The 71,735-nt window shown below is 40.3% G+C and overlaps 3 protein-coding genes across 6 annotated transcripts; 1 reads left to right on the plus strand and 2 right to left on the minus strand.

Moving 5' to 3' along the window:
* Positions 1-21,971: 21,971 nt before the first annotated feature.
* apba2b (amyloid beta (A4) precursor protein-binding, family A, member 2b) lies at positions 21,972-52,892 on the plus strand. 2 transcript variants are annotated; one of them, XM_085355186.1, is made up of 14 exons: positions 21,972-22,446; positions 22,798-23,054; positions 23,088-23,882; positions 29,779-29,859; positions 31,043-31,082; positions 31,556-31,701; positions 37,646-37,681; positions 40,068-40,154; positions 45,145-45,330; positions 46,388-46,567; positions 50,022-50,234; positions 50,373-50,492; positions 50,649-50,789; positions 52,821-52,892. In XM_085355186.1, the coding sequence occupies exons 1-14, from the start codon at positions 21,972-21,974 to the stop codon at positions 52,890-52,892; spliced, it is 2,829 nt and encodes a 942-aa protein (XP_085211312.1). The 2 variants fall into 2 exon arrangements, with proteins under 2 accessions (XP_085211312.1, XP_085211302.1); XM_085355176.1 differs by having other exon boundaries at positions 22,798-23,882.
* A 4,319-nt stretch (positions 52,893-57,211) lies between these two features.
* sord (sorbitol dehydrogenase) lies at positions 57,212-60,472 on the minus strand. Its single transcript, XM_085355199.1, has 9 exons — positions 60,296-60,472; positions 60,165-60,198; positions 59,697-59,861; positions 59,312-59,471; positions 59,086-59,204; positions 58,677-58,742; positions 58,403-58,581; positions 57,808-57,929; positions 57,212-57,662 (listed from the first exon to the last, which is right to left on the minus strand). The coding sequence occupies exons 1-9, from the start codon at positions 60,347-60,349 to the stop codon at positions 57,497-57,499; spliced, it is 1,065 nt and encodes a 354-aa protein (XP_085211325.1). The 5' UTR covers positions 60,350-60,472; the 3' UTR covers positions 57,212-57,496.
* Positions 60,473-62,389: 1,917 nt separating this feature from the next.
* terb2 (telomere repeat binding bouquet formation protein 2) lies at positions 62,390-65,244 on the minus strand. 3 transcript variants are annotated; one of them, XM_085355210.1, is made up of 7 exons: positions 65,181-65,244; positions 64,542-64,623; positions 64,289-64,428; positions 63,766-63,808; positions 62,828-62,911; positions 62,641-62,729; positions 62,390-62,502 (listed from the first exon to the last, which is right to left on the minus strand). In XM_085355210.1, the coding sequence occupies exons 1-7, from the start codon at positions 65,242-65,244 to the stop codon at positions 62,390-62,392; spliced, it is 615 nt and encodes a 204-aa protein (XP_085211336.1). The 3 variants fall into 3 exon arrangements, with proteins under 3 accessions (XP_085211336.1, XP_085211346.1, XP_085211354.1); XM_085355220.1 differs by having other exon boundaries at positions 62,828-62,892; positions 63,750-63,808; XM_085355228.1 differs by having other exon boundaries at positions 62,825-62,892; positions 63,750-63,808.
* Positions 65,245-71,735: the final 6,491 nt, after the last annotated feature.

The following is a 71,735-nucleotide window of genomic DNA, read 5'->3' on the forward strand; positions in this document are numbered from 1 at the left end:
GTCATTTATTTAGCTCAACTGGCACAAAAAGTTCTGCAAGTAGGTTGGAAGTGGATCGCTGCCAATACAAGAATGTTTTCTGCACACTAACTTAGTTTGTTTAGACCTCCACGTTACCAGAGGCAGCTACTTTGTGTCAACTACATTTACTGAGTGTGTTTTTCCATTTGATGTGTAACCAGTAAAATGAGAGCTTGTCAGTAGTTACTTCAATACTATGTGAGACTTAGAAGAGATAAGAGGTTAATATGAGAGCTCTGTTGCTTTTAATTCATTGTATAAACTAAACCTTTATTGAGCTTTCAGACAAAGTTTTTTGGTTTCTAATTTTTGTTTATATTTCAGCAGTGACTCTCAGATTTTGGTGTAAGGTAGGTAACTCATCTGACTGCTGGTTACCCCCGAGGAAACAGAACCCCCTGTTGAAGCTGTTACCCCTCCCAGGGCTGCAGATAGAGGGGCTGGAATTTTGTTTTTTCAGAAATACTGTCAAGCCAAGGGGATTTTTTTCATTCCTCAAGAATTTTTTTTCTCCCCGTCTCTCTCCAGCGGCTCTTGTTTCCTGTGTTAATGCCACAGTGAAATCCATGATAAAATTCTTGTCACGTTTTATGGCAAATTAATCAGTTTCGAGATTCGTATTAGTACACTTCTTTTATTATCAGAATATGCTAAGATGTGCTGCTCTTTAGTTGAAACCGGGGCATTGTGTGTTCTTTCCACTTTTTCCTCCCCTTCCAATGGCTTTTACAACACCTTTGAAGACATTATCTGCTGAAATAAATTCTGAGCCCTGCATTAAAACCCATGAACAGTTAACCTGAGGCTCATTCACACAGCAGTGTAAACCCTCCGTAGCTGCTGGTGCTCCCCTTTTTTGTCCACATGGATCTGCAAAACTCCCTCAAATATTCAGTATTCTGTGAGGCCTTCTTAAAGAAATGAAAGTTTCATTTTTACATTTTTTAGTAAAGTCTGAAAGAAGTTCAAAGCCCACGTTTTTTGCCTTACAGTATTGCCTTCATTTTTGCTCTTCTCTAATTTGTCCAGTTCGGCTAATTTTATATGAGCAGGATGCTCTTTGTGAAAAAAAGACAGAAAGAGGATGTTTTTGATTCAGAAAGCATAGTGGGCCTGTATAAGCCTACTGAGTAACCAATATTTCTTCTGCAATATCCTTCATGTCATCTTTGACTTTCAAGGTCGATTTGGAACTGAAAACTGTTGTATAGACTCTTTCAAAGTGCAGCACCAACAAAATAAGAGGGGAAGATACTAGGGGTGCAACAATACTCGTATCGATATTGAACCGTTCGATACAGTGCTTTCGGTTCGATACGCATATGTATTGAACAATACAAAAATTTTTATTTGTTTTATCTACTTTTCTTCTGACGATGCTGTCTGTGTTGAGCGCTCAGTGGATCTGCGTTCGACTACTCCGCCTAGGCTGCACTGTCGAGCGCAGATCCACTGAGTGCAGCGGAAGCTAGCAAGACAGAAGCTAAGCTCGTTGCAACATGGCTACTGCCTCAACGCTACCCGAAATTGAACCTACCCCACTCTCATTCAGATCTGGCGTCTGGAACTATCTTGGTTTTCGTGTGAAGCATGACCCTGATGTAGGGCTGCCACGATTAGTCGACTAGTCACGATTACATCGACTATCAAAATCGTCGACGCGTCATTTGAAGCTTTGTAAGATCCCAAAAGACGCAGGAATAAGTAGTAGGATTTAAGAGTGTAATAACAGACTGAAACAGAAGATAGCAGCACTGCATGTACAAGGATGCCAGCTGCCGTTAAACCCCAAAGAAGAAGAAGCTGCGTCCCAGAATTCATAGCGCGGCCCAGCTCAGTTTTCGACAATGGCGGCAGCTGGTTAGTTTTAATACTACTCTTATTATTCTTTCTGGGTCACAAAATAAACGTTTAACATGTTTTCAGGCGAGAATGTAGCTGTGTAAACCTCAAATATCTGCTCAGTTTATCAAGACACCACATATTTTCAAAAGCGCTCTGACGTTTTCGGAGACGTCTGTTACCCACCAGCTCGATAGCTAGCTAGAGCCCGTGAGAACACCGGACACCCGGCAAATCGTTTTCAAACCCAGCGCCGTCTTTCGCTACTCAGGTTAAACATGATATATAAGTCACTTGGATAACTTAAAAATTTTATTGTTTGGCTTTTTTCAGTATTTTATTTGTTCCTGAGTAAATCGGCTGAGTTTAGTGAACTCCACCGAAACAATCTGCACATTTCATTAAAATTTAATAAACTATCATCTTGTCTTTATTTTTAGTTAGCACATACCTTAAACACTTCAAGCTGTAAGCTAATGATAGTTATATAAGAGCAGATGCATGCTGGTGCAATAAGCTGTACGTTTTACGTACAATTGATGATGATCTGATTAGTCGACTAATCGCAAAAATAATCGGTGACTAGTCGACTATCAAAATAATCGTTTGTGGCAGCCCTACCCTGATGGTAAGCGCGTCATGGACAAAAGTAAAACAGTATGTCGGATGTGCCACGCAATGCTCAATTGGTGGGAACTAGTGCGTTAGCGCAGTTAGCTTATTAACACCCCCACGCACGGGGCGATCCGCGGTAACTCGTTAACGGAACTTTGCCACGTTATGGTGTTAATGTCATTTTAACGAGATTAACGCTGACAGCACTAGTGGGAACACAACGAATATGACTGCACATTTACACCAACATCATCCTAGTGCAAAGACAAGTGGAAGCAGACAAAAACAACAAGCACGCATGCTACAAACTTTACCCGAGTCATTTAGACAGCCGTTAGCACATGATTCTCCTTATGGGGACCTGATATGTTCAATATGCTGCTGAGAATATAGCCCAGAAGAAGCGTATAGTGTAGCTTTTATTTTGGAAAGAGCCATTTCTCTGTAATAAACTCTCTTTTCCAAAGATGAGTGATTTCTCGATCAGATAGATTTTTTTTATTACTTTGTTGTTTCAGCAACATTAAATTTAAAAACTGTACTTTTGAGTTAAAATATATATCTATAATTTTATTTTATAATTCTCCAAACTGATTGTACAACAGTTTTATTCAAAACCAGAAAGCATCAATGAAGCTGAAGAACCACATTTGGTGTGCATTTCCTTGGTTTTATTTAGCTTCAGATTGGATAGTTTCTTCTTAAGTTGTTTATTTGGTGGCATTAACCTTTTAGATATATGGCTATGAATCAGTATAAAAAAGTGACATAGCCACTGTGATGTTTGGCTAAGGGAGTCCCATAATTAAACCTCAAACGAGCTAGCGAACACATAAAGCCATCAGGAAACAAAGTTTACAGAACAAATTAGCCAAGGGCCATTTTTTTCTTAGATTTCTACCCAACTGTTGGTCTGATTCAAGGCTGAGGAGATGCCCCATGCCGGCTATTACAAAGAATACAGGTTTAAGGCAGTTCCACATTGGTTTCACCTTTCAGCCCTATAAGCTGCGTCCATGTTTTATATACAGAATATGCTTGCTTATGTAACTCAACACCACTGTGAATCTCAACTGAGCCGTGTTACTTGTGTCCTTGTAGCTACTAAATATCGTCCTCTGATCCACCCAGAAAGCAAAACACCCATCTAGTGGATTCTTTGAGGATTCATTTTTGCAGAGGGGAAATTTAATCTCTACACCAAAAGTCTCACATTTTTCACCCTGCTATAAAAGGTGGTAACGCACAAATGGATTGTTTGAATCATGCAAATGGGTGTGTTTATTCTGAACTAAGGTTTATTTGATGATTGGCTTAGGCAGTCGTCCTCAAGAGACTGAGCTGGAAAACAAAGAGTTGCCATGGTAACAGTCAAGGGTGAAGGAGGAGGGTGTGTCTCTGGTGTTGTGCTTGAAGTGGCAAAATGGACATTGGCAGGCAGGATGGCGGGGGAGCAAGCGATGCGTTCTGTGGTCACCAAGCCTCTCTTTTTTCCTTCCTGTCTTCCACATATTCTCTCTTGTTGTCATCCTGAAGTGAGTGGGAGACCATGAGGAGAACAAATGTTGAATCTTAATGAGACAGCTCAGAAGAAACTAATTTTCTCCCTCTGTCTCTCTCTGATAGTATTTCTTTATTTACAAGCCGCATAACTCAGCACAGTGATGTTATTACATAATTTATCAGCATGTGTGTAATGGTGTAGAAGCGCTGTAAGGTCAGGTTAATGCCACACCGTTAAATGTTTACAAGATCATGTGATTGGCGCTGGCCCTAATAAAGATGAAGGATGAATGGCAGCCCTGCTTATTTCATGGACCACTGGGTATTTACATGCTTGGTGAATCCCCATCATGCTTGAATTACACTCCTTGGTTCATCAAAATGTGTCCAACAATTTAACACAGCTGGTTGTCTGAAGAAGAATAGCACATTAGCAAGTAGGTACACTGATTAAAGTTTATCCTGGGCTTTATCTGTCTGAACTGTGTCCAAACAAAAGAGTTAATAATGCTGAGATGCAGCAAAATGGAATTTTTATAACAAGCCACGTGAAAAAAAAAACAGCATTATTATCAATAAAAATTCTTTTTATTTTCAAAAAAAAATCACATTTACCTGTTTATTGTAGTTTTCATTTTCCTTTTTTGTTATCACCTATTTAGAGCTAAATAGAAAACAGTTACATTTACAGGATGATTTGACGGTTGTTTGTGATATAAACAGTTTGATTTTAAGCCATAAAACTGCCATTCATTGGATGTCTTCACTTTTTTGGATGATTCTCTATAAATCCTAGAGGTTGTTGAGTTAGAAAATCTCAGTAGGTCAGCCTGTCTAGCCCCAGTAACTATGCCACAGTTAACAGTCAGTTAAATAACCTTTCTTCTCCATTCTGATGCTCTGATGGTCATTTTGACCATATCGACATGCATAAATTCATTTGCGTTGCTGCCTGTTCATTGGCTGGTTAGATAATTTTGATAACAAGGTGTTCAACAGGTGTATATAATAAAGTGACCCGTGATTGTATGTCACAAACCGAATGATGATTTGTTGATGACCTGTCTTATGTAGCTAGCAAGCAAACACCATGATGAAAGACACCCGAGAAACAAAAGTGGATAGTCAGAGAGTCGACATGAGAGTTTCAGCTTCGCTGGCTATAATGGGTGCTGTGGTTCAGTTGTGATCCAGCGGAAATTTTGGTTTCATGCATGAATATTCTCCAGAATGCATATTTTTGTACAAAAGATCAAAAGAATGAGCTTCAGGGTAAACAGATCTTTAGTGTTAGGTCAAATCTAAACAGAGCGAGGCACTCAATAGTCAGTGACTTTGAAATGTCAGTGATCTAGCTAATGCTAATTGTGTTTACTTGTTTAACTGCATGTCAACAGCACTTGACATGCAGTGGCTTGTTGTTGGTAGTTTGCCTCAGTTTTTAAATTAGCTTGTAAAATGAGAGACTGCGATGCTCCAGCCTTTCAGTAAGCTAATTTCTCCACTCCCACTGCTCCACTTTTACTCCATCGAGGTCAGAAAAAGTACCCATTTGCTCTTAAATGATGATACTTGTGATAAATAAGCAGCTGATCGGCAGCAAACATGTTAAACAATGACACATTTCAAGTTAATTTCCATCCACTGACAAAAATGATCAAATTTCCTCTCTGTGCTTGTGTGGGCTTTCTCTTGGAGCTCCGGTTTTTCACACATTGAAAAACATGCGGTATTAATGCAGCCTATCAGGGACCAGGATGCTCTCACAAAAGGGGCTCTTGATCTTGAGTTTCACTTCCTGATTAAATAAAGCTCGATAAAAATTCAGTGCAAAACATGTTACGATCTAGAAGTGTGTAATGGATTGAATGTGGAAGATTGTCACTTTAATCAAGTTAACCCCCATCAAGAAACTTGATCTTTTTGCAGGACACAAGAAAAGAGAATAATAAAAAAGAGAACCTTTAAAATATGAAAAAAGCACAAAACAAGAATCCAAAAGACAACTTAATGACTCACATTGGGAAAAAAAATACAAGAAACAACCAGATCCAAAAACTGATGTCTGGGAAAGAAAAGACTATATAAACAACGGGGTAATAGGAGCAAAGCACATGATCAAAACAAAGGGGAAAAAGGAGGAAGTGAATCTGGAACAAGGTGCAAGAAAAATAAAGATAAAAGTAGTGGAACAGGAAGTGACCAAGAAACAAATATCTACACTGAGGCTAACTAACTAAACAACATGATGGAGACGGGAACACACTAAAGGCACTACCGACAAACAGAGATGGGCAGTAACGCGTTACTGTAATCCGATTACTTTTTTCAAGTAACGAGTAAAGTAAGGGATTACTATTGCAAAAACGGTAATTAGATTACCGTTACTTTCCCGTAGGAACGCTGCGTTACTGTGTTACTAAAACCATGATTTTTTTGCGAGAATGTCTCATGACAGTGACGTAAGCGAGTGCGACGTTGTGACAACAGCTGTGTGCAGATCAACAATGGATAATATATCGAGTGCGGAGAGAGTATGAGCGTGCAGCGTTTAAAGCGTGGATGTACTGACCTTACTTTGAGTTTGATTCCATAAAAAGTGACAAAAACATTAGTGTCCGTTGTGCGTGGGAAGAAAACTTCTTTTTACACCGAAAAAAAACCCTAAACTTCAAAGCAAGCACCGAGTGCGCAAGGACGTAATGGGAAATTCCCAGAGAAACTCGCGGATTCTTCCACTGACTGCTGCGGCACACCTGCACCAGGGTAAACCTCCGCCTACCGCAGTCCTGTTTTACAGGCAGTGTTGGGGAGTAACGGAATACATGTACCGCCGTTACGTATTTAGAATACAAAATATGAGTAACTGTATTCCGTTACAGTTACCGTTTAAAAAGGTGGTATTCAGAATACAGTTACTTTGTTGAAATAAATGGAATACACTGGGGTACTTTCCTGTTTCATTTTGTCGCGGGTCAGGACTGTTTGGGTTTTGTTTGACAGCTACGATCTGTTGTTCCAGGCGGCAGCGTTACGGTTGCCATGGTTACAGGGCGACGCTCTCTCTCTCTGCGACTGTGTGTTTCCTGGGTGAGAGAGCGCCTTTTCGTTGTTGTTGTTGTTGTTGTGCTAAGCTAACAGGCAGAATGCTACAAGCATAGCTCTAAAGAATGTAGCATCATGTTCAGTGTAGTCCGTGCTGCTGGGAGAATGGACTGCCATACACGTTATGTGTCTGTGAGCGCTAGGAGGGAGAAAAAGGGGAGTGGAAAGGTACGAGCAGTCATCGAGCAAAAACGGGAGCTGGAAGCATGTAAATATAATAATAACCACTGCAGCCAAGAAGAGTGCCTGACGAGCCCAGTTGTAAGTAAGCTATTAAGACTCGACTGTACACCGTGTTCGTGTTTTCCTCCGAAAACAACAAGTTCCGTTGGAGCAGCCTTTCAACGCCTCTCTCTGTCTGTCGCAAGAAAAGTTGACCCACACAACAAAGTAAAGCTATTTTTCGGCTACCAGCCGACAGGGACCCCGCCGTATTATGCTGGGCTTACACTGTGCGATTTTTTCAGTCGCGCGATTCAGCTCCTGCTCAAACTGTACGATTGACTCGCAGGGGTTAGAAGTTCATAGGTCACGATGCAGGGTCTCACACTATACGGCCCGATGCTCTGATGCGACCTGAGTGCTCACACTGTGCGTCCATAAAAATGAAGGTTATAACAGAAATTCTGTCGCTCGCTCTCCCTCTCCGTCTTTCACTCACACAGACACACCACCACCATCAACTTTGCTAAATTGCTAATGAAAAACATTGGTCAGGCAGCTGTGATTGAGCAGCAGTGTCGATCCAACTATTTTCACGGTTGTTGTGGTCGTGATAATTTTGTGAGGCCACATCGAAAGGGCTCGGATGGTTCTACAGGTTGTGCCTCCATCGCTTGTGTCCAGATCACACGCTGCACTGCCGTGCTACGCTGTCTTTTTCGCTGACATTTGTGTTTGCGCGTGCGCAGTGTGGCAAACTGCGGTGACACCCTCACGACCAAGCGATTGATGATCGGGAGCTGGTCGTGAGGTGTCAATCGCTTCTCGTTACCCCACGTATACTACACGATGCACGACGCACGATGAAGGCCAAAATCGGGCCGATCGCCAAAACGATCGCACGACTCAAAAATCGGCTCAAAATGGGCCAAAAATCGCACAGTGTGAGCCCAGCATTAGTCAGAGGTCCCTTTACTACAGTTCGGAGTCGCGGACCTTCAGTAATAGTAATAAATCACACAGCAATAGTACATTCACGTTGTTGTAAAAAGCATGATAATATTGTAGCGGGTCAGGGCTGTTCGGGGTTCTGCTTGTACAGTTATGTTTTGTGTATGTTGCCATGGTGACGGGTGACGCCCTCTCGCTGCGACGGTGTGTCCTTCCGGGGTCAGAGGGCGCCCTATGTGTGTTGTGGTTGCCGCGTTGAGCAGTTAGCTAGTGGCAGTGTGTTCTTCTGCAAATGTAATAAACGGCTGTGCTCCCTGGCTAGCTCACGGGAAGCAAGACCAAACGATACCTCCGTCTCCTCCTTGTCTGAACTCGCCACAATATATTAAGTAATCCAAAGTATTCAGAATACGTTACTGTCATTGAGTAACGTAACGGAATAGGTTACAGAATACATTTTGGGGCATGTATTCTGTATTCTGTAATGGAATACATTTTAAAAGTAACCTTCCCAACACTGTTTACAGGTGAAAATAGAGCAACAGGACCGCTAGTCTTTGATTTTATTTATTTTCTGCTGTGTTTTACTTGCATCTATTTGAAAGACTGAGTGTAAACACAAAAAAATATTTTATTTTATGTGCTGGAATGTGCAGAAAATAGGTTTAAATATTAAACAAATTTCTTCCAGTCAGAGAATGTTGCATATAATTTAACATTTGCTTGATGCATAAAGTTAAAAGATTAAAACTAATAAAACAAGTTTTAAAAAGAGACTTTTCCATTTGATTACATTTTGTATGATGGATTATGCAGAAAAAGTAGAATTGGGCTGAAAGATCTATCGCTTTATCACCTCTTCAGGTTGTAAATCGTGTTTTTAAAAAGTAACTAAGTAATTAATTACTTTTGAAAATAAGTCATCAGTAAAGTAACTGGATTACTTTTTTGGGGAAGACTTTTTTCAAGTAACTTTACCAACACTGCTGACAAAACAGGGAGAGGCTACACTGGGAAGAACTGGAGAAATCAGAAAATAAGAACATTATTAAGAGTTGAAATTGAGTTTCACTGGAAATGTTGAGTTAGGTAAGAAAACAAACATTGAAACATAGTTTTGTAGTTTTACACCTTCATCACACCATTTAGCTGAATGTTTATAAATGAGAATTGCCCAGTAGAAGCAATATCTGTGATAGACGGGTCACCTTTCCAGGGTTTACCCCACTTTCCACCTTATGACAGCTGAGATGTGCTCCCACAGCGCTGAAAAGCATAAATGGAGAAAAGTGGGTGGATGAATGGAACCTCCATTGGTGCAATCTCAGTTAAATAACTCAGTGATCATTACTTTTCTACCACCTAATCATTCCTATCCTAATAGCATCAGTGGAGATTAATTTCTGTCTTATAGCATTTAAAGATGATTTGAATAGCTGTGTAACAACTCGGTCGATAACCTTCAGTCTTTGTCTTTCTGTCCCTGCCTTATCTGTTTTCTATTTCTTCTTCCACGGTGAAGCCTGGCTGTCTAATTCAGTGGTGTGATCAGAGGTCATAACTTGAAATTCAGAACAGAGAGACATTAGCATTCCCAAATCTCACACTATGACCAAGCCATCTGCTTCCCTTGCCCTCTGTCTGCTCCTCAGCTTTGCACATCCACACATATGCACACAGTTTAAGACATACATGTACAAGGGGAGTGTCCCAGGATAATTTAAGGCTTTGTCTTACTGTAGCTGAAGTAGTTATTCAAACAGACCTGAATAGGTCTGTCTGTGAAGACAAGTGGCCCCAAGTGCAGCAGAGAACAAACAAATGGGATACTGCAGGCAGGTCGGCTCATATGCTGCTGTTACTGCTGCCTGTGTGTGCGTATATGTGTGTGTCGAGCCTCTTTTAGTGCTGAAGGTTGCAGCTTGAGTCAGTGCCTGTATTTCAAACGTTTGTGTGGGAGACAGATACTTGGTGAGCGTGCAGGTGTGGATAAATAAGTGTACAGTGATGGAGCCAGCTGGATTTTGATTTCTTTGTGCACCAGGCACTCATTTGTTTTCTTATCCATTGCATTTCTATTCAGATATTCTATTCCCGTGGGGCTGGAACATTTCCCTGCATGCATTAAGTAAAAGACACAGAAAACAGCTTGTCCAGGAGAGACTAATATAGTTAAAGTCTTTCAAGTTCAAATAGGCGGACATGTGCAATTTAGAGGTCAGACACAGTCACAGCGTTTCTCTGAAGGGCTAACACAAAGCACCGTGCAATCATGCATACAAGCTGTGTAGCAGCAACTTCTTTGCAGCTCGTCGAAGTAGAAAATCGCAGAAGACCAAAGAGAGAGTTAATTCACAGTGAGTCAATCCAAACCATTTTCAGCTCTTATGAAAAAAGGCTGACTGCATTCCTGTACATTGCCCCAAACTTAACAGCTAACTTTGAGCTACACTTCCTGAAGGAAAAAAATGTCCATCCCGGTTTTCCCTCCAAGGCACGAGCGATAAGCAGAGTTCTGTCCTTTCCTTCTAAGATTCCTAATTATTTAAAGTAACACTCAGGTATGCCATTCAGCGTGTTAGTACGAGCTCGGGAGCAGCTTGGGAGAACAAGAAAACAGAGACTGCTTTAGGTTGCCTTCCCAATCGACTCAAAGGTTTATTAAGTATACAACAGCTTATATAGAGAAAAAAAGGTTTGTGTGTCAGCTTTCCCAGTTCAAACCGGTACAGACCAAATAAGGAAACGTCTTCCTGCCTTGTGAGCAAAGAAGTATCCTGTGTGTAGTTTATCAGTTCAGCTACAATTTATGATCATCCCAGCAAAATACACTCCTAGACATAGAATACAGAGTTCTTTCATTAGTGAATTCTGAAACAAACCACCTGGCCTTTAACGAGCCTTTTTCTAAGAGATAAAGAAAAAGGGAGGATGGGAGTAAGGAAGTGGTCTCGTCTCTGTGGTGTTTTCGACCTTGGGGTACCAGCCTGTGAGTCTTACACATTAATTCTTGGGTCAGAGAGAAAGAGAAAAACAACTAGTAAATGGGCCTTATTGAGTAACAGTTTCATGTATGATATCACTATAAAACAATATCCTGTAAATGCTACCATGGTATCAAAATATCACAACAGTTCCCTCCTTTTATCATGAAATGATAACATAGTATAAAGACAGAATGTAATAACATAATATAAAGACAAATCATAAACATAAAACAAATCATAAATGTAACTAGTCCTTCGAGTAAGCTTAATATCAAAAATTCTGAGAGCGTATACATGGTATCACACAACAGACAATAATTATCAACAACAAATAATACATGCTACAACGGTTACAAAGGCTACAATTAGTTCCTTCCATCTTCCAAACGTGTCCTGTAGCCACTTATGTAGCCACTGACCGTGGCCTGCATTGGCAATTAGTTCTATCTTCAATGCTTCAAGTCTATTCATAGCTTGTGTGAATGAACCGTTAGGAGCGGTATTATTGGGAATGAAAGTACAGCATACATCAACGGTCACTAGACCACAGGTACCGGTCCAATTAACAGGTAGGGCTAGTCTAAGAGTATTGTTGCACAACCAATAACCGTTAGAGATTGCTCTAGTTAGGCGCGTGACCATGTGTGATTTAACTAACTCCCCCCAGTCAGTATCATTTAATACACCGTCTGGGGGAACAATGATCGATTCTCCGCTCGAACTTGAACTGTGTGTGTGTTCCTCCAGATATGATAAAACTTCAGCCACAGAGACAGCTAGCCATGTCTCATTACAGCGTGCACCTGGGGAGTCAGAGAAGAATGTATAGTTATCCTTTGTATAATCTATGTGTGTGTCTGGGCCAGTTAACTTTAGTCTGCGCAGACATATCATACTAGTCCCTCAGTGAGGGGGAAACCGGATATGGGGTATCCTACTATTACCTGTTCTGGATTAGCCTTTGAACAGACATAACAGTTACTGTTTCCTAAATCACGAGCGGCTGTTCTGGCATTTTCATACCAGGAGTTGACTCCTGTTCTAGAGGGCGCATAAGATGGTTTATTAGTGGCGTCTATGTTGCTATTTACTGATTTTAGGGAACGTAATGAGTGCATTAAGTAGGTGTCTTGCAAAATAGAGCATGAGGTATAGTCAGCAAAATATGACCTGCAGAAATGTGAACATGGTTGCAGTCTACAATACAAAATAGCAAAGAAAAATCCTAAGGTTAATGCGATAGATATGATAGATAACCTAAATATATAAGAAAGTATATAAGAAAAACAGTTCTTCAGTCGTCTCCTGGCCTGGTCCCAGGTTCGAGAGACATTGAATAAGCGTCGTATGATGACAATGGGCATTTCATTTTCTCCATTATCAGGATGGAATGAGTCTAGCTTTATCAGGTTAGACATCATGTGGTACTTCCGGCTTTCTGTTCCTGCTGGATGTTTGAGTACCTTGTTGTTGTTCTTTCAGGCGTTGTGTGTTAATCAGTGATTGTGTGTGTGTATGTACATTGGATCCTGGCGCTGGCTCGCCGGAGATGTCGTCTACCCGTGTGTTTATTTGCTCTGGTTCCGGGCGTTGGCCCGCCGGAGATGTCATCTGCTTGATCCGACGCCTGAGATGGTCCGATTGGGCTGGTCTTAACCCTGCTGGCATGAATCCACTGAGGTTGTCCGTCTGTGAGGATGCTGGTTCTTCGTCACTGCCAGTACAGTCTGGGGCTGGAACACGCGCGGCCTCCCAAAGTGTCCTTGGTTTTAGCGACTTCACCAACACGCATCTCCTTGTCTCCACTGGTGGAACTGTGGAGGGGAAAGGCTGAGAGAGACAAACTTTCTGATAGTTATTATTCAGTTTTTCTACCAGGTTGTAGACATAGTCGGACAATGCAATATCTACATCACCTTCTAATAGCGGTGCCCCTCTGGAGGCTGACCATGGTGTTGGAAACGGTCTTCCCATGATTATTTCAAATGGAGATAATTTGGTTGCTGCGGATGGAGTCATTCTAATCTCGCAGAGGATTTGAGGAAGTAATTTGACCCAGGTCATTCCTGTTTCTATCATTGCTTTAGTCAGGCGATTTTTTATGGTCCTATTCATTCTTTCTACAACTCCTGAACTCTGAGGGTGGTATGGCACATGATATTTCCAGTCTATTCCTAGGGTTTTGGCACACTTTTGAATTACTTCTGATGTAAATGAAGGTCCTCTATCACTGTTAATTTGGTGAGGTATTCCGAATCTGGGTATTATTTCATTGCTCAACTTTTGATAGACTACTTCTGCAGTTTCTTTTGAGGTTGGATAAGCTTCTACTCATTTACTAAATTGATCCACTATTACCAGTAAGTACTTGATGCTTCCTTGCGCTGGCATATGTGTAAAATCAATTTGTAATGTATGAAATGGAAAATCTGGTTGTGGTAAATGCTGATGTTTTGCTTTTGATTTTCCTACATTAGTTCGCGCACATGTTAGACAGGTTGCTAATATGCTTTTTACTGCATGTGATGTTTTTTCAATTACAAATCTTGATTTTATTGCCCCTATTACCCCTCTTTGTCCGACATGACTCACACCGTGAAAATGTCGGACAAGGACTGGCAGCAGGGAAGATGGGAGGGCAATCAAACCCTTAAGATTTTGTATAGGCCATCCTTGTCATCTAAGGTACAGTCATTATTCTCCCAATAGGTGTAATCACATGCAGAGGCTTGCTCTTGTATGAATTTTAAATCAACATTTGTGTCTAAATAGTCTGGGAGTGTAACAAGTGGCAGCTGTAGGGGCACAGATAATACTTCCTGCGGAGGTGGGAGCTGTGATGCAGCTGCAGCCTTGGCTGTCACGTCTGCTAAGGCATTACCTGTTGCTTCGTCTGTGTCAGCTGTACTGTGTCCTTTCGTTTTTACAACTGCAACGGCCGATGGTAGCTGTATAGCCTGAAAAAGTCTTTGCACAAGATCAGAATTAGCAATCGGTTTTCCATCAGCAGATCTAAATCCTCTTTGTCTCCACAATGTGCCAAAGTCATGCACAACGCCAAATGCATAGCGGCTGTCTGCGTAAATTGTCATACGCTTATCCAAATGGAGCTCACAGGCGCGTATTAAAGCCATGAGCTCTGCTTTTTGTGCTGAGTGAAATGGTAATGAGTGAGCCTCTAGTATGATGTCAGGCACTGTTACCACTGAATAGCCACAAAGAAATGAGTTGTCATTCGGCCTTGAACAGGACCCGTCCACATAAACCGTGGCTGAGTCTGGGATAGGTGTTTGCTCTAAATCTGGACGTGGTGCTGTGGATTCCTGTATACGTGTCATGCAGTCATGATCGTCAAGCCTGTCTGAGCCATCCTGTCGGTCAGAAGAACACAGCATAGGATCAATAAATGTGCTGGCGAATTGGGTGTGCTGCTCGCTTTTATAGTGAGATTTGCATATGTTGTGTAGTTATGTTTGCTAGAATGGTCGTGACCTGGTGATTGGTGTGTAGAATAGTGTCATGTGAGAGTGTAAGCTTCTCGCAGTCCCTTATCATGATAGAGCAAGCTGCTACTGCCCTCAGGCAGGCCGGCATTCCCTGAACAATTCAGCCAGCACCTTTGAGTGGCGGAGATCAGCACTCCCTTTAATGCATTGAAAGAGGCAGTCATTTCTGTGGATCACAGTATTCGAGGAGGCTTCTCTTTTTTACAACAGTCACGCAGAATGTGGTCATGAAAAGAACAGTCTGGTATCCACTGTCTGCAATAGTTCACCATGCCCAGGAAGGACAACATTTCCTTCTGTGTAGTGGGACGAGGGACGGAGGTCACAGCTTTGACCCTGTCTGCAGTCATGGAACGTTTTCCGTGAGACAGTGTGAATCCCAAATATTGAACAGAAGTCTGACAGTACTGCATTTTCTTTGCTGATGCTTTGTGGCCAGTCTTTTGGAGGTGCTGGAGAAGCATGTGTGTAGCAGTTTGACATAGTTTTTCACTTTCAGCACAGAGGAGGAGGTCATCCAGTACAGCCCTGGAGGAGTGAAGCTGTCCAGGGTAGCACGGACCACCATTGAGAAAGCAGCAGGGCTGTCTACCATGCCTTGGGGCAAACGAGTCCAAGTGTACTGCTTATTTCTATGTGTGAATGCAAATAACGGCTGTGTGTCTTCATGCACAGGTACTGAGAAAAAGGAGCGGAGCATAAATCCACCACGGTAAAATGTGTATGCAATGCATGTCAATATGCTGTGAACATCTGAAACGAGAGGTGGCAGAGGAATGTTGACTGCATTAATTTGCCTTAAGTCTTGTATGAAACGCCATACGCCAGGTTTGTTAGGCTTTGGCACAGGATTGACAGGAGTGTGGGCTTTATTACTCCTGTAGTCAATAAATCTCCTATCATGACATCTAGGGCTGCGGCTTTTTCGGCAGAAATGGGATGTTGCTTGACATATACTGGCTTGTTGTATTTAAGGTATAAAGTCAATATAAGGTAGGTTACATCTATGTGTCGACATATTTCGTAACCTATGTCTGAGTTATGTGACAAAATCACTGTTTGACCTTAGAGAAACAAAAGTGTGGCTCCCAGTCATGGGATTACCTGGTAGTGGCGTCTGTACACGTTTTTTTGGCACAGTGTGTGACATAGAGTACCGGACAAAAAGGATGTTGAGTTCATTCTCTGCTGAGGGTCCAGCTGACACAGAGGATGTTCCTTCTCCATCATGTCGGTACATAGGGCAGAGAAAACATAAGCTGTTATCAGTGTCAGCAAACATTTCACCCTTTATGTTAAATGAAATACACAAATTCATTTTTGCTCTGGGTGTCTGCGGCTGCTGGAAAACTGAGCCACAATAAAAACACATATCTCTACTTTTATCCTTCCGTCCTCTGAAACTTCCTTGCTGTGCTGGAGCGGGTAATCCTGCATACATTAGTTTCTCACTTTCCTCTGAGCCTTCTACATCAAAATTCAACTTTATCTTAACACTTTTAGCTTTCGTGGTAGTATCTGCACTGGCCTTCAGTTTTACTGACCTGTTTTCTGGCGATAATCGTTCGGGATAGGGCTCCGGAAATAAATTAGAATGCATTGAACTTAAGTCCGTAAGTTGTAAACAAAGTCAGTCACATAAGCACTTCCGCATGTTCTGGATACGTAATCATGGAAGTCTTCGCCGATTCGTGGACGTGGGTTACACGTAACCGGAAATGGGAGTCGTACTGAGCCGTTATTTGAGACTTTATTTTGTATTTTATTAATTTTTGGTTTTACAGGTACTTTAGATTTTTTATCGGACCTGTCTGTGGTCTTTGAATAATTCTGACCCATGTTCAGTGATTTCCAGAGGGGTTTACACGCTAGGAGGATTTAGGTTAGTATTTTCGCTGCGGCACAGCTGAGGTCACTTTAAATTTATTGCTAGCAATTTTTGTTTGGGTGAGCAACTCTCACTTAACGAGCAACTTCTCGCAAAACAACAGGCAACTTCCTGTGTCTTTCTGCTTTTAATTTACTGCTTTTAACCCTTGAGACCCGTGGTTTTTTTTTGGTTTTTTTTCAAAAGAAAAATTAAACAATTAATTATTATTATTTTTTTTTTTTACGTATAAATGTGTTGTGTCTTTCCACTCACTCCACTTGATTATAACTGATTTATTTATAACATTTTATATAAAAGAAAAACGAGAAGCACATTAATTCATAGTAATTTAACATAAAATTGTTTGATAGTGTTAATTTGGAAAGCCACAACTCTAGCGGGTCCACCAACACCACACAAGGGTTAATTTACTTTATTCGGGGACTGAGGAAGTCGTCAGTGTATCTCTCTGGATCACTAAGTGAAACTTCGTCAGCATATCCCGTTTTTTTATGGATCGATCACTGAGAGAGGTATAATACAGTCTTTATATAAATATGAAAGACGCATATTTACCTTCTGTCAGTCAATCCCACTTCTGACGCCAAATTGAAGGAAAAAAATGTCCATCCCGGTTTTCCCTCCAAGGCACGAGCGATAAGCAGAGTTCTGTCCTTTCCTTCTAAGATTCCTAATTATTTAAAGTAACACTCAGGTATGCCATTCAGCGTGTTAGTACGAGCTCGGGAGCAGCTTGGGAGAACAAGAAAACAGAGACTGCTTTAGGTTGCCTTCCCAATCGACTCAAAGGTTTATTAAGTATACAACAGCTTATATAGAGAAAAAAAGGTTCGTGTGTCAGCTTTCCCAGTTCAAACCGGTACAGACCAAATAAGGAAACGTCTTCCTGCCTTGTGAGCAGAGAAGTATCCTTTGTGTAGTTTATCAGTTCAGCTACAATTTATGATCATCCCAGCAAAATACACTCCTAGACATAGAATACAGAGTTCTTTCATTAGTGAATTCTGAAACAAACCACCTGGCCTTTAACGAGCCTTTTTCTAAGAGATAAAGAAAAAGGGAGGATGGGAGTAAGGAAGTGGTCTCGTCTCTGTGGTGTTTTCGACCTTGGGGTACCAGCCTGTGAGTCTTACACATTAATTCTTGGGTCAGAGAGAAAGAGAAAAACAACTAGTAAATGGGCCTTATTGAGTAACAGTTTCATGTATGATATCACTATAAAACAATATCCTGTAAATGCTACCATGGTATCAAAATATCACAACACTTCCCATTTAAAGTTTCACAAACTGCAAAGACTACCCCTGAGGGCGAGCTGACAGAGTATAATCGCATACATTCAGCGCTTGCAGAAAAGTATTAGTCACTAGTCTGAATTTACCTCCTGAAAGTATCGCTGCAGAGAAGTAAAGAAGATCAGAATCAGAATCAGAATACTTTATTGATCCCTGGGGGAAATTATTTTTTGTTACAGTGCTCCATTTTAAACCAACATTAAGACAAGACAGACAATACACTAACTAAGAATAGTACAATATATACATATATATACATACATACATACATACATACATACATAAGTCACTCATAAATAAATAGTTGGAAAAGAAACATGTGTAGTTGTAGCAGCAAACAGTGTGTTAAGTGGATGCGTTGTACAGGGAGATGGCCACAGGCAGGAATGATTTCCTGTGTCGTTCAGTGGTGATTTTCATGCCACTTTGAATGTAGGTAATCTCATCTCGAGAATGTGTCTGAAAAATAATAGCAACTGGCGCTTGTCTTATTATGACTGTCAAAGAGGAATGGAGAAAGTCGAGATGAAAAACACTGAAAAAACCTGCACTGAACGGACGTCACTGATACAATGAGACGGTGAGACAGGACCCCGCCCCCTTCCTTACTGAGTGCTTCCTTTGGCAGTTCAGCATCAGCAGCCGCTGTCTTGAGCTGACAAGAGCTACCTGCGTGCCCACACATAGCCTGATAACATCTGACTACCAACTCCTAGCCTAGAGCATGAGAGCCCGATATTTTCAAAACTTGATAATGACGCTAAACTTGATAGAGGTAACCACACACACTCAAGGGGAAAACACAAAATGCAGCATGCAGCTGACAATGTTCCTTTATCTGGTTAAAAATGTTTGATATTTTACTCTGTTGGAGGATTGTTTTAACAGCTTATGTCTCGTTAGCTGTTTGACAGCTGCTGTTTCCAATTAAGGCATTTCAGTCATAATAATGCTAGTTATAGCTTTCTGAGTTTTTCTCATTTCACTCTAATACAAGCTGCTGTAGCTCAGTTCACAGAATTTTGATGGCCTACATTTGGATATTTGGCTTATCACTGACAAAATGCTTGCATCACACGTAGGCATATTGAATTTCAGGATCCCACACTGTTCCCATTCTTCCTGCTGATGCCTCATGTCTTATAGCCGGAGTCTGCTTCTGTTTCCTGCAGAGCTTGGTTTTTTTGGTTGGCAGCATAATGAAACATAGCTGCTGTTTTTCTTGTTAGGAGTGCACCACATTTCAGTACAGAAATTACTGTTGTGTTAGTGTCTTGGGCCGAGAGAATGTTCTGGGTGCAAACCTTTTGGTGAGCTGGAGCGTTTCTATGTATGTTTGCATTTTTTTAAAACTCCAAAGGTTTTCTCGCACAGTTTAAAGACATGTAGCTTAGTTTTATGTGATTGGCCGTAGGTGTGTATATGAGACTGTTTGGTGTCTGTGTTAGTCCCAGGCTGTACCCTGCCTCTCTCCCACTCACAGCTGGTATAGACTCCAGGTCTCCTGCGACCCTAAATTGGAAAAGCTCTGAAGATAATAGATGGATGGATGTTTGTGCTTATAAAAGTGGGAAATGTGGGTGGATTAGTAGATAACCAAAACATCAACAAACCAAAAGAAAAAAGTAAGCGCCAACTGACTTTTTACCCGTGTAAAAGCACAGATGGATTGTGTGCCGTGATTTATTCTAAAATTACAAAACAGGTGAGACACATCCCTTGTGAGTGTTGTTATTATGGCATTATCATTCAAGTACAAATTCATGCAAAGTGAATAAACACAGTCAAATCCCAAATACAATGCCACACAAAGCTGATTTGGGAAAAGCCACCTGGCTAGGGACTTACCGGATTTCCAGAATTACATGGCAATTGTATTGGCGCTGGGGTGTAAATAATCAAAAAATGTGATGTGAACAGTCAGGCAACACCACATGAGGAACAGGTGACTTTTTTTTTTGTGAATCTAGGAAGCCAAGAGGAGGTCAGAGGGTATCAGCCCCCAGGGGATGCAGTTACCCATAGTTACCGATCCTTCCCCCCAGCTCTGGGGATTTGTATGAGGCGTGGCTGAGCTCCAACAGGATGATGCTGGGTTACAATGTGAAGAAAGAGGGAGGGTGGAGTCACAGAGGTGCATGCTGTGGAGCAGCTGGTGGGGGATGGGAGGAGCGAGGAGCAGAGGCGGAGGGAGGACTGTTGTTACAACAGATCGTAGTGCTATTGTACAGCAGACACCAACCTCAGGATACCAGGTAAGAGATATGAACAATACATGGTTTAGAATACATTGAAAAGGTGAAGGTTTTAATAGAAATCACTGCCAATAGAACAGAAGGAAAATCTTTTGACGTGTCATGTCATGTACAGTGACGCCTCATTAGGTGATGGTGTTGCTGTGTTTCATCAGGTGTGTCCATGTCTCTGCACTTGCAGAAACTCGGTGAGCAGAAACCTTCATGTTAGCGATGTCATTAGAGCCCGGTACATATGTACATATCTCTGTGTGCACATTTAATCTGACTCCCTTGAACAATCTCTCGTGTGTGTTTCTGTGTGTGTTCCCGCCTTTGTTTTGTGCCAGGTTGTGCAGAGCTAATTAACCAGTTTAATCGCTGGTGATGGAAAAATGTTATTATGGCGAGTGAGAATGAGGGAAAGTCGTAGCAACAGCCCTCTGAGGGAAGTTGTTTATGGCAGCTGGATGGCACAATAGAGTAAGGGTGGTGGCAAAATGGATGGCAGTGCACAAAGGATGCATCTAACAGAAAAGTACACAAGAGCTGAACTTTTTCAGTTGGATGTTGGGATTCAGTGCAGCAAATATATCTCGTGATTTGTTTGTGCATTTATATCATACTATGTTCTTGTTTTGGAGCTATGTGTTTATTCTTCGCTTGTTACAGTTGTGTTTGGTTGTTCTTAGTTCTTAAATATAATCTGTGCAAACTAGCCTCTTTTTCTTTGACTGGATTGTCTAAGACAGTGCATGCATATTTTGGTTATTCAGTCTTTTCATAGTCCTTTTATTCAATCTTTTTGTATTTTAGAGAGTGGCATATGTAATGTTTACAGCAGTGGGTTTTAGTAATGGTGTCTCATTAATAACTATTTTCATAAAAGTGACATCTACTGTTTGATCTTCGCAGCTGAAAGTACAAAAAGTGCCACCAAATACCGGCTTCAAAGAAACCTCCTTACCAAGAACCTTTTTCACAACTTCTGTTAACCATCTATAAATCATGAAGAAGAGGGCTTACATTCTTTGAATACAAAGGCCCTAAAGTGAAAAATACATCATAAACTTGGACCGTTGCTCTAAGACACAGCATGACACTGACAGACTAATGCCTTTTTCAGTAATTCCTCTTGATTTCTCATTTTCATTTTCGATTCCAAAGGGAAAAATGGTCATTCATATGCAAGCAAAAATCTTTCATCATTCTTTTAGAGAACAGAGACAATTTGTTGTTTCTCTGTCTGCCCTGCGTAAACAGATCTTCCATAGGAGCAGCTTTTACCGTGTCCCCACATTGAGTATTCCCGGCGAGTAAGCTTCAGAAGGATCAATAAGTGTCTTGATTGACTGATCATCTGCACTGGTATCTGTGCACATGTTCAGCACCTATGTGGAGATGACCTTGATTTAACTATTGATTCTTTGTCTGGCATTGTCCCATTAGGTTTATGTGCAGGCAGTATGCCCAGAAAGGCTCTGTTCTTTGTGTTTATGGTTATAAAACAGCCTGAGCAACATGTCAAAACCGCTGTTGTGAATTTGGAGTTTGAAATTTGAAGTAAGCACCAAAGTGTTCTTTAGACTGTACACTGTAAATAAACCATGTCTTATTTAATTACAAGAATATATTGGAGTCCCAGAATGTGTTTGTTTGCACATGGGTCTGTTTGATAAAGGGAATCTGTTTATAGAAATGTGATAACACATTTTATGGATTTGTCCTAAAACCTTATAATTATACCAGCTTTGGCCTTGTAGATGTGAACAATCATGTAATGCATCTGAATTTTAAGACATTCTGAAGTCTTTCTCCTGTTTTTCCTCTGTCACGTAGGGTAAAACCCACAACAATGCATGGCCTGTAAGCCGCCAACCATGGCTCAAAGGAAGAGGCCAGGGACCAGTGGAGGAAATAGTATGGCTGCCCCAGGTCCCGCCTCCTGTCCTACCACTCACGCTACAGAGTCATGTGATCTGAAAGCAGTAGCGGCGCGGCAACGCCCACACCGCTACCCCAAAGAATCGCGTGAGCCGAAACCTCTCCCTCACTCCTGCAAGGCACAATATTCTTCTCCCAAGTCTCAAGACACGGGGCGCAGTCATCCAGAAGCGGATGCAGATCAGGAGGAGGAAGTGAAGCGGTACAGCAACCACGAACCAGACGCAGAACTTCAGGATCAGCGTCCAGCAACACCATCCACGCCGGAACATAACCACGACCGAGATGACCCTAACCAGGGGGACTTCCACGGTGGAGCCGACAGCCTGGATGATGATTCCAGCTCTGATTATATAAACAACACCTCAGATGATGATGACTATGATGACGGTAAATGTGTACATGGTCAACTTTTCTGTTTTACCTTTTATTTTTATAATATTTTTTATAATATTTTAATATCCATTATTATTAATTCTGCTAATTGGCACAATATTTGCAGTACTGATTTTTTTATTGGTTCTACAAATCAAAGGAAAACCCATAAATAACATTTTGTAGCTACCAAAGTTTGTCCTTTAAATAGAAATTGAGCCTGCTCATGCTTAGTAACTGTTTGCGATTTAGACATCAGTAAGCTAAAGTATGCATACAACTTATAGACTTATAGTGATAATTATATTAGTGAAGAAGCTCCAAATATAAGGACCACAACTTAATGTGATTATAAAACTTCTTCAGGGTTGGCAGAGGAGGATGAAGGTGTTACTTACTACATCCGCTACTGCCCAGAGGATGACAGCTACCTGGAGGGCATGGACTGCAACAACCAGGGAGACTGCAACCACAGCCACAGCCGGGGGGACTGCACCAGCACCATGCAGCTTGGCGGGTCCCACACTGATGAATGCCAGGAAGCTGTGGAGGGCTGGACCGAAGAGGGGGAGGGGCAAGCGAGAGACGAAGAATGGGTGGAAGATGAGGAGGGGGAAGGGGCAGTGAGGGAAGAGTGGAGAGAAGAGGAGGAAGAGGTGAGGGAAGAGTGGAGAGAAGAGGAGGAAGAGGTGAGGAAAGAGTGGAGACAGGGAGATGAGGAGCCGCGAGAGGAGTGGAGGGAGGAGTGCCAGGCCAGGCAGGAGCAGTGGGCGGGTCGTGAGAGGCACCGAGTGGAGGAGTGGGGTGAGGGAGAGGGAGAGGTCCGCTGTGAGGTGGTGGAGCAAGATCCCGATGAGCAGATATACAACGGACGACCGGAGCCCATCCTGGACCATCACCACCACCATCATCACCACCACCAGCCTGCCACGCAGGATGCCGCACACACCCGAAGGGCTGACAGAGAAGAAGAGGAGGCGGAGAGCGAGGACTACTGCCCTAACGAGGATGAAGAAGAGGAAGGCGAGGAGGAGGAGAGAAATGGAAGGGCCTACACCGGAGACTACTACGCCCCTGAAGACAACGGGAACTCGGTGCGAGTCTCTCCCTACCGAAGCCGTAAAGTGCTGGTGGTTGAGGGGGAAACAGGGGAGGAAGCTGAGGAGGACATTGATCAAATTGTTGCTGAGATTAAGATGAGTATGAGCATGGGGAGTCTCAGCAGTGGCACAGACCAAAGCCCGGAAGAGCTGGCACAGGACCCCGCACCAAGTGACTACCCTCACTCCAAGCCCGACGCAGCACCTTACCCTCCACCTCACCACCGACACGACAGTAGGCCCAAGTCCCTCAACCTCCCCTCCATGCACCACAACAACCCTGATCTCCAGCGGGGCCACAAGACGCATCCACGCTCACCTGATGACAGGCAGAGATGGCCCCAAGAGCAGGTGAGCTGAAGAGTATTGCTGTTGTATTATATTTATATTTAATCCCTGAACCGAATGAGTTCAGGGCCTCATCTTCAAAGTAATTTATTGCACAGAACAACAGAAAAACTAAAGAGATGAGCCACACATTATCAGGCTACACCGATTTAATTATATAGCCCGAAGTAACTGTGTTTACATGGTTTCATTCCCTTGTTCAAGAAGAAGGCTTAGTTTGTTTTTACATAAATACACTGTTGGGTCTGTGTTTCCACAAACCCCGCTAATTCTAGAGACTTATTCATCATGAAGAAAACAAGACAGTCGATCGATCGATTATTTGCACAAGGGAGGCCTCGTCTGTGTCCACCACGAAAATGACCCCCAGATCTGACCTCCTCCTGCTACCTTTTATTGAGAGACAGTTCACACAAAGCACGTCAGAACAAAACCACGCCCCCTTGGTTCTAAGACAAAGCATTTTATGTATATGTGTGAACTTCTGTAAGAATGTGTGTGTGTGTGTGTGTGTGTGTGTGTGTGTGTGTGTGTGTGTGTGTGTGTGTGTGTGTGTGTGTGTGTGTGTGTGTGTGTGTCAGACCTCCTGCTGACCAAAGGGTCGTAAACCCAGGAAGCTTACATCAAAAGAAACAGATCTTTCCGATAGGATGTATCTACAATAAAACCTCCCCCAGCACAGAGTGGTTGGAGAGGTGGTCAGGATCAAAGGAATGACTTTGATCCTACTGCTTGAACTAAGACTGTACAAATTTAAGAAACGCAATGGCAACATTCAACAATTAGACTTACACTAGAACTAGAGGAAGTCCACAGTCTATATAAATGTACCCCCTTAGGGTTAATTATTGGACCTCAAGGTAACTGTGTGTACCTTCTTAATGGCCAAAAAGGTGTGTACATGTTCCCAAGCAGTAAAAAAAGACCATATTTGCACCGTTTCTCTGAGATTTTGAGGTGCAACCCCAGGAGATTTGCCTTTGTTGGGCCAAACGCAAAAAGAAATTGGGCAAAATACAAATTTTACTCTTTGGTTTTAAGCTTTTATTGTTTCTTTGTTGATCTAACTTACATGAAAACACATTATTTTATGAGGAAAAATTGAATAATAATCATGCCGACACCCCGGGGTTAATAAACTTGAGCCAAAGCCTCCTCATGACGATTATGCCAACAAATTTGACTTATTTCCTGTATGTTTTTCTTTTATTTTAATGAGTTCTATAAGGAAAAATATTGTTCCAGTGAGTTGTTGCATTTTCATTTTCATTCTCAGTTACTAAAATGTTTTGTATTACTCATACCTTTAGGTTTTAGTTTCCTTTTAGGTGCCATAATACATGATAAGCTTGGCAATGCCCCAGTAACAAACCAATGTACCAGTAAAGCAACAACAGGATACTTTATTTTTATAAGCATGTATATATTAAAAAATATCAGTGTTTAAATTCCTTTACTTTCTTAATTTGGTCTTTTTCATGATCTGTTCTTATGGGCATTAGAAGAAGACATCACAGGGTATTTTCATTTCATGTTTATAGAGTTTGGAAAAAAGCATGAAGGTGCATTACTTCTTGGTCCAGAGGTACGTATATAGATTGCCCTCCAAGTATAAATAAGCAAAAAAGAATAAATACCGATAAAAAAAATCACATTAATGACAAAAGGTTACATTTCAACCTAATTCAGAACCTGTTTAACCTGTTTCATTTTACGACTAGTTAAACTGTCTGCTGTACGCTGTTCACTGAAGTCAAGGCTATAAGAGAAAAACAGAACATGAGAGGACATGAATGGAGGCCCCTGCACAGTATATTCTGGCCATATACAACAGACCCTTGCCACTGGATGTGATTTAAAGAGATTTGTGGTGATAAGAAGGAGATGAGTTACAGGTGACATGTTTGTCATTACCACCCAGAGAATAACAGGAGTGTCACCCCTCCCCCGCGTTACCTTGAGATGTCCCCCTCCTCATCTCTCTGCTTCTCACGGATCTTGATTAATGCACACATGCTGTACATGCACGCCGATAGAGTCAAACACACGCAGAGCCCCTCCACCCTCTAAAAGTCAGATGGTAAAAGGAGAACAGGGATAGTCTCCTGTGGGCAGCATGCTGATACCCACCTGCTCCACGGTGTGCACGAGCGCTGGTACATTCACTGCATATATGTAGCTCATTTGTAGCACAGAAGTGGGTCAGGCATTGTAGTGGCTTGATGAAATTGAAACACACACACACACACACAAAAAAAACAGTTAAGTGCAGATGGAGATGACTCCCAGGCTCACTGAGATAATTCGGTCATTTTGTTCTCTCTTATTCAAAGAAATGTTCTCTGTGCACCACTTCAGAATGACCCTAAACTAGACCGGGACAACAGTGAATTTAAAAAAAGATGTCTTTTGCACAATGTGGAGCCAAAAGATCATGTTAACTGAAGAGTTACAAGACTGTTCAGGGAGGTCATCTACACACAAATACAAGTATACACAAAATGATGCTGTGCTGATGTGTTTTCAGCTTTGACATTTTGCAAACAGAATTTCTCACAATAACCTTTCTCAGTTACTTTTCTTTTTACTTGCTTAAAATTTGTTCTGGGCTCCTTTTCCTACCGTAAAGCAATCCAGTTGGGTTTTTTAGAGCTTGGTGTTTGATTCACTAAAAGAAGCCATTTTCACATTAATAATGGTGCGATTTTAGCAGAGTTTATTTAGGTGGATCCAAAGCTTTTCTTAAAACGGCCAGTGTTTAAAGACTATGCTTGTACACAAGTAGTATTGCAATTAGCTATATTTTTATGTGTTCTCTCATTTTCAGTCATAAATACAAAGCCAACCTAAAACAGTCAAAACGCTTTGTAAGTAAATAAAAATAAAACATAAGAAAATAATTACAAAATCTCATAAGTCTAGATTTTATTCACAATACAACACAGAAAAAAATGTCAAATGTTTAAACATTTTAATATTTCAGCAAAAATATTAGCTCATTTTTAATTTGATGTCAACAACACACCTAAAAAGGTTTGGACATGGCCACATTTCCATCTGTGTAGGTGACCAGTGTCTGGATTTTTGGGAGAGGAATGTTGTCCCATTTTTGTCTGATATAGGATTCTAGTTGTTCAACAGTCCTGGCTCTTCTTTGTAGTATTTTTCATTTCATTATGCTTCAAATGTTTCAGTTGATAAAACATCTGGAGTGAAAGCAGGCCATTTCATTCTGGACTCTTCTACTACAAAGCCTTGCTGTTCTTATAGCTGGAGTACATGTTTTGCATTGTCTTGATAAAACATTTAAGGGTTTTCCTGGAAAAAAAACACCATGTTGCTCTAAAACCGAGCGCTGATAACAAGCCTGATGGAGCCTCTCCTCTTCGTTCTGCAGGACTTGGAGTCCATGTATTTAAATGAATTTCAAATTTGGATTCAGCGGACTACAAAACAGTTTTCCACTTTGCCTCAGTCCATTTTAAATGAGCCTTGGCCCAGAGGATGGCGATATTTCTGGATCATATTCACAGATGGCTTCTTCTTTGCACCATAGAGCTTTAACCTCCATTTGTGGATGGCACATTGAACTGTGTTAACAGACAGAGATTTATGGAAGTCTTCCTGAGCCCATGCAGTGTTTTCCATGACAGAATCAGGCCTGTTTTTAATGCAGTGCTGCCTGATTTTGATTTTTTTTAGCCTTTTGTTTCCCAGTCCCAAGTTTTTTGATAGTTGTTGCTGTCAGCAAGTTCATGAAATAGTGAAATGTCTCACAAGTTTTTTTTGGTGGTTCTGTGGCAAATTCTCGTATCTCAAATCCAGGGTGTTAAATATTGAGATCCCAGTTTTTTCTGCTGTTGTCTCTTTATAATGTCAGATATAGCAGATATTCTCAATATGGTAATAAGACAAATGCCCCTGTCTGAGCACAGAAAATGCAACTAATGTGCAAACCTCCTGTGTGGCAGCCAATCAGAAGATCTGCATGGAGCAATATTAGATAAATAAATTAGAACTAGAACTAATCTAGTAACAAAAATATGGAGCTGGACATCACAGAGAGACTACTTGAAATGCTTTTTACATTTTATTTTATGTGCGTGCCATTATGTGTTAATCTGATGAGCATTCATCACAGCCTGATAAAGGTAATTATCGCTGAAGACAGCTGAGTGATATGTTGCTTCTAGCTGAAGATACTTTATAGAAAAGTAGCGGATGTCTCCTAATTTTAGTTCAGACTTGAGGATGATTGGACAAGTGAGTCCTGTCTTGTACATATGCACACATTAGCAGAAGCTGCCAATCATTTGGTGTGTGTCTTGTGAATGCTATTTGCACCGATGATTGAAGCAGTGCTGATTTATTGATGGTTCAGTTGCACATAAAGGCTATTTGTAAAATGCACAGTGGGCTGGACTCACTTGGGATGCTGCTCATAAATGTAGTTTTGTAGACCATCACAGTTTGGCATTCCATCCCTCCCAACAACAACATGAATCTCATCAATTTAATGGTTGTTTGCACAACTGAGTTGGGCGGCACAGTGAATACTGATTAGAACTTTATGTCTGCTTTTCTGTTCGCAAAGGAGGCTATGCAGCTGCATGACAGCATGGGCTTTTCCTCTGAATTTCACATTTCTTTACTGCTTTGCTGTGGAGGAGGAGTGGGGGGGATTTCTTGGAAGGAGGATTTTATTTGCGCCACTAATACAATTAAATGTTAATGAGCCATTGTGGACTGCAAAATGGGCATCCAGGGGAATGAAAGGGTGTTTTCCATCCTACTAAGTTATGGTTCTGGCTATACCGACTGCTGCACTGGATAATTGAAAGACGCATGCCATCATCAATGATGCTCCAGTTTTTGAACATGTCTGAGAACAGGAAAAAGACTAATTTTCATTCATAAAGTTTAAATACCTGTGGTCAACCATCCACAGAAATGGACAGTGCACAAGAGAGATGGAAAAGAGAGAGCAGGCAGGGTGGAGTAGGTGGATTCAAGTTTCAGGGTGATTTGTGATGGAAGGATAGCTGCAAGAGTGAAAGCGAAGGTTTTATCAGATTGTAGTGAGACCTGCTGTGATGTATGGTTTGGAGACATTGGCACTGATAAAGTGATAGGAGGCAGATTTGGAGTGGGCCGAGCTGAATGAAGACCCACAGGACCTAAGGAGAGGATTAGAAATAAGTACATCAGAGGGACCGCTCAGGGTGAGCGGTTTGGAGACAAAGTTAGAGAGGCAAGGCTGAGATGGTTTGGACATGAGCTGAGGAGGGATATTGGATATACTGGACAGTTGAATATGGAGCTGCCAGGCAGGAGGGATAGAGGAAGACCACAGGGAAGACTCGTGGATGTAGTGAAGGAGGGCATGCAGAGGGTTGGTGTGACAGAGGAGGATGCTAAGGATACGATGAGATGGAGGCAGATGATCCTAAAACGAGTAGCCGAAAGGAGAAGAAGAAGAAGAATACTGAATGTGATGATAGACTCTAAATGATTAATCCATCATTAAAATATGAAATACATTTAAAATATGCATCTGTGTGGCATCTACTGGATGTATTGTGTAATTGACAAGAGAGCAGACTGTTAAAAGACCAAACTGAACTATATTCCAGTGGTTTGAACCGATACTGCTTGTTTTCTTAACCTCTTAAGCCCCAAGCCTAACTGATCTCCTGCCTTTTGCCCCCGCATCAGGGGGCGTTGGGGCTTAATTTCAGTAGTATTTGTGGCTTAAAACTTCAAACAAGTACACAAAAAGAGACTTGGATACAGCATTTTGACTCACCTTGTTGGTTACAGTGCTGGCTACACATTAAAAACCTCCGTTTCCTGCACATTGTAATTTCCTTGCACCTGTTCTTCTGTGTTGGCATGCCAGGTGAGCAATGGCGCAGAGCAACCCAGAAAACAGCAGCGGTCCGACCTCAACGTCCCCCTGGAGAACAACAACGTACCAGAGGTAAGACGTTCTCTGGATATCCTGTCGCAGCGTTTCCTTCTTTGTCATTTATCTACCCCGAGGTTGTTTGCACAGGATATATTGTTGTTTATGTGTGCGTGCATCCATATGGTTATGTTTGTGCGTGCATGTGTGTGTGTGTGACCATTTAAGTAAATGAGTAATTGTGTAATTACAACCTCAGCTCATGTCCTCTGCTTTCGGCATGATAGCATCCTGATAATTGACTAGCATTCTGCTTGTGGTTTTATGAGAGCCATTTCTCATCGAGACGTCTGCGGTGGGAGGATGCCCCCGTTCCACCCTCCCACCACCCTCCCTCCACCCTTACTTCCTTGTCCTTGAGGGGAGCAGAATCTCTGAATATGGAGGGAAGGCTCAGTGGTATCACCAGGATCAGTGTTTGAATCTCATGAATCTCCCTGTGGCCATCTAAAGCTTCCTCATCCCTCGTGGATACGATATCTCTTTGCAGTCGGGCTTTTCCGGCTTCCATAGTGCTTTTTAGCAAGTCAGGCACGTGGAGATTCTGGAGCTGCAAGGTTTAAATGCTTTTATCTGTGTCAGTGTTCATTTTGACAGCAAATTCTGATTTAGCTTTAGTCATAGTCTTGTGACTAAAATGTCGTGCAGCTGTAGTCATAATTTAGGCATCTAAGTTCTTTTACTTTCAGTCTAGTTTTATTTGACTAAATGTTATAATTATAATAGACTAAAACTTCAGTTTGCCATGCTATTACTGGTGAGAGTTGCTCCACATGGTTTACTAATCATATTATTTTCCTTGACATCAAACGCAAAGGGTGTCTGTATGTGTGGAGAAGAAGATCACTTCCCAACTCGTCCCGCCTTTCTGCACAACTTAATTAGTTCTGATTGGATCTCGTCTCTGCAGAACATTTTCATCTCGTTTTTGTTTGTTGATGATTGTGTAAATACATTTCATCATAGTTTTTGTCTATGAAAGGAATAATTCTGTAAATTTGGCGTCACTGGTCTTTCAACTATTGTGAAAGCCTTGTTTTGCTAGTGTGTCTTTCATGATGGCATATTTGAAGTCAAGTTTATTTAAAGAATTTGAAGTTTAGCACGTTTATTTTGAAACAGCAGAGAAGTACAGTATGTAATTCACTGTAAGTCTATTCATAACATTTATCTGCTATTACCTGTTTCTGTCTTCCAGCCTACAAAGAAGGTCGCATCCTTCCCCAGCTTTGTCGATGGTAAGTTCATCTGCACATCTGTTTGGTGGTGAAATTCAAATTTTGGAATAAAAACCAAGTAATCACAATAAGTTACAGTACTTCCCTGCCTTTGGGCATGATCTAGGGCTAACAGTATGTTTTAAAAGGCTTTAGTTGCCATCAGATCATGGTGGCACATTGTGCTCCAAAGTGGGTGTCTGAGAGTCCACATCTAGATATCACAGGATATCACAGATGCAGATTAATCACAGCTCCTGTTAGCACTGCACCTCCATTAGCTCACAGCCGGTGGCCATTTCACTGCTGAGGCCTATCCAGCCGTTTATCACTATATCTCCAGTGTTTGGCTTCTTTTTCTTCACGCAGCACACTGACTGCAGTAATTAAAATACCTTCTCCGCTGCACGCTCCACCCTTTCAGTCTAAACATGCTTTGTCTTTCCCTTTGTCTCCCTCTTAATCACCATCCTCTCTGCCTCTCCCTGGCTCAGTCCCAGGACCCTGTGAGCCAGAAGACCTGATTGATGGGATTATCTTTGCTGCTAACTACCTGGGCTCCACTCAGCTGCTGTCTGAGAGGAACCCCTCCAAGAACATCCGAATGATGCAGGCCCAGGAGGCTGTCAGCAGGGTCAAGGTACTCAAAAACACCCACTCGTGCACCGATTCACATACGAAGACACAGTTACCGCTGCATTTCTGAGTCATACAGACAATCACACTTCCTTGTGCTTTCACAATATAGGTGTCACAATATACTGGTGATAGTAAATAATATGAAACAGCAATATCATGTCAGAAACACGGATATGACAACATGGTGATAACAACCCAGTGGCAGCACAGCCATGATTCAGCTCAAGAGTCAAGTTTATTGCAACTCTCCAATTTAATCTGTGCTCACCTACACAGGTGGAGTCAGGCTGTTGTTGGGTTGTTAAGTGAAGCAGTTGGAGATGAGCAGGCTGGACTTAAATTCTTAATTTAATTACCAATTTGTTGTCTGCCCTTGTTACTGCTTTTCCTTGCTTTCTTAATACTAGCCTCTTAAAATGTGCAACTGTGCCCTGCGCCTTGTGCTCTGCACTTTCCAGCTGGCCCGATTGAGTTACAAGAGTTTGCTGCTCTGTTCTAGCTGTGCAAACTGAGCACTGCACATGTCAGTGACATTTGGTCAGGCTGGTTTAGGCTTGTTATTTGCCTTATTAGAGACAACAGAATAATCTTTTCAGATGTTCCGAAGACATTTACACAGTTTGTTGCTTCTGTTAGATTACTAATGGCTTTATCCTTTTTTTTCCTTTTTTTTAAAAAAGATTGCAACCCACCTCCTCTCTGCACCCACATGGTTCACATAGCCTCTGTGTCAGATCCACAAAGCACAGCAATAAATAGAGCTAAGTGTGCTAAGGTATGCTGAGGAGAGGACACAGAGGGAGACAGAGCGAACCGATAGCAAGGCTTAAGAGGGCTATATATACACGGAGAATTGATTGCATGATGAGACGTACGTGGAAAACTCTGGGGATAATGCGGACGATCACAAAGGAGTAAAAATGCAGCTGTCAAAGTTAAATAGAAAGTAAAAAAAGACATGAATCATTGTAACAGAAGGCAGAGGAAGGAAATAACAAAGAGCAAATAAGTTCTCACAGAAACCACAGGGACCATTTTCATTTCTTTTTTTCTTTATTTTTTGCAATATTTCCTATGGCTAACATAATTATGTAGGGAAAATCTCACATCGTGACAGCCCTAACAACATTAAAGACTAATTTTGGTTGCAAAGTGTTTTTCCTCTGGTTCCATAATGCTTTGTAGTCCCTAATTGAGTCTGAAGAACTGTGAATATCAGAGCCAGCTGGGTCGGTCATGGGTTGTAATTTACAGCTGCCCTGTTGGGTAGTCAGCCACATCATTTGTAACTTCAACAAATATTGATGATGAGAAGTAGCACTAGTAGCAGCAGTGAGGTTGCGGTAGTCCCAAGTCACCAGGAAGTACTGCCGGTGATCCTAAGTATCTGGAAATATGTATTAGTTGAATAAACAGTTCCTCCAGTAGGAAGCTGCTGAGAGGCCGTTCCCTTCGGACGGAGCTTTTTATTCAGTGACGGTTCTCTAATTTCTAACAGATGTGCCATCATTCTGTTGTTGTTTAAGCAGCACCAGAAACATTCAAATGTACCTAAAGACATATAAAAGGACATAGAAGCCTTACAGGAACACTCAGTGGCATTACATGACTAATACAGAGAGTGTATTCCTGATACAGTGTCATTTTTCACATTACTGTACATGCATAGAATGGGAAAACACAAACAAAATCCTGGTACTGCAGAATATTCTGTTATATTTAGTCATTTATAACAGCTATGACATTATTTCTTAACTCATACCCACAAACTTCCAAATGAAATATACAGTACATGGATATTAATTATTTTTTCTAAGCAGTATAGTCATGTATTAAGCATCAGTGGTCTTTTAGGGCAGCTGAAAAACTTGGCCAGATTAGACTTCAGGGCACGTGTGTTCGTCACAGCCGACTGGATAATGGGGCTTCTGGCATGTGAGCCTCCCTGCTGTTCACTAATATCATTACAAAAATGATGTTTCAGAAAAGTGCTGTGGATGGTGCTAGTACAGCTCAAAGAGGCTCATTTGATGTTAGTTTGGAGAAGCTTTTCATCACTGTCCAGAGCTCTTGTGATAAAACATCTCTTATGACAAACTAGACTGTCAGACTTATGGTACTGGTCACATTTATCTGTTTTGGGCTCGCAGTCCCTCTGCCAGGTGACTGATGTCATCTCGTGTCGTGACAAGATGACATTAGTGCTAACGTTCTGGTGCGTAGTTGCTAACCGAGCACTGGCCTCTTTTATCTCCCTCTCGTGTGAATACAAGCTTTGATGTTATTCTAAATATTGAATGACCGCCTCCGTAGTGGTCTACTTTTAGAAAGTTACATGCTGAAATAAGACTTGTTAATCGACGTGTGACCAAAGTCTGTTTAAGCTTCTCATATTGGTTGTATTGTCTCCGTTTTAGCCACATTTTGCAGGTTTCTTATGCTTGTGTGAAATAAACAAACATATAATTTTGTTCATGTAATTATTAAGGGACAATCCTACATAATTAGAGTTTCCATAAGGTTTGTATATGAAAATATAGGGAAAACACACATAAACTCAAAGGAAAACGTATGTATCTTGACTGCGCTGACATGTTTCACAAATATAACACACATATCAAGGTGTAGTCACAGCCTGCTGCTTCATGGTACTCGGTGAAGCTGCTGTGAGGTGGCATTGATATCTAAAAAGACAATATGGCTAAACATTTATACTTTTCTTCAAATATTTAGGTTCATTTCAGCTCATTCACTGAGCTGAGCATGTGTACAGACTCATATGGATGCTGTGCTATCCTATGTCATGATACTTAATGGGCAGGCTTTCATAAATAGACATGTGCATGGGAGAAGAGAGAGTATATTTCTGAGTCAGTATTGAGCCAAAAAATAACATTATAACTACTGTTAGTAGCCCTTAGTCTTTTTATATGTCGCTGAATCAAAACAAAATAATCCACATCACTGAATTACTAAATTGATTTAACAGTAAATAACATTCACAGTAAAAATAAACAAATATATGCAATCTGGAAGTATACTAAAAACTACTATAAGGTCATAAACGAACAAAATCACATATGTTACGATTTATAGCTTGAAAATGCCTATAAGTTAAATTTCCTGTGGTAACATCCAATATATTATTGACTACTATTGTCATTTATGATAAGGATTCGTTTTAGAGTTAACACAAGTATGGTTCACTAGACTGGTGTATGTCTAAAAATGGACTTCTCGTGTCTTGTGCTAATAAACCCAATTTCCCAAATTCAGGAAGAGCACTGCTGATTGATCAGATGCAATAACATCCCTATTTGTCACATTGTCGGATCTTTGCTGACCGGTTAGGAGAAATCCAAATTCAAAGAGTCCAGTCCTACACCTGGTTCAGGGCCCGAATAGCCCGGGGGGAGAAGTTCCTCCTCATTCTCTCTGTTTTATCCATGTAGTTTTACAACTTCACAGTGAGGCATGAGAAAGCCAGTTTTGATGTCAGTTTAAGTTAACATTTAGTTAGCATTTAAGCTTCCTTGCCCTATAAAGGGTTAAGACAGAACACTAATTATGTCACATAGCCCTCAGCCCTATCCTTATTGTCGTGTTCTTCAGATTAGCTTAGGGTTGAGAGTTAGCAGTGCAAAAATATTAATACATATCAAAATGTTCCTGAGCATTGCTAGAAATGTGTAAGTGTTAATATGAAAAAAATGTAGTGTGAAAACGTCAATACAAAAGTTAATGGGTGTACATTTGTTTATGACTGTACAAATTTTGGAAAAGCTACCGAATGAATGTTTAGTTGATTTCCTTTAGTTATTTTTAATAGAATATCTATTAACAAAAGTTGAATCTTCAGTGTTGTCGGCCAGTCTTTCTGAAAGAGTTACAGTGGGTTTCACACATGCCCCGAAGGCCTGAATTTTTCGAGGCATCACCTGGAGAGGCAGTATGTGATAGACCAGCATGTGTCCAGATCAGTCAGACTCAACATTAAACAGACTTCATCCTGCCAGCTCTACACTACAAAGCCTGCGTGTGAATAGAGCAGGTACTGCAAGGGAGTCCTACCCCCTGCATCCTTACCCAGCATCCCTAAACCGCTTTTCAAGAAGTGAAGACATGACTGACACAAAGGTCTCTTACAGTGTGTTAATTAAACGTGTCATTCAATCAGCAGATTTCACTAAAGAATGAAGGTTGTTTACAGCCTAGGAACTGAGACCTTGGTTGAACAGGCAGAGCTGCTGTAAACATTGCCCACAATGTCATCATCGCAACCATGAAGTGCAATTTACAGAACTGTGTCGCTGGCATGACTGTCCATGTGCACTTTTATCACTCGCTCTTTGCCACACAGTTGTCTGCCTGCACAAAATCTTCTCCAACCGACTGCAGCAAATCAGCCGTTTTCTCTCAGTGATTTCCCTCGATTGGCCCTTCATTATATAATTCATTTATCCCTTGTGAACCGAATGAATAGCACTATAGCAACTGACCTTAAACACTGAAATGGAGACTGTCGGCTTAACGCAAACCACACATAGAAAGAACCTCGTGTCCTCTCCTGTTCTTTATAAATATGTGCTATTTAAATAAAAACAAGTTGACTAGAGTATATTTCTGCCACACTTGTATTTTTGCCTCACATCAACCCAAGGAAGCATCTGTGTAGTATAATAAAGCACAGGTTCGCACCCTGTGGTGCTGAACTGAGCAAAAAGAAGTATGGCAGGTAAATTGTAGCAGAGCTGTGTAGGCTGCTTATGCAGATCTTTGTGCCATGATGTCAACTCGCTGTTTGATGTAATATTTATGAAGTTTCAACCCCCCCCATTCCCTTTCACTACCCCCCCCCCCCCCCCCCCCCTTGCTCCTCGTCAGCAGAGCAGTAGGTGTTGCTCAAAGCCTCAGATGTTTGTCTTCCTGAGAGCCGATCACAGAAGAGGAAACTTTACAGATTGAAAGCTGGAAAAAGACACTTCCCTCTGGGCTGTTATTAATACTGTGTTGGTGGTTACAGCTTTGCAGCAGTGGCTCAGGCAAACATCCAGGCCTGCACTCGAAAATGTAATGTCAAGATAATTTCCTCTGGTCGATGGTAGATGGAAGGAAGGCCAGCAGCTCAGCTTGAACCTTATACGGAGGGGATAAATTGAAAGATTACCGAGAGCTAAGAGTCCTCCTAAAGATTAGTTATCTAAGGTCAACTGTTAGAGCCCACTACATGAACAGTGTTACTGATGAACTAATCACACCCATTAGCTCAGTAAAACTGTCTCCATATTAGCTAAGCTCTTTAATTCCAAACACAGTGACTTGACCTTGAAAAAAAAAAGAACCCAAAAACCAAACAAACCCAAAGCAGAGAGTTGAAATCCTTGCACAGGGCTTATCGCCCCCGTTCTCTGTGTGTGTTGTTGATTGTTTTTTCCAGCATGTCTTTTCTGCTAGCAGCATTTAGACTGTGTCGTAAACGTGAAAGTCGGTAAGAGCAGCGCCCGTGCGTTTGATCTGAATGACAGAGTTTGTCTGTGTGTTGATTAAATGCTTTGTTCAGCACAGTAGCTTAAAAAGCTTTGTGAAGAATGCAGGAACAGTGTCAGTCCATGTCTACACGCTTTTTGTTTGTTTTTTAAAGAAGCAATTATTACCATCTGTAATTGCTGTTGTGATAACCAATATGGCTGTGCGAAACGCTTTCTCAACAAACACACTCCTCCTCTCTCGCTCTCTTTCTTTCTGTCACTCTTCCTGTTTGTGAGAGCAGCGACAGCACACCTGCCTTTTGGTTTGGGGCTTTACTGTCTTACCTTCTTTTATTTACCTTCTTTATTTCCTCCTCCTCTTCCTCCTGTTTTTTGTGCTCCTGTATCTGCTGACCTTGTCCCGTCCCGTCCCAACGCCTGCCTGCCTGCCTGCCTGCCTGCCTGCCTGCCTGCCAGAGGGTACAGAAGGCTGCCAAAATCAAGAAAAAGGCGGTGTGTAATAAACGGAACAAAAAGAAAGACCCTTTGGCCACTTTACTTCCACTCTCACCTTTTATTTTTTGACTTCATATTTGCCTGTCTGTGTATCCTTTTCCATTTGTGTCTCAAACACTTGAATGTTCATGCACTGAGTTCAGCAAATCTGTGTCAGGTTTATCTCTGTCCTTCTGTCTGCGGAAAAAGAAATCTGTATCTCCAGAAATATTGTAGAACTCTTTAAAACTAACAATTATATTGTTATTTATTAGGCAAATACCAAAGTGAGTCATTTTATATACCCAAATTTGAGCCGGCCCACTTCTCTGAGATGCCATAAATTATTCAAGCATAACAGTCAAACTAATGTTTTTGTTCAGGAATGCAAGTAAATAACTGTAATTTAGGATTTTAATCAAAATTAAATGATGTGCTTCACTGTGTTTTTCAGTCTTTTGTTTTTTAGTATTAGAAATATGCAGGATTAACCATTACAGAAGCATTAAAATCCTTTGGGTTATAACCAGTACTGTCACTTAGACTGGGTGGTGGGCTAAAAAAATTGTCAAGCACTGTATATGGAAAGAACAAAGAAATAACTGAAATAAATGTGATGCAAATACATCCCACGCACACACATTAGAGACTATTTTTTTTCTTTTATTTCCAGTCATATTGTTATTGTACATATTGTTATTCTCCAAAACATACCGTAGGGTTAGAGTTAATTTTCTATTGTACTGATACATCAGGGGTATATTTAATGTGTTTTTGTATGTTTTGCGTGTCTCATACTGTGACTCATTCAGTGACCCTTTTGCCAATTTCTTACGTAAAATAATTAGGATAAATTGAACCGAGTGAATATTATGTTACATTAGAAAAATGCAAAAGAGATCACTTTAGTGATTAAATCACATTCCCGTATATACAAGATAAGCATTGCCTATAGACAACATTAACATTTACTATTGTAGGGGCTAAAGAGTGCTTTGTTTACCTAGAATATTTATTTTCCTTATATGGAAACAGAGTTGCTTTTATATTAGACTAAACAACCACTGAAACAAAGTAGCGTAACGTGTTACTGACATGAATTATTATCATGAATTTATAATAAGGGGATTCTGTGTCTGAAGCTTCTATCCCATTAAGACTTAATGCTGATTGGCTGTCCTTCTCAAACAGAACAGCAGGTGGGTCGGGCCGCTGTGCTTACAACCCAAGCTTTGTGTCCGAACCGACCATATTATGTGTGTCTCCAAGACACAGTACAGACCAATAGTAACCAATAGTGTCTGAAGCGTTTAGATCAATCTGAAGCCTGAAGATTTTGTCTGTCAGATTTAGTCTGACACTGTTACAGTATAAATATAAGAAAAAATGAGGAAAAGCATAAGAAGTTCCACAGATTAAAAATATTTATGTATTTTTCTACCATAGGTTCAAAAATCTATAATCATTTTAGTCATTAAAGTGATATAACTGGCTTTAATCATGTGTAAGAGTTGTCATTTCTTCTTTCTAACCAAAAACTCTGAAGCTTAAAGGGTTTGCAAGATTTCTAGAAAAAGGTCAGCGAGCCAGCGGTCGTAGCTTCCTCACACATACCAAGACCGGACAAGGAAACAAAGCGTGACATATTGAACAGAAAAATCTTCTACCTCAAGGCCAAATGCAGGCAAATGTAAATCACATGCCAGCCACAACTTATGTTTGCAAAAACTAGTTTGTACCCTAAAGAAAATTAATTACTATTCATTGTATTTTCTGATACTGGATATGGACAGAAAATGATGAACTAATGACAGGTCACAGTCTCCCCCCCCCACCACCACCACCACCAAAAAAGGTTTACCGTTTATTGCTTGAAGCAAATGTTAACCACGTGTTTTATTTGTCTATGAGATTGCCTTATTTAAGTACATAAGACAGTTTTAATTCAACTAAAACAAGCATAGTTTTATTAGATTTCTGCACAGAGAGATTAGAGGGAAATGTGCACAAGCTTGTTGTGTGCTGAGGCTGCATTACTCTCACTGGTGTAACAGCCAGCTGGTAGGGGTTTAGTGTTAAGCTGTTTCTTGTTTCCATGCCAGCTCGCCCATCCTCGTGCCAGGACTATTGATGCAAACTAACGCTACTGCCAAACACTTTCTTTTTCTTCCTTTGCTACCTCACCTCTAGACTCAGTAACATGTCCATGTAACAAGGACTTTTCTAACTGGGCACTAAGCTTTGAATGCATGAGTTTTGGCAATTAAAAAAAGGCATTCCCACATTTAAAACAGACACTATTCAGACAGCTGCGTGCACAATGAACAGTCAGGCTTGACACAAACATCTTAAACAGCCAGACGCAGGTGATTTAACAAACTCTTCTGTCTGTATGTTGCTTCAGAGCGCAGATGGAGACGCCCAAACCCTTACCGAGGTTGATCTGTTTATCTCCACCCAGAGGATCAAAGTCCTCAACGCAGACTCACAGGTAAGTGCTCCATGTTTCTGTTAAAAGTATGATTTTTCACCTGTGAGAACAAAAGCTGTTTTCCCAGAAACTATGAGTCAACGCCTCAGGGGAATGATGTTATGTCATAATTGTCAAAACAACAGCTTAACTGCTGACACCAGCTGCATCCTACAGCTGCCCCAGCTCTGATTGTTGTTTGTTTAATCTCATGACGTCACTCTGTGAATTCTTTTTGACCGTGGCTAAAAATAGATTCTGCAAAGCCAAAAGAAAAAAAAATGGTGCAGGATCATCTGTGCAGCACTGCCTTTACTTTAATGTCACAACAAAGTGGTCCTTTAGAAGTTCGGACCCCAGACTTAATGGATGCACAAAGCAAAGTTAATGGCACAATGATGAATAGTATTAGCTGTACAGAAAAGGCAGGAAGCACATAAACAGAGCATCCTAAACACAACAAAACTACAGTGACTAGGAAGAGATCTCAGGTTTGTTGTTTAGCACTCAATAAAAGAATTAACATTACCAAGCTCAACTTTTTTGACTTCGGTGTGGCTACATAGTACAAGGATTCAAAGGTTAACTAAAGATAAATGTAAAAATTAAGTGTAAAAATCGCAAAATCAGTGATACAACAAATGACCATGTAGCAAGTAATTCAATCAGTGTTAGCTAGGTAGTGTGCTAGCAAACTGTTGCTATATATGCTTCTGTAGAGCTAACACGTGCCAACACACCAGCTCCACAAAGCAAAATAAAGCCTTCATAAGACACAATGCAGTCCTGTGAAAAACTGAGTACGGTGTTATTCCCTCCATAGCCAGGTCCCAATAGTCAAATGGGCTTGATCGATTGATCCTCAGTAAGTTTGATCAGTGATCAAACTTACTGATGATATCTGATCACCTCTATAAAGGCTAAAGTGTTGGCAGTTTGTGAGTCTTGCTCATTGAGATTGGGATGCATGGTAACACAAAAAGCCAAACATTCTTCCCAGGAGTGGATTATAAGGCTTTTCAAACAATTTAGTCCATCATTCTACACTAACAAAGATTACATGGAAAACATACATACATACACACTTGTCCCAGCAAATTCACATGAAGTTCAGACCTGGAATGCTCAGAGAAATTGCAATAAACACAAGAGTAACATGTTAAGGACCCTAAAAGCCTGAGATAGCAAGTGAAATGTCAAAGTTCATAGCAGTAAAATTAGAAAAAGACTGAACAAATATAGGTTATTTGGAAGGGTTGCTAGCAGAAAGCAACTTCTCTCTAAAAACAACATGGCAGCACAATGTAGGGTTGCAAAGTTGTATCTGAACAAATCACAAGTCCTCTAGAACAATTTCCTGTGAATAGACAGCACCAAAACTGAGACGTTTGGTCATAATGCACAGCACCGCATTTGGTGATAACCTATAATAGCAGGTCAGCATAAGCACGTCATATCAACGGTCAAGCACAGTGGTGAATGGGTGATGATTCGAGCTTGTTTTGCAGCCAAACAACCTCCTGAACCTTCAACCATCAACTGCCGTGTATTATAAAGTATTCTAGAGTCAAATGTGAGGCCGTCTGTCCAACAGCTACAGCTTGGCCTAAACTGGGTTGTGCAACAGGACAATGACCCCAAGCACAGCAGCAAATCTACAACAGCATTGCTTGGAAAAAAAAAGAAGAATCAAGTTGTCAAAGTCCAGACCTCAACTTGATTGAAATGCTGTGATGGGACCTTAAGAGAGCTTTCCATGAACAATACCCACAAACCTCACGCAACAGAAACAAAATTATAAAAGAAAGGGACAAAATTCCTCCACATTGATGTGAGAGACTGATAATGTCATACAGAAAACAAATACTTGAGATTATTGCTACTACAGCTAAAGCAAATAAGTCATGTCATACTACCCCTCCAGTTTTTTGGTGGAGGGTACAAAAAACATTTTTTGCAGGACTGTATATATTTCAAAAGTATTTTTCTTTTCTGTGGAACACAGAAAATTTCATTTTCACCATCCATCAAGAAGAAGCTCTTATCCTCATACATTTAAGCTCTGAGGCCTCTGCACTTGAAAGCCTCACAGATGGTGAAGCAGCTCTTTATCCTTTTCCGATCATAGCCCTTCTTTCTCAGTTTTGATTCTTCTGACCTTTTCCTCTTTGGCTGTTTCTCCGCCATCTCACCTTCTTGACAATGTGATTATGTTCAGCTGTCCCTCTTGTTCTGCTCCTTTCCCCCATCCTGTCTCCCTCTGTCTTGTTTACAAGCACAAACATGCCCAGTTGTTAGTTGTGTTTTGTCCATAACTGACATTTAGTAGATAAGTGTATTAAATCAGGAAGAGTTATTCCACCTCCAACCTTCAAAAATGCCTAAAGTTATAATATAGACTAAATTTTCTTAAATCATCAATCCCTCTGAAACTGGACAAAAAGTCAAAAATTCACCTGGAAGTCTGATTTTATCTGTCGTATTTCTCCACATTCAAGTTTTTACATGAAACCCCGTCTCTGCACACTTACAGAAACTTGCCCTTTAGCTTTACAGCAAGCTGTGTTGTGAAGCAGCCACACTAGTCTTCACAGGAGGTGTAGTGCTTTGATGGAAGCGCTACACTTCCGAGAGATTTGCTGTGCTACAGATCATGAATAGAGCCTTGTGCTCACAGTAACAGTTAAATGTATATGCGATAGATGATTCATTGGCAGTGTTTCAGGCTTAGCTGCTGCCTGGCCATCTGAGCAGTGTCAGAATTGAGTGTGTTTGTGCGTGCGTGCGTGTGTGTGTGTGTGTGTGTGGGCAGCCGCCTGGCAGAAAATAACGTGCTGCAATGCGGTCTCTATCTTCCTCTCATTTTTCCATCTGGTTGCCACTGGTCCCAGATTTTAAATAAAAGCCTTTTTGTACACATAAAAGCTCGATGTAGCTTACATGGGGTTCCTGACATTGATTCATAATAAGAACAACTCCAAAGGTGAGCTGGAACAACAGCATTTATTAGGCTGATGTAATAAAAGTCAGCTCATAGTTAATGACATTAAGTAACTGAAATTAAATTTAGCATCTTACCTTAAAACGTCAATGAACAAATGCATGCTCCTCTCAACAAATCCACAGGTTCATGTCTAGAGTCCAGCTTTTCCTCATACATTATAACCCAAGACAATTATTAGGCTGTCTTAACAAACAATCTTTTTTTAATTAATACGAATGCTCTTAGTTTTTCGTGCACCTATTCATTGCTCTTAGATGAAAATCTACTCAGTATTTGCTGGGTTGTCATTGAGCTATAATCAGATTATACAGCAGGCTTGAATTCAATCAAAAGTAGGCATGTTTGTTCTCTGTCAGCGATACTTTCATCTCACTTCTCACCCCGAAATGAATGCTGCAGTTTTGATAATGAGAGGAAACAAATATGCTGCTCAGTGGTTCTTTAATTTTCAAATATTATAATAATCAAAGGAAACCAGCTGCTGTCAGAAACAGGATAATTAGTAGTAACTGTTACTGCTTTTCAAATGCATTAGTAGGAAACAGCTCATTTCCGTAAAGCTTTTTGTCAGTTAAAATGTGTGAATACGAAGACGTTTTCCACTTTTTGTGGGGTTCCTGCATGGATTCGTTGTACATGGGTTGTGTATTTTCTCTTTAGGTTTGTTGTTTAGTGCAACTAGTTTTAAAAACAGCAGTTGGGGAGGATTAATTTCATATTGCGTGGGCATTGTGTTGAGACTGGATGGACTCTAGCTCCTCTGCAAATCAGAATTAGACGAGTGGTTAATAAAATAGATTGCTTGATGAATAGATGGCATTGTGTCAGTATGGCAGTGAAAACAGTATTATCAACTATTAAATATTGACACTGTGAGTGTGACATAGCAAGTCTGTGATTGACCCCAAGGGGGGATTCTTTTCCTATACAGGCAGGCTGGGTAAGTACCAAATTAATATTTACCCATACTCACTAATATCAGGTAATTCCAGGTTTTGATCAGCACCATGGACAGCAGCCACAGTCGGCGGTCACATTTATAGACTCATTTATCTAACTCAAACTGTCTTCGACTAGTCTACCACAAGCCCGAAATAGGTTTGACTTTGCTAAAGTATTATGAAGACAATTGTAATGTATATAAGCATGGAACAATAATAGTGGTAACAATGCTTTACGCTCAGCAAGTCTTTGACAATGCCACGTAAATCCAAAGTCCTAGCAGTATACTCACTGTGCCCTCTTCTCTGCTTTCTCGTTTCAGCACAAACTTTTTTTTTTTTGCTGTGCTGACAAACTGCTCTGTAAGATAAAAAAATTAATTGTTGCGTAGTTGATGTCAACAATTTCACGGGCATATAAGTAGTATACATCCCAGCATGTCCCAAGTTTTCAGAAAAGGCCCTTATTTTTAAGTCTGAGGAGTATAAAAGCATTAAAAAAATATATCTGCAGCCTAAATTCAGCTCATAAGGAAAAATATACCTTATAAATAAAGCTACGCTTTGACACACATGATCAAACCGTGACTTAGACAAGGCAGCAATGTCATTAGCAAAAGGCGAAACAAACCAGAGACACCTAACTTTCTGCAACTAGAGAAGCCCCCTGCTGACCTTTGGAAAAAATGCAAGTTCACTTTTCAGACCCAGAGGCAACGTTCCTCCTTTTTCAAACAGTCTTTTTAGATATTAATATTAAAAAGGAAAAGTCCACAAATTCAGAATCATTTCTGCTTTCATACTGCTACTGCATGCAGTCATAACAACCATAGCAAAGGATAGATAGATAGGTAGATAACTCTCAGTACAACAACAAAAGTGGCATTCATGCTGAGCAGGTAGTGTTAAACCAACAGCAGCAAGAAAGTGACAAAAAAGAAACCAAAAAATTGCTGTTATACATGTATCATTACAGCCTTGCCTATGTTAGCTTATAAACTCAGAAACAGAACAACAGAATGCAGAGCATAATTAAAACATGTGATTTTGGTTGACATCCCAACAGGAAACGATGATGGACAACGCACTCCGCACTATATCCTACATTGCCGACATTGGGAACATTGTTGTCCTGATGGCAAGACGCCGGATGCCACGCACAGCCTCACAGGACTGCATTGAAACTACACCCGGAGCGCCCGAGGCAAAGAAGCAGTACAAAATGATATGCCACGTCTTTGAGTCTGAGGATGTAAGCAGCTCTTAAAGAGTTTTCCGAATGACAAACCCACTGTGCCTCTATGTGTTTATGGGAGAATCGTCTCCAGAGAGTGGGTACACAGATGACAGATGTTATTTTTTTTGTCATTATGTAAGAGTTCTCATTTGGCAGATCCTTTAACATCTAAAGATAGTGAAGGTGACACTTGCGATTGCCTTTCAAGTGCTATGTGAGTGTCAGAAAATATTTCAGCTTCCCACTTCTCGCTGCTTTTTAACTTCCACAGTTTGACTCCGACGCACAGTTTTCTTGCGTTTTTTCCCCTGAATTGAGTGTTGTTAAATTATCTCAAATGCTGTCGCTAAGTTCTAGAAATGTTTTTTGGAGCACCCTGCAGTAATCACTTAGGGCAGCCCAGTGATGTGAAATGATGTAAATTGGCTGGGCACTTTTGATTTTGATTTGCTTTCCTCGTTGAAGCAGATTCAGCAGGAGCTGGCAACATGAACAATGTTGCGCAGAGGAGCCAGCGACTCACTTTCTGTGCCAGTCAGTATAAAGGCTGGGCTCCAATCTGCAGCCTCCTCATCTAATTTTGCTGCCAGGCTTTAAAGGCCGCCCAGAGTTATAATGGAACCATTCAGCCGCTCATCCATCAGCTTATAAACAGTTTGTGTTGGCTGTATGTGGTGATTCCTGTCTTTTCTTCTTCTTCTTCTTCTTTTTTATTTTTTATTGTTGTACATAACTAGTTCATGGTGGGACTTGGAGCCATTACTGTCTGCAAAGAGGGATTTATATGCAAGTATAGATTTCAATTAAACAGAGGAAGTATGGTTATATCATTCAAATGTATTGCTGTCTGTTGGCTTCATTAACCTCGATTTCACCTGAATGAGAGAGCAGGAAACAGGAAAGTGTGTCTTTTTTCTTAGTGGCGAAATATAGCTTATGACAGAGAAACTCAGTAGAAACTTAAACACCTTTATATTTATTCCACTACTGGTTGATGCCCTTAGCTCCCTGTGTTGTTATTTATATGCTGCTGGGTTTGCTTTTGTTTACAGCCTGACATTTCTGTCTGCAGGCCCAGCTTATTGCTCAGTCCATCGGCCAGGCTTTCAGCGTAGCTTACCAGGAGTTTCTGAGAGCCAATGGCATTAACCCCGAGGACCTGAGTCAGAAGGAGTACAGTGACATCATCAACACCCAGGAAATGTACAATGATGACCTCATCCACTTCTCCAACTCTGAAAACTGCAAAGAGGTGGGTATACCTCAGAAGGAAGAACTGGGAATAAACAGTGAAAGACTTTGCATGTGGGACGAATCACACTGGCGCTGCAGGGCTATTAGAGAAATGTACTACTATAGTTGCTGTTAGCTAATTAGATTAAGAGGCAGATGGTACAGTAAAATCTACTCCAACAGTGTCAGATCTAGCTTATTTTCACTGTTGCATTTTTGCTTTAGCTAATGCCGTGCCCTGAAAACATTGCTGGAGGCTTTTGGTGAATTACAAACTGTGAAACGTTTACTGGTTTATGAGCACAGAGGCTGCAGGGGCACCATCACACAGCTGCTGTATTAGGGGCACATGAGTAATTTACAGTAATGAGGAACCTGGGCTTTCTTGAAGTAGTAAAGTTTTCCCACCTTACTAACTGTTCGAAGAATAAAGTCATGTCTTGAGGCTTGGTGTGTAGATGAGTAGTATCAGCTGGTCTGAAACAGGAAAACGTATCCGGCATTATGACAGTACTGGAGGATGAGCAAAAGCTGAATCTGAAAAGGTCTGTAAAGTCAAACATGGATGCGATAAATCAATACAGATAAATTATTGGTAGTTCTTTGTTGTTTAAATACATTTTACAACCAAAGTAAATTTGGTTGTAAAATGTTGTTCCTCCTAGCAACCTTTCCAACAAGCCAAACCTTTTCAGTCTTTTTTTTTGTACTTGCAAAGCAGGTGTTTTTCATACATTGCTATTTGAGACAACCAGTACAAACAGTGCTGACTTGTTTGCTAAAGACAATTCTGTTCTTTGTCAATACATCAAAAAGTTCAAGAATACACTGGCCAGTCACGTTTATATCCATGTCTGTCCAGGCTTGGCCTTTGACCCTTTGGATCTAAAATGTACCAATTTATGATGTTATCCTACTATAAGTTTGTTTTGGAAGAATTAGTGTAAGATTTATTGAGTTCAACATTTAGCACTGTTCAGTTCGCTGTTGAGTCCAAGTGAGCAAATCTGCCAGATTTAAAGAAATTCTCAGCAGTTGGCTCAGATGCATTAAAAAAAGACAGAAAAAGATCAGGGAGATTGTGTTACTGGAGGCATGTAATCCATTATGTACTCCAAATGCAATGATAGGACTTCTTTTGGCATTTTTTAGTATTGTTATTAAGGCTCAGAGGAAATAGGAAGACCACACAGTAATGGAGAAAACACAATGTCCTTAATTAAATTAGGCTACAAAGTGTCTGCAATGTGGTGAGTGTGTGTAGAGGCAAGAAAGAAAGAAAGAAAGAAAGAAAGAAAGAAAGAAACTTAACCTCCTAGGACCTGGTGTCCACATATGTGGGTTGTCTAGACCAAAATACTCAATTTTATTCTACAAGGGCCTGATATCCACTTACGAGGACATTACACTGCCGCTGTTCTATCGGAATTGAAAGCGAATGTCCTCATATGTGGATCTCATTTTTCTCAGAAACAAAAATCAGGTAAAAAAAAAAATCACATAATTCTTTGTTTTTACATTCATCAGGTCCCAATCATCCCAAATAGCAAACAGAAATTAAAAATGCATGCCATGGAAGAGTTCGGGTCTTAGGAGGTTAAATGACAGGCAAACAAAACCCAAACCAGCCATGACCCCTGCCTGCTGGAGAGAAGCAAGAGACATGTTTAGCACTAAACCCTTTTAAAAAACAAGTTCTAAGCGGGGCCAGACACTTACCTCCTATAAAAAAAATTTAAAAAAACAGAAAGATGAAGGAAACAAGGGAGACACAAAGTAGTAGAGAGGTCATCACATGCATCCATCGTGTCAAATGCTGTTATTAATCTCCACTGTTAGCAAATGTGCTTTAATGAGTATCTCATGCAAAACAAAACATGCAGATAAAATATGCAGATAGAAAAGTAAAATGTCATGTGAACTAGGGCTGCCACAAACGATTATTTTGATAGTCGACTAGTCACCGATTATTTTTGCGATTAGTCGACTAATCAGATCATCATCCATTGGACATAAGACATACAGCTGACTATTTTTGCGATTAGTCGACTAATCAGATCATCATCCATTGGACATAAGACATACAGCTTATTGCACCAGCATGCATCTGCTCTTATATAACTATCATTAGCTTACAGCTTGAAGTGTTTAAGGTATGTGCTAACTAAAAATAAAGACAAGATGATAGTTTATTAAATTTTAATGAATTTTGGAGATTGTCTCAGTGGAGTTTGATAAACTCAGCCGTCTGTTCCTTGCTATCTAAACTATAACAGGACATTGGAGTAAATTCTACCATTTCACACTTCTGTTTAATCAGTTTTCTGTTTGACATTAATTCAGCTGTGTAAAACTTTAATCTCAGCCAAACCGATTTACTCAGGAACAAATAAAACACTGAAAAAAGCCAAACAATAACATTTTTAAGTTATCTAAGTGACTTAATATCATGTTTAACCTGAGTAGTGAAAGACGGCGCTGGGTTTGAAAACAATTTGCCGGGAGTCCGGTGTTCTCACGGGCTCTAGTGAGCCTTGAACCCCAGCTAGCTATCGAGCTGGTGGGTAACAGACGTCTCCGAAAATGTCGCCGCACTTTTACAAATATGTGGTGTCTTGATAAACCGAACACATATTTGAAGTGTACACAGCTACATTCTCGCCTGAAAATATGTTAAAAGTTTATTTTGTAACCTAGAAAGAGAAATAAAAGTAATATTAGAACTAAGTAGCTGCTGCCATTGTTAGAAACTGAATTGGGCTGAGCTGTGCTATGAATTCTGGGATAGGTTGGGCCATACACCCGACCTATCCTTCAAATCTGGGGAAAAGTAGGACGCATTTGTCGGCTGCATTTGCAGAAGTCTTCGAATTTGGAAAGCCTTCGTCGCGTCGCTGCAACGTAACCGGCCTTCAAATGTGGCCGCAGCTACGATACCGGACACTGCTCCTTCTTCTTCGGGGTTTAACAGCAGCTGGCATCCTTGTACATGCAGTGCTGCCATCTTCTGTTTCAGTCCGTTATTACACTCTTAAATCCTACTACTTACGTCTTTCAGGATCTTACAAGGCTTTAAACGACGCGTCGACTATTAAATTTGTCGTCGACGATTTTGGTAGTCGACTAATCGTGGCAGCCCTAATGTGAACTAATCCAGACATTAAGGTAAGAAACCTTGGACCAGTAGTCCTCACTGATTTTCAACATTAGCTGTAGCGGTCTAATCTGACCAGAGATTTGAATCTATTTCTGTATAAGCAGTAATCTGTAATCCATGTTAAGAGACTGTACAGTCTCACTGTTGTAAGTATAAAATAAAGTATACATTAATCTATATGAAGGATATTAAAAACCCCACCATTGTGGGTCATGTGTTTTCAAATACAGTTGGACAGTTTCTGTTCATCATTAAGGTTTTGGGTTTTTTTAAATGACAAACAGACTCCATCCCCTGCTTACTTCTGTCTCCACAGCTGCAGCTGGAGAAGAGTAAAGGGGAGATCCTGGGTGTGGTGATTGTGGAGTCTGGCTGGGGCTCCATCCTGCCCACAGTTATTTTAGCCAACATGATGAACGGCGGCCCAGCAGCTCGCTCTGGCAAGCTCAGCATCGGAGACCAAATCATGTCCATCAACAACACCAGCCTAGTGGGGCTGCCGCTCGCCACCTGTCAGGGAATCATTAAGGTACCGAGACACTGAAGAAGTGGATGGAAGAGGCAGCTGAAGTCATGAAATACACCCTAACTTGTTATTTTCAAAATTCAACTACATAATTTCTGTGAAAAAAACTCTTATGTTTGTGTGTTCTTCTCTGTGTCAAAGGGCTTAAAGAACCAGGTCCAGGTGAAAATGAACATTGTCAGCTGCCCTCCTGTTACTACAGTCCTCATTAAGAGACCAGATCTAAAGTATCAGCTGGGCTTCAGTGTTCAGAATGGCATTGTATGTATAATTTCATAGAGCTGTAAGTGGGTGGCTCTGATACTATTAGTTATTAGTTATTATTAGTTAATTAGTTAAATGATCAGGGGGTAGAATGAAATACCTTTATAATGAGCTAATTTTCTTCTTTGTTGTTGTTGTTTGTCTTTCCTCCAGATATGCAGTCTGATGCGAGGAGGCATTGCTGAGCGAGGTGGGGTCCGGGTAGGTCACAGGATCATAGAGATCAATGGTCAGAGTGTGGTGGCCACAGCACACGAGAAGATTGTCCAGGCTCTCTCGAACTCTGTTGGCGAGGTGAAACTGATGCACACAAACATTTCACAAAAGAACATCTACAAAGAAAGCCATAATTTTCAGACACAAACATTTGCAAATCCAGTGCAAATACTGTGATGGTTTCAGTACAACCACCGTTTTTTTACTTTTGGCTGAATATAAATGATGGATTTCGTTATTGTGGCTTCACACACTCGTTGTCTGAAACCAGACATCACGAGCTGGGAGTGGATCAGACTGACAGTCACTTACAGGGTACTGCTGTATCTAGTTTATTATAGATGGGAGCATAATTTACCACATAAAAATCACATGAAATAAAGTTGTTAAGACTATAAACTCATCAGGATTAAATTCAGTACAGTTTAAAATGTTTAAAAGGTTGTTTTCTCATAGGGATGAGTCACCTGTTATTGGCCATCAAAGGAAATAACTGCTGATGGTGCAAAGTAGGTGAATCCTGAATTAAATGCTACCTCCCTTTGAGACCAAGTATTGAAGCAGTTAACAATAAGAACAAATGTATGCTGATTGACATATGACAGTCGGGTTACAGAGGCAACCAGAGCCTGGAATGGTTGCTAGCCACCGACTATCAGCTACAAAGTGATGTGTGATGAATGTCTTCCTGTGTGAACGCTCCTTTATACACTGGTTTCACCATCCTGCATCCATCTATGCTGTCATGGTTACTAAATTGAATCATCTGTAAAAATAATGCACAGCAATGATTGTTGGTACATAATCGCAACAATTACTGCTCTAAAGCAGGCATGTCAACTCAAATTACATAATGGGCCACATGCTTGATCTTAACTGGGTCACACTAGTGAAATTCTCCTTTCTGTCAGTGAAAAGTAGTTTAATTACACATTTAATCCTTGAGATATCTTAATATAACAAAATCAAGTGTGAATTTAACATTAGGTCTCGGTTTTTCTGCATGATATAGAAATCCTGCTGTAGAATGAAAGAAATCTGTCAGCATGACTCTTTGAGTTTAAATTATAAGAAAAAGAAATTGTTGAATTAGAGAAAAGGTTCTGGTGGCTCATTGACTGTCCAGAAATTTGCTTTTTTTACTATGTACTTGTAGTGAAAAACTACAAACTTTTCTGTCATTTAATTATTTATCTGTTGCCTAATTGGTTGGTGAAGCCATCGGTTCTTAAAATATGGGTAAAAGTCATGCACATTCCCAGCACCATCCACTGGGTCAGATTGGAATTGTTGCCAGGCTGACTCTGGCACCTGGGCTTTATGTTTGGCACATCTGCTGTGAAGAAAATAACTTTTCCATGTGTCTTTAACCCTTTAGACCTCTACATCATCACTGTGGTTTTTCTGACCAGAATAAACAAACTGTGAGCGATAAATTGCACAAAAATGCCGTATATAGCAAAAATGATACAAATGAAAATGCATATATGCTAATTTATATTTAATTTATCTTTCAGAATTTGTCAGAAGGTTCAATAAACTGTCCAGTTTCAAAACTTTACAATTTGCTGACAATTATTTCATGGTTCAGGCTTTACAGGGTTAATTTTGACAGATGACATACTTTTAACAGACAGCCTGCAGTGTAAGCAAACAGTGCGGTTGGTGTAATTCTTACATTGGTAGGAAAAATCGTAAACACGGAGTAACCTTGGATGAGTGAAGTGTAAGAGCAGAACTAGATCACTGTCAGAGCCAAATAAGTCACACTGCTTAAAAAAAATACCCAACTCAAATACACGGTAGATGGAAGTGTCGGTTCACTTATTCACTACTTAGTGTTCAGGCACTTCGATGTGGGAGACCATAAATTGTGTTAGTACAGTACAGTAAAATATTCTGCTCAGATCATTACTTTTATACAGTTGAGAACCCTTTAAATTGTCTATATCTTTTTAAACTGTGTCCTTATTGCCTGGTGACATTTTTGTCCATCGATTTCATTTGAATTTTATGTTGTATTTACAAGAAGAAAAAAAACGTCTTATTCTTCAGTTTTCAGCTGATGGTCTATTTCACAGAACCCCTGGTGTTTTCTCTCTCCGTCAGATTCACATGAAGACCATGCCGGCAGCCATGTTCAGGCTTCTAACGGGACAGGAGACCCCCATGTACATATAAAGAACAGCCAAGAACCGCCCCACGGGACAGGCAGTCAGCTGCGGTGGGTTATCATACAAACAAACCTGACTGGTTACGGGGTGGAGGATTACTCCTCCCTGTCCTTTCAATTCTCTCTTCTTTTTCTTTTCTTCGTCTTTGGGCTGATGACTCCAACTCCTCATCATCTCTCTAGTCTGTGCTTAACATGCAACAGCCATTATATTGATACTGGATGCCTAATCCACTCGACCAGCTGAAGAGACAGAGTGTATGTGTTTGTGTGTGGATGTGCGTGGATACTGTTTGCTATTTATTTGTCCTGTCTGTGTGGACTTACCGAACGAATACGTCACAGTTTATTTTTTTATATTCATGTAATGCAATATGATACTTCTACTCTACTTTCTTGTATATTTCCATTTTCATTTCTGTTAATTTATTCCCATGTAAATACATATTTTGCTAATATTGTGAGTGCGGACGGGGGGGCAGCGCTGTATTGTAAATATTTACTGAATCTTGCCATCGAACTGAGGCCATGATGATGGCAAAGACACAACTTAATGCCGGATATCATCAAAAGGGGAACGAGTTACGTGTCTGAAATGTTGGGTTTAGATGTGCTAAGTGAATAAAATAACGTACACGTGACTCAAGCCAATTCTTGGAGCAGGGGTGTACGGGAGAAACGCCATATCCTTTTACTTTACGACATTTTAAGGCAATACACGAGTTCAACTTCTGAATGGCAAGTCTTTTCTAAATCAAACACTCACATTTAAATAATATTAACATGCATCAGTTATGCTTTGGATATCAAGTCACAGGTATGAAAAGTTTCTTTTGTGTGCTTCTCTTCTGTGTGTTCATCTCTAGTGTTCTGACTGAAACTCATGCATACTTTGAGTGGACTGTGAATGTAACTTTGTTGTGTGAGCTGTCTCATTGCCATACGCAGTATTAGAATGTCTGTACATAAATAAAAAACTTGTCTAGTATTGTGCTCATGTTAAAAAATAAAATAACAAAAAAAAAAAAAACCTCACAGGTTTAAGTCACCGCAAATGTCCTCCCAGCTATATGTTGCCCTTCATTCTTGAGAGGGAAAGAGAGAACTGTGAATCACACACTGTGACAGACGACAAAAAGCCTTACTGGGGAGTAATGGCTTTCCAATGCATTGTAGTAAATTTTAACCGTAAGAACATTATCTGTGTGCATGCCTCGTAAAGTAGAATCATGTCATTGTGACTGGATAATAAAATATGAGCTAAACCTGGCTGTGATTTATTTTTTTAAACTGCAAATGCTTTAAATTACTCCACAAAGACTTAACTGCCTGAAATCTTCATGATTCTTCATGAAGGTTCAACGAGGAACTGCAAACAATCCTTAGAGATTTTGGTCTATGTTGACTTGATAGTATCACAGTTGCTGCTGCAGATTTGTGAATCTCCCAATGCACCACATCCTAAAGGTGCTCTGCTGGACTGGGATACGGGGGGGGTGAAAAAGTATTTGCCCCCTTTATGATTACCTATTTTTTTTCCTACTTCAATGTTTCAGATCATCAAACAAATTTAAACATTGGACAAAGATAACACAAGAAAATAGAAAATGCAGTTTCTAAGTATAGGTGTTTATTATTAAGGAGGGGAAAACAATCCAAACCTACATGGCCCTGTATGTAAAAAGTGGTTGCCCCACCCGCTCCATTATAACATAAATTAACTGTGGTATATCACATCTTTGGAACGCTGAGTTCAACTCCTCTAGTCACACCCAAGCCTGATTACTGCCACACCTGTTCTCAATCAAGAATTAATAGGATCTGCCAGACATAATGGAGTATCCAAGGAAATTCAGGAACAAATGAGAAACAAAGTCACTGAGATCTCTCAAGTCTGGAAAAGGTTATAAAATCATTTCTAAAGCTGTGGGACTCCAGCAAACCACAGTGAGAGCCATTATCCACAAGTGGCGAAAACATGGAACACTGGTGGACCTTCCCAGGAGTGGCCAGCTGACCAAAATTACCCGATTCTTCCAAGAGGTCACAAAAGACCCCAGAACAACATCCAAAGAACTGCAGGCCTCACTTGCTTCAGTTAAAGTCAATGTTCAGGACTCCACCATAAGTAAGAGACTGGGCAAAAATGGCCTGCATGGCAGACTCAAGACTAAAACCACTGCTGAGCAAAAGGAACATTTTTGCCAGGAAACATTTTTATTATCCCCAAGACTTCTGAGAAAATATTCTGTGGACTGACAAGACCAAAGTTGAACTTTTGGGATGGTGTGTGTCCGATTACATGTGGTATAAAAGTAACACAGCCTTTCAGAAAAAGCATATCATACCAACAGTAAAATATGATAGTTTGATGGTCTGGGGCTGTTTTGCTGTCTCAGAACCTGGAAGACTTGTGTAGTAAATGGAAGCATGAATTCTGCTGTCTGCCAAAACAGCCTGAAGGAGAATATCTGGCCGTCTGTTCATGACCTCAAGCTGAAGTGCGCTTGGGTTGTGCAGCAGGACAATGATCACAAATACACCAGTAAGTCTACCTCTGAATGACTTAAGAAAAACAAAACGAAGACTTTGGAGTGGCCTGGTCAAAGTCCTGACCTCATCTGATTGAGATGCTGTGGTATAACCTTAATAAGGTGGTTCATGCTCAAAAACCCTCCAATGTGGCTTGGAAAGAAAGCAACTGGACTTGAAGACGTTTCACCTCTCATCCAAGAGGCTTCTTCAGTTCTAAAATCAGTGGTGGAGTTTTATCTGGGACTTTCAATCATTTAGTTTTAGAACTGGAGAAGCTTCCTGGATCATTAAAATAAAATAAATCAGGCTAAATTGAAGTGTTTATGATGCAAGTTGAAATTTTGATTGGCTGCTTTAGTCAGAAGTAAAAACAACTTAATATCTCTGGTAAAAGAATTGTTACTGATACAGCACATTTCACACACACACAGACACACAAAGATGACACTCAGGGGCAACTCAAGGTTCAGCATCTTGCCAAAAGATACTTGGGTACATGGTCTGTAGAACCCGGGGAATGCTCTACCGACCTACTGAACAGTAGATGACCCGTTCTACCACAGCCATCACATGAGATGATTACTACGACTAAATAATTAAATTACTATAGACACTTCAGGTAAGACTGATTCTGATTTGATTAGCATCTCTCAATTGAGCAGTGAACAGTAAAACATCTCTTGCGGTTATATATTATGCAGTGTGAAATTTCAATGCAGCTGTTTTGACTCATCAAAAACTACAGAGGAGGCCATTCAGCAGGGATACAGGATACCCAAGCATTATCCAAACAGAAAAGAGGGAGCCTTAATTATCAGTTTTACTTGTGTTTTTCAAGGTGCACAGGATTATAATTCAGCCTATGTGTGATGAAAGGCACTTGCTATGTGACAGTTTCATAATAGGTATTCATTCGAAAGCAAGGCTGCAGTGTTTTCTTCTTTTGATTGCCTAAAACTGTCAGTGTAGAAAATACATTAAAAAGCAGCTTTGCAAAGGCATTTCTTTCAATGGTCTCTCGTGCACATAGAATTAGTCTCAGATTGAGACCAAGCATTAAACAAAAAAAAAAAAAAAAAAAAAAAAAAAAAGGTTTACCATCAAATATCAGAGCCATGATAGAGGTGACCAATTATCTGTTATAACCTGCTCATTTACAGCCATGCAAAAGAGGAATATTGTATGGCATGATGTAGGATGCTTACTTGCTTCTCAACAAATACTTTACTGAACATTGTTTCCTATTATTTAATCATATGCATGTTTTTGCACAAGGCAGCTTTGTGTAATTATAAGTGTTCCGAGTACTCATCACCTTAATGGGGGACAGGAGTTTATAAGTATATGAAGTCAGTATTATTGCTTCAGGGGAACAGTGTGCTATAAAACTCAGCTAGTTTGTCCATACTGTGCATGACTCATTCTGGTGGCACTAGTCTCCAAACAACCCACTGCATGAAGAAAAGAGCAGCTCCAGAGGAGAAAGAACTGTGCGGCTGCTCCAGATTTTGATAAACACTTTGTAGCATAGTATTTCAAGAGTGAACTCCATTTGGCAGGTTTCTTTGATCAGTTCCAGTTTTCTGCACAGCTGAGTACATTGATTTCCTGCACACCCACTATAAAAAACAGCACACCACAATTAACAGGTTGTAAGCTCCAGTACGATTTACATCAATTCAACTTTGAAGTTCTTATGCCCCCTAGTGTTGACATTTGTAAATGCAGAACCTACAAATGTACTCCACTTTAGAAATACAAACTTCAATAATTCAAGATTTGTTTTTATTGTTACAATATTTAAATTAATCCTTAACTTACAGATACCAGAAACTTGCACATTACATACAGTCATACAAGTATTATGTTTTAGTATTAGAATCAATAGGCACTATGAAATCCTTTAATCGTACCATTTAATAATTCTAATTACATGTGTTTCCTGCAAGCAGTGCAGCAGTCACTTCTTTCACAGTGTGGTCAAGTTGAGGGATTGTTTTGAACTAGCTCTGTTATCTTTGTTCAGGTCAATGTCCAGTTTGTGCTAGTCATGCAGAGCCGCTGTCAGTTGATCCGTTCAGGGGTTTTGGTCATTTTTGTCACACTTCAACATAACCTTTATTCCAAGACCCTGACGTGTGGTCTCAAAGGCTTGGACTGCCTGCTCCAGAGGGAAACGATGGGTCACAAGGGGCTTGACATTCACTTTACCTGACGCCAACATGGCAATCGCCATTGGCCAGCTGCAACACAAACAGTTGTTTAAGTGCAATAATTACTTTAACTTAGCCCAAAGACAATGGTCCATATATTACTGCTTTTAAAATTGATGGAACCTAACTGTTAGCATCTGCTTGTAGAAAAAAATGTATATGGGCGTTAGCTTACGTATTGCAGTAGCGGAAAACTCCTCTGATGTCTACTTCTCTTACAGCGGCATTGATCAGAGGAACTGTAGCCAGCTCTGAGCCAAGACCCACCAGCACCACGACACCTCCTGAACGGGTTGCCTGATAAAGGGGAAGAAAAAACAAAACAAAGTGATTATTTTATGAGTCGGCAGAGACTGAACCCTGTTTATGTTGGGACAGATACAGATAAGATGGTGTCCCGTTTTAGTTGGTGCCGTTTTTACCATTTCGCAGTGTTTAACCTTGCATCATATCTCATGAGCTCATCAGCTATTATGCAACTAAAAACTTTTGCCAACAACTATAGCAAGCAAAAGGACATGTCACTGCTGAGTTGAAGTACAAAAGCTGCATGAAACTTTGAAATATTAAACTAAATTAAAGAACTATACTTCATGTGTGAAGAAATGAACTTTAGATCCCACCACTGATGGCAGGCAAGAGAACTTCAAGTTTCGACATCTCATGCAATAATGTAATGCAGATTTTAAATTCTTACTCTCTCATCTATTACTTGCATGGAACCGTTCCAGAAATGTGACTACAACTTTTGACTTTACTGGGCCACATACATAGATGGCAGTTTGGATGCAGCTCTCAACACCAGTGCATTCAATGGTAATGTGAGGCTGCGCCCCCAACATTTCCTCCACACTCTTTGCCAGCTGCTGGGCTCCATCTCCTCTCCTCACAGTCAGCAGGAAGTCTGCACCCAGGTCTTTGGCCATCAGCAGACGCTCCTCAGACAGATCTGAACACAGCAAAGGATGGTAACCAGAGTTAAACTGAATTATGAGAATGAATACTTCTGTTAAGATAAGTGCTTAAAATGACAAATTGCGTTACCAGATATGACAACCTGCGAGGCCCCCATTGCCTTGGCTGCAAGCAGACAGACCAACCCGATAGGTCCTGTGTAAAGAGGAGAAGCATGCACAAATACTCCAAGTGAACATGTGTTACACAAACGTACATTTAAAAAGAAAGTTCAAGACTGCATCACATATTACTGACAACAGAGTGCTTAAATGAACTTGTTTCCAGAGGGGGAAAAAAGTTAAACATTGAGATTTACCTGCATGCATCCCCACATCACTCTAGTTTTGTGGAGTCAGTAGGACTCACGTTTTAGTTTACACCCACCGTGTGCCAAAGGGATTCCCTACTTGCATGAGCATCTTACTCAAATACCCTAGTTCTCATCTTGTTTATGGAATATTACTAGCAGTTACGATGACTTTTGTCTAATTTTTACCTGCACCACAGACGAACACAGTGCTACCAAGGGTCACTCCAGCTCTTCGGCAGGCATGGATTCCCACAGACAAAGGCTCAATGAGCGCTCCCTCCTCAAATGTGACATTATCAGGCAACCTGAACAGTTTTTGAAGAGGGAAACAAGGAAAGAATTTATGAATGTTAGCCAACAGACAGATGAGGCAGCTTCGCGATTGATGGCAATCTTGGAAAAACACCGGTACTTGTAACAGAAGTTGGCATTGTGCGTGTAATAGCGACAGAGGTTTCCATCGTCAGGGGGTGTGGCACAGAAGAAGATAGTGGGAGATAAATTATAGCGTCCAGTTTTGAAGAACTCGTCCATCTCACGGGGCACACCAGGCTCAATAGCCACTCTGTCACCTAGAGAAAATAAAAGTAAAAATTAAAGCAGATGGTCTCATCTGCGCAACTATCACCACATGCGGAGTGAAAACTAGCATAAGGTAGAAGGATTCCATAGCTTGAACCTCAATCTAAATTCAATTTGTGTGATGGGTAAATTTAGAATAAGTTTCTTCAGTTCAAACTTTAGGAGACACTGGCTTTGGTGCACAGCTCAGAGTTACATACTATATTTGCACTTACCCACTTTAAGGTGCTTGACCTCTGAGCCAACCTTCGCCACTCTCCCCGAGGCCTCGTGCCCCAGCACCATGGGTTTTTTGAGCACAAAGTCCCCTATCCGGCCATTCTGCCAATAGTGCACATCCGAACCACAGATTCCCACAGAGTGCATCTGCAGCAAAACCTCTGAGTACAAAAGGCAAACCAGGAACGCAGTTAGGACACAGCTGCACTCCCAGACTGGTCTGAGTAGAGATCATGCAATTTTCTACATTTTAAGCTGCTTGCTTCAACACCATACTAATGAAAAAAAGCAATGCCCATGTGTTTTAAGTCAAAAGCTAAGAAATGAATGGCATAATTAAAATATAATGACCAATAACTCTATTCATTGAAAAAGCATTTAACATAGCAATAACAGCTTGTTTGGGTTTGTTTGCTCTTTGATGACGTATATAATATAAGTTGCACTTGAGTGCAGTACTATACCATTAGGTCCTGGTTCCGGGATAGGGCGATTTTCCTGTCACAAACGACGAAAATGCAAAAAAGTTGCAGTCAATTGAGGTCGCACAGCGTGTATGAACGTGAATATGTAACGTCACAGCACAGTTTCATACCAGCCGCAGGTCTTCTTTAGCGTGCAGCACCAGGGACAGATTGTCTTGCGCCATGACAGAGAGAAATGCTGGGCTTACAACGACGTGAAGTCAACAGAAAGCACGGCAAAGTGCAAACAGACAGACCGGCCAGACCGTGTCGAGTTCCCCTCAGCTTCAAAGTACTCAAAGCAATGGCAGGGCACTCCTTCCTAAACAAACCCCGTGATTGGCTTAAAACGCTGCGGAGCAGTCCACTTTGTAGGGGTGGACGCTGCGACGCAAAAACATAAAACTGCACAAGTGTGACACCAAAACTATTCTTTGCCCCTCGAGTAAAGATATAAACTATATTTTTATTAATCGCAAATTGATATTAAATCTTCATCATTGATATGGAGCGATTTAATAAGCAAAATTGTTTTTAAATTGCCGTGGTGCTACTTGAGTCAAATAAGAGCGTCCATTTGAAAAGGGGAGGGAGTAAAAAGGTAAAACTGACTGGATCGTTAACCAACCCGCGGTACAGAGGTCAGGTAGTAACTAAAGTTTAGATCAGATTTACTTATTTTAGGGCGATAATGAATAATTATATGTATATTAATTCCGCCTAAACAGACACTAAATCAAGAGGTGATAAGAGGAGGTAATGCTCAGAAAATGTGAAAAAACAAACAAACAACTGGCTCCACGGGTGGGACGCGAGCACTGTGCAGTATAAATAAAAGTAAAAGCAATTCATTTTCAAATAAAAGAGAAAAGAGTCTATCTATTTTAGCTTAAGAGTAGGTTGCATAAAATTATATACGGCTATGTCATTATCAGGAAAACACAGCACAATGTGACGAGGTAAAGAAGTTCTGATGTAATGGAGTCAGAAACGCTTCTTGCAATGTAGTCATGCAATGTAGCAACCCTTGTGGATATGGGAGCAGGCATTAAGTTTAAGTGCTTTATTGCATATTGTGTTTTTAAGATAAACAGGAAATATAAATAGAATCTGGAGATGAAACGTGAAATCCAGTAGTTGGTTGTGTAAGTGTACAAATTCTTTGTGGGATGGGAATCTGCAGTGCTTTCCAGCAGGCTTGGAGGCTAGTACCATCACCCAAGCCAAGCAGGTAGCTGGAGTAATGCTGTTAACAGCTGAAAAAGAAGAGGGACCCCAGCTGGCCAGTGGGTTCAAAACAGGAAGTGTCTTTTTGTGATGTGACAGTGCTAACCACTGCCCCGCTGCACCACCCTCGCAGTTTCCAAATTTGCAATTTGGATTCTTGTAACTTTGCCTCTGTCACGCAGATAGGTGTAATACACGTAAATGTTGTACGTCAACAGCCTAAACAGATGCAGAAGAAATAGTAGCAATATTTTTGTTATTCTCAAGGTGCCCCTTGTTAGGTGGCTACACTGAAGAGAAAACCTTGTCTGCTTATCTTATCTTTGTATTCATTAATTTCTTGATTGCTATCAGGGGGCTGCATGCTGTCCCAGAGCAAAAGTCTGAGGTGCACACTGGATGGATCAAAAGTCTTTGTACTCGTGGGAGCTCAGTGAAAACTCTGCAGGTAGATTTTTTTATGAATTTAGTAAACCTACTGTAAACTAGAAGACTTTTAGCTGGTGGCACACCCATCTCTCACCCTCACTAGAGTCAATCCAGGTTGCTGTATTTGTCATGGAAGTTAGCAAAGTTAAAGCATATTCAATTAGCACATAAATGTAATTACTGTCTCAAACTTTGATTTGTGGATTTAAATAGACAGAAAAAAAGTTTATAATTTTAAGTGTGGAGCCACTAATATGATCCTCCTTTCAGCAATGGTTTCATCAGGCAACAATAAAAACTAGGGACAATGTCAGAGGGATAACATAAGTACAAGGTCACAGGACAACCAGCGTCATGTGGCAAATCACCATCGTTTATGATATGAAAGTTAAAAGCTAGTGGCACACAGAACTGTAACAAGAGTACAATAAAATCACAAAATGACATCAGCAGTAGCTATAACATACTGATTACTAATAAATCAGTGCAGGAAGGCAATGTAAACATAATAAACAAACATAATAACTCATCTTGTAAAAACTGCTGGTTTTCTCTAACTATTTGCTTGCTTATGAGTGTGGCAAACAGCAGAGTGTTTTACATCTGAAGCATCGGAAACACCCGCAATAGAAATCGCACAGGTCACCCGAGTATTTCTGCAGCTTGTCCATGCTGACGTACCCTGCAAGGAGTAAGAAGAAAATAATAATGTGTAGCACACAAATGTCTTCTGCCTTTTACTGTCATCTATTATTACACTAGACCTTTGATACAGGTCAATAATAAACTGTGAAAAGAACAGTAACTAACAATTCTTCACCTGTAATCATGCTTTTAATTGGATATTTTTGCATATGACCACAAAGTGGTGCTTCATTTTCTGATGAGTCGGCGTCAGATAGTCCAGAACTGCCAACAGAGTGATGGAGGCTTTATTAGTTTAGTAGTCAGTCTACATTTTTTAAAATCAGAATCACAATATTTATAGTTGCAAGTCCACATACTACCTTATGCTGATTTCTTCTTCACTGAACTCATCATCTGTTGGGCAATTAAAGCTTTTCAGGGAGTGCTGTAAAACAGGAGTTACTCTAATTAAGTTTATTTTAAATCCCATCACATGTAACACAAAACACAGCAAGTTCCTGAGCAATGTGCCACGATGCAAGTTCAATTAATCCAATTCAGGGTAAGTGGAAGAAAATGGATGGATGAATGAATATTCTTTATAATAAATAGCCTAGCAGACATCTACAAACATTTGTGAAAGAAAGGGTCGTTCTCAGGAGCTCAGTAAATTCCAGCGTGGTTCCGTGATAGGATGCCACCTCCGCAACAAGTTCAGCCGTGAAATTTACTCGCTATTAAAAGGGGACATGAAATGCTACACACATAAAAGCTCATTTACATCGCGGAGCCCTCCTCTCAAAAACTGACATACATGTAACTCTGTCTGTGGATTTAAGAAATAAGAGCTTAAAGTTAAAGTTTTAAAAGCATGTTTAACATCATCTTCTGTCCAGCTGTTGGCCGTAATGTTCAGGTTTGTAAAGTACTTTATAAATGAAAACTTTGTGGAGGAGAATTTGTTTGAGTCACCAGACCGGCATCTATGTCAGTTTTTGAGAGCAGGGCTCAATGGTGTAAATTACCCTTTATGTGTGTAGCATTTCCTGTCCCCTTTAAATATTCCACAAACAGCTGTTAGTGGAATTATAACAAAGTGTAAGTAAATGGAAACAACAGCAACTCAGCCACAAACAGTGTATACTGGTTTGTCACAAAGGGAGTGTGGCATGTTTCTGTATAACTGTGCACGATCAACAGAGGACTTGTTTGGCTAACTGTTTCAGCATCTCACACACATTAGTGTGGAAACAAGAATTACAGGCGTAACCTGTGTGCAGCTTATCTTGCTGCTGTCCGTACCTCATCCGCTGACTGCTCATTACGCTCCCAAATCAGCTGCCCAAACACTTTTCTCACCTCTGAAATGATACATAAATGAGAAGCTGTTTCCAACGTCATGGCAGGTTGACATTCTTTGAGCTGAACCACTCAGAAAGTGACAGTTCTTGCAAATGTTTTCAGGAACCTGAGGAAAAGCTATCAATTTTTTTTTTTAAATGAAGAGGCAAAAATCTAAAGAAGTGGTTTGTGTAGAAAATAATTCAGGGTTTTTCCTTCATTTCAAAAAGGGGTTGTGGTCCTCCCGCACAAATAAATGACCAGGATTGTAATATATAATATTTTTTTAACACTTCTTTAGTTAATTTATCCACTCATATAATATATTTTTATTTATCAAATGTCCAGAAAAAGCAGTGAACAAACTTTAAGTAGGTTAAATCAATATCTGTCAGCATTTCTTTTTTATTTCTTATTATCTCTGTATGCCTCAGTCTTATCTACCAAGGACTTAGTATTGTTTAATCACAACAAATTAATAGGCGTAAATTAATCCTTACCATCTTGTACGGAGGCTGGAGGCAGCACATACTGACCAATGCTCAAAGACTTCACACTCTGCCTCTTTTCACAGGCGGACAGAAACAAGCTGTGAAATACTGTCAGCTTGTTCCAGAGGTAATCCTTGCTCTCAAAGATCCTGAAAAACAGTATTTACATGTTAAGCTTTAAAGGGATTGTGGGAAAATGCGTTACAAACACAAACGCTCCGGAGGATGATAACTGTAAAGCTTTTCAGCTCAGCATGCTAACCTAAGAGTATCAGGGCATGTAGCATCTTCACTGAAAAGGTAATCCGCTGTCCTCCAATGAGCAATGGAGCCCCCCTCTGAAGCTAAGAGATAAAAAGCGATCAGAACAAGCTAACAAAGGTGTTTCTATAAATGCCAGAGCACAGTACTGTGAAAAACACTTCCTCCAACCCTCAATTCTTGATATTCTGCTAGCAAAATGGTGCAGTGATTTATTGAAAGGTACAAACATACACTACAATACAATATGTAAGGCAAAAATTGGGCTTCAACTAAAGAAATGCAGGTTTATTATTTTTTCAAATATATATTTGAATAATTAAACAGGTCAGTGTTTGGGTCGGTCAGGTAGAAGGAGTGGATTTGAAAGACCTTCAAAAAGATTGGAGAACTATTACTTAGACTACTTTAAAAAATGCACAGAAGTCTGGCTTCTTTGAAGCAAAAAATAAAGACATTAGTGGTACCTCAAGACTTGTGCACAATACTAGAGGTCCCTTTAAATCAAGACTTTGTTAAATTACTTTAAACTTACCTTATGACAGCAGCAGCATCTTTAAGATAATTCTATAAACTTTCTTTGGTTGCTAGGTTTATTTGGATGGCTAGCTTAAACCAAAGCTAAAAACAGGATACTTACTCCAAAACATGTGACAGGTCTGTGGCACACTGCTAGAAAACCAGGCAGTCTTATAGCGAAACATGGCCAGAAAACTACGAATTAACTACTATTAGTGTAGCTTGTTTTTCATCTGCTTCTTATTTTCAAACCGAACCCCTCTTCTGCTCTGCGTTAGCCATCACAGCCAGAGTTGGCGCTCAAAATGCTCTGCTGCATTCAAATGCTGTAAAAACGGTAGGAAATGTTTTAGATTAGAGAAAGAATCTGTAGAATATCTGGCCTGCAGGTAGCCAAGTGAAAATCTGGCAAGAAAAACAACTTTTCAGGGCTTTTATAAGTTATATTTTCTTAGATATGTCATTAAACAACAAAGCCAGAAAACCTCAAACACGAGTACTTGAAATGAAAGTGACCAAAATAACTTTTTTTCCAATTTAGTGAGCTGAGTTAGCTGTGTTAAATCATTGAAAAAAATCACAAATTGCGTGTAAGTACCTGATTTAACTGTCATTGTTATTTATACTATTACCATATCTGACTGAATGAATAAAAGGTAATAAGTGGCTGTTTTTAATTTGCTTCCTAAATGCAACAAAGAGAGACACAACAAGAAATGCACCAGGGATTTTAATTCTAAAACAGAAAGTTTCTTTTCCTTCACACAAAACGTCCTGATGTTTTCTGTTTGTTTGTTTTTTACTGTGGACCCACTGCAACAGAAAACTTCTATAGTGGATTGTGGAAAAAGCCAAACCAAATTAAACTCATTTTTATGATGTAATATGAATGGCCATGGGAGAAGTCATCATCAGCAGGAGGACCTGTGAAAGAACACTTAAAAGTCCAGAATTTATGCCCTCTTTTATACGGTCCAGATTGGAATCTTTGCCAGCCAAGTCTGGCCTCCAGGCTTTATGTTCACAGCCCTGAGCTACACACTGTAAAGAAGAAAGACAGATGAGTTATGGGCTTTGCATGTTCTTCAGTGCTCTACATTTTACAGGTAACGAACTTACAATTGACAATTTATATTTAGCATTATTTCTTACTTATATTTGTAAAGCCACACAGGGATAAGCATGAGAAGAGCAATAGTGCATCCTACCGACTGGATATTGTGCATCTGCCCGGTCTTCACATTGTTGTTGTTACTGAACGTGAAGCTTACTTGAGTTTGTATTAATAAAGTACAATCCTGATCTCAATCCTGCATTAAAATACTCAGTATTTGTAAAGTCTTTTACGACCACTTTTAACACACAGTACTGTAATACCAACACTTTAGTATGTAGTTCATTAAAAAAAAAATATATATATATATAAATAAAAATATAAATTCTTTGCTGGTAATGCACTTTTATTCCCCAATCTAACTTTCCAGAATTGTAAGGTTTAATGTATGGTAAAGGAAAATACACGATAAAGCATCTATTCTTATCCCATTAAAGCCTGAGCCATGAAAACGTTACCAGAATTTTTTTTAGGTTTATTAAACCTTCTAACACATTTTAAAAGAGAGAGAGAGAGAAAGAAATGAAATATTAATTTGCACACACCAGCTTTAATTTCTATCATATTTGTTACATCTGTGTTATTTTTGTTCTTTTTTGTTTTGTTTTGTTTCAATTTATTGCTTTCAAATTTATTGTACAATTTATTTAGGTTTTTCAGAGGGATACTGATGATGTGAAAGTCTTGTATCAAATATGATACACTTAACATTACAGGGTGAAAAATACATTTGATAAACTGTGTTTTGAGGAGGACAGGCTGATTAGTACTATTTTTTATCCTTGTCAACCATTCAGTTATATTTCTTTTGAATATATTGTGGTTTTCCCTTTAGCTTATCCCCTGGTGTCGATGTAGCCAAAACCCTCAATGAACACTACTTGATCGGTAAAGGTTTATACTTAAAACTATAGCATGTTATCAGCCCTCTGACATGGACTATTAATGTACGGCACAGCAATTTCTGCAGTACTGTATTTTAACACCAGATGGTAATATTTGCAACATCTTATACAGTAAGAGTCCATATTAGATGGTTGTTAACTACTTAGTCTGACAATACACGATAAGTATAAGCCTGCCTTAATGAAGCAGTTTTGATCAGTGCTTTTTAAAGCACACAGAAGCTGCCACTGACTTTGTCTAAATTCAGCAACCCCCTGAAAGCAAATCTGGCTCGAAATGCAGCTCCATTTGTAGCAGATGTCTGATTTATCCTGACCTCATTTAAAGAAGCTATCTATACTCAGTGAGACAGCATGGAGGTAAAGGTGTTATATTATTATATTGTCAGTTTTCTCACTTGTTCACAGTGTTCACAGTGTTCACATGAGGTACACAAAGGCTTGTAGACATTGACAGCAGTACAGATGGACTGTATGTACAGCAGCTTCTCTGTTTTGCGTTGTTTAACCTCCTCGCTGGGGTTGTCTACAGGTCATGTTTTCAGTGCTATTACATGGCCACACACTCAGAGTCTATTTACTCTGTATGTGTCCATGAATAGACAGTAACCTTGTGCTTTATAAGGAAGATATTCCTGCATCCTGGACAGCACTATTCCCACATAGCTGCTGGTATAAATCCAGAATACTGATAGTGGCACATTTGAATGGGTTTCATCCCATGCTATTACATGTCTACGCAAAGAAATTGCTTAGAAAACCACCAAGCACCTGCTTCTCCATGCGTGTGCTCGGTTCTTGCTTTGCACTGGTATGTCAGACATGACACGCATGCACAGAGGCTCAGCCTGAGCCAGTCGGCTTAGCTGAAATATTGTACCAATAAGCACAAATAATGTACATCACCAGCTTCGCACGTATATTGTTATTGGCGGCTGAGTTTCACCACTCTGGTGCTGGTGAAGCAGTTTAAAGGCAGTGATAACTCTGTTGCCATGAGAACAGCGAAGCCACACCCAGTATTTCTTCCCAACCTTCCCCCAACAACCTGCTCGAACAAAGCACTGGAAAGAGGGTACATGCACTGAGGTTTAACATGTGCAGAGAGGCAGGAGAAACACGAGAGTATCTCTCTTCCCACATCAAATGAAACAGCAGCAATAATGATATGTATAATTGACTACTTGTTAAATTTGGGGGTTTTATTTGTGTGGATTAAATCTAATTGTTTCTTAAATCCCTAAATGGAGAACTGAAGCAGCCAGCTGATTATCTGATTAGTAGAGTGACAGAAGGCTGTTATACCAATATTGATTTGCCGTGGGTTGTCTTGTTTAGTGACCTAATGAAATATGTTTAGATATGAAATCCCTCTCAGACAACATGCAAATTAAAGATCTCACCTATTTTATACAATAAAACATTTTACAAATGTATTAGATTTTCACGATTATTTTTATTTTTTGTTTTGCATATCTAATAAATCTAGAGATGTATTATCACTTCGTTTTCACTGTTATATTTCACATGCACCATTCTTTTCTTCAACTCTGGCCATGTCGTTGTTTGTTGTCCAGAAATTATTCAGAAAATCTCAGTTATGTTAATAAAAAAATAATAACTAAATACAGGGTTTTTCTCCTTCCCTTTTTGCCTCATGTCCTGATTTTGTCCTTTCAGTGTCGCTCATGCTGGACAGAAAAATGTTCTGTGGTGGCAGAGCTGAATGCCCAGAGCTCATCCATCTCTCCTCTGACCCTCATGATGTTGTTCCTTTGTGTGGTAGCCTGGAGTTTTGCGCAGTATTGCCATAGTTAGTGTGTTGTTGTTGTTGTTATTGTTAGGGCTTTAACTATTCATTCTCATTTTGTTCATTTGATAATTATTGTCTAGATTAACTGATCAGTATGCGTGTGCTTGCCACTTTGTTAGGTACACATTGCTAGCACTGGGTTGGACCTTTTTTCCTTTAAAACCGTCCTGATTCACATGACATAGATTCAACAAGGTGCTGGAAACATTCCTCGGAGATTTAGGTCCATATTGACATGATAGCGTGACAGAGTTGCTGCAGATTTGCTGGCTGCACATCCGTGATGTGAATCACCCGTTCCACCACATCCCAAAGGTGCTCTGTTGGACTGAGATCTGTTAACTGTGGAGGCCGTTTGAGTACAGTGAACTCATTGTCATGTTGGAAACATTTAGAGATGCTCTTCTGCATACTTTTGTTGTTACAGTAGTTGTTTGAGTTACTGTTACCTTCCTATCAGCTTAAAGCAGTATGCCCATTCTCATGTGATCATTGACATCAACAAGACCAACAAGACTCAGAGAACTACTTCTCATAGGACGTTTTCTCTTCTTGGATCTGTTCTCTATAAAACCAAGAGATGGTTGTACAGGAAAATCTTTGCTGTGTCTAAATCGAACTTGTCATGTGACTGGCTAATTCCATATTTCTGTTAGAGAGCAGTTACCTAATCAATAATTTTAACAATGTGTACAGGATTTTGACTTCATAAGAAAGAAGATTGGAAACCTAGTGAAAATTGTAGCTTTTTTTTTTTTTTTTTTTAAGATGGCAGCACGTACACACACATGTATCGACACAGCACTCCCATCTAAAGTGCATCTTTTTATATTTTTGTGTTTTTTTTCACTGCGTTTTCCTGCAATGCACTGAGCACTTTCAGTCGTCAGGAACTGATAGACTGGAATAGACAGCCTCAATATAGGACTACAGGTCTATAACCCTCACGTCTGTAGTCACGTGTAGCTGATAGTGTCTCAGCACATCAGAAACTGTTTACCCCCCTCCTCCCTTCCTGTTACATCCCCATGTAACGGGAAGAGTTGCATGGGGATGCTCTTCGTGGACTATAGCACAGCGTTCAACACCATAATCCAAACTGCAAGTGTTCCAGTTTGGACATCCTTACCACCAAACTGGAGCACCTCCACGTCCTCCCTGCCATTTCATCCTGGATCAAAGAATTTCTCATCAATCAGCCCTAATGAGTCCAATTTGCAACCCCATCACCAGCTCCTCCTGTCTCAGGAAAACCAGGGCCATGACAGGTGACTCCTCACAGTCCGATCACCACCTGTGTGACCTGCTGCCCTATGGCCGGTGCGTCAGGGCATTTAGTTCCCACACCTCCAGGCTCACAAGCAGCTTCTTCCCCTGGGCCATTCAGACTGTTAACACTATCCCTCCCACACACCCCACCTCTACATCCAAAGCACTTTGCAACTCGTTTTCTAATGTGTGTGTTTCTATTATTTTTGTAAAAATTTCTCGTTTTGTGTGTGTCCCTATCGATTGTTCGTTGTAACTGAAAATAAAGGGTTATTCTATTCTATTCTATTCTATTCTATTAGATTATAACTGACTTAAATTGTTGACCAGCTAACACATTTAATCCCAGATGACAAATTATTCAAGGATTTTAGCTCAGATTTCTTTCATAATACCGGTATATGAAAAATATAACATCAGTAGTCTCTATTTCTTTTCTTTTTTCTTTTTTGCACACTAGACTCATTTATAGTCCTGATTCGCTGATTTATCTGAATTTTCTAAATCCCTGCTGTGGATTTATTTTAGAGGGACTGAGATACATATGAAAGCTACAATCACAGAGGAATTCAACGTTGTAAATGGAGTTAAATGTTCAATGAAGCACATTGACCAGAAGCATTTAAATAATCAGCAGAATGACTATAAATCAAGATTTAAAAAAAAGGATAAGAGGAAAAAAGTACACTTGTCACTGACTTCCCTGCCACGTGGGGGCTGTAGAGGTGTTTCTCGTGTGAGGGGACTTTCCAGCACAGAGAGGTCTCGATCATGACGGGATGTGTATAAAATAGTGTCCAGAGGTCTCAGACAAGCTGAGTGTCTTTATGAATAGTTCCTTTCTCTGAATTTTATATACTGCTTCCAGACGTCACCAGATATCCAGTCAGCGGTCTCAGCGCAGCAGTTTATCAGTGCGATGGAACAGTAAACCATCCTAGCGTTACATCACTGAAGGTTTCATTTTCTATCCACACCGGTCTGTCACTTTAACTTGCATTCAGTTTAGTTCTGTGTTAAATGAGCAGTCTATTATCCACACATTTCTCTCTCCCTCTATCAAGTCTCTTTCTCTCCAGCTGAACCAACAACATCAAAGGAGTGTGCTTCAAATCGCAGGTGTTGAAGGATTAAGGCCACCGCAGGATGGGGTTTTTATTCTCGGTTTCATCTTTGATGTTGTGTCTCTTTCACTCAATCGTGTCTCTAACATGTAACATGGATTTGTAGCCTAAAGGCTCCACTGATAACCTGAAAGTATGGAGTGTCTTCAGTCTCACACAGCTATACCTTAATCGATCAATGTTAGTAGCTGCACATATCAATCAGAGGAAAGGGAACAGGTAACAATTGTATTATTACTATTATTATTATTAATAAATGAATATTAATCATTATAAATTACATAATTGTGAGCAAAACGTTGATCCAGACAGTTTTATGTGACTGCTCTGTGAGGTAGATGGCTCATCTTGGTCCAAACCGAACAAGCTCAGGAACTTAGAATAAAAGCTGTAAAGTCTTCATCCATAAATCCATTCATGATGTCCAGAGAACTAATCCTAATGACTCTGG

This window comes from Diplotaxodon limnothrissa, linkage group LG1 (assembly GCF_057381915.1).
Source record: "Diplotaxodon limnothrissa isolate DT_005_m linkage group LG1, D_limnothrissa_male_GT1.1, whole genome shotgun sequence".
Lineage (NCBI taxonomy): Eukaryota > Metazoa > Chordata > Actinopteri > Cichliformes > Cichlidae > Diplotaxodon > Diplotaxodon limnothrissa.

What these genes read in the sequence shown, in the direction of transcription:
- sord (XM_085355199.1), bottom strand. Translation starts at nt 60,349, where the DNA reads ATGGCGCAAGACAATCTGTCCCTGGTGCTGCACGCTAAAGAAGACCTG. An exon ending in AATGCCAACTTCTGTTACAA is followed by an intron (nt 59,205 to 59,311) that starts GTACCGGTGTTT and finishes AAAACTGTTCAG; the next exon opens with GTTGCCTGATAATGTCACAT. An exon ending in GTTTTCCGCTACTGCAATAC is followed by an intron (nt 57,663 to 57,807) that starts GTAAGCTAACGC and finishes TTTGTGTTGCAG; the next exon opens with CTGGCCAATGGCGATTGCCA.
- terb2 (XM_085355210.1), bottom strand. Translation starts at nt 65,244, where the DNA reads ATGTTTCGCTATAAGACTGCCTGGTTTTCTAGCAGTGTGCCACAGACC. An exon ending in GACCTGTCACATGTTTTGGA is followed by an intron (nt 64,624 to 65,180) that starts GTAAGTATCCTG and finishes TTTATCTCTTAG; the next exon opens with CTTCAGAGGGGGGCTCCATT. An exon ending in ACATGCCCTGATACTCTTAG is followed by an intron (nt 64,429 to 64,541) that starts GTTAGCATGCTG and finishes ACTGTTTTTCAG; the next exon opens with GATCTTTGAGAGCAAGGATT.
- apba2b (XM_085355176.1), top strand. Translation starts at nt 21,972, where the DNA reads ATGGCCTGTAAGCCGCCAACCATGGCTCAAAGGAAGAGGCCAGGGACC. An exon ending in TGATGATGACTATGATGACG is followed by an intron (nt 22,447 to 22,797) that starts GTAAATGTGTAC and finishes AAACTTCTTCAG; the next exon opens with GGTTGGCAGAGGAGGATGAA. An exon ending in ACGTCTTTGAGTCTGAGGAT is followed by an intron (nt 45,331 to 46,387) that starts GTAAGCAGCTCT and finishes TTCTGTCTGCAG; the next exon opens with GCCCAGCTTATTGCTCAGTC.